Source organism: Lepidochelys olivacea (assembly GCF_965140295.1).
Source record: "Lepidochelys olivacea isolate rLepOli2 genome assembly, chromosome: 11".
Classification (NCBI taxonomy): Eukaryota; Metazoa; Chordata; order Testudines; family Cheloniidae; genus Lepidochelys; species Lepidochelys olivacea.
In genome coordinates this window covers 76,741,128-76,812,268 of record NC_140421.1, presented here as the reverse complement: position 1 = coordinate 76,812,268, position 71,141 = coordinate 76,741,128, and the positions used below count along the sequence as shown (strand labels likewise).

The window sequence follows — 71,141 nt, the reverse complement described above, 5'->3', positions numbered from 1 at the left end:
TCTCAGCCAGCCAGTAAAACAGAAGGTTTATTGGACAACAGGAACAGTCCCAAACAGAGCTTGTGGGTACAACCAGGACCCCTCAATCACGTCCTTCTGGGGGAGCAGGGAGCTTAGACCCCAGCCCTGGGGTTCCCTGTGTTCCTCCACCCAGCCCCAAACTGAAAACTAAACCCACCCAGCAGGTTCCCTGCTGCAGCCCCTGTTCACATTCCTGGGCAGAGGTGTTACCTCCCCCTCCCCCTCCTGGCTCAGGTGACAGGCTCTCAGGTCTCCCATCCCCAGGGCACATTCCCAGGTCAACACTCCCCCCTCCCTGCTGAGTCACATCGTCACATTCCCTCTCTCTCCCAAGGAGGAGGGTGGGCAAGGGGGGGTTGCTCTCATCGCGGGAGGTCCTCACAAAGAGGTGGGTCTGGATCTGAGAGCGATCCGCTCTGATGGTGACCTGGCCGTCCTGTGGGACCTCTGGTGAGACCTCTCAGCCGCCCGCCCCTCAGAGTCTCAGGGCTGGTTGGCTGAGCGGGGGCTATCGACAGCGAGGAGACTCAGGTCCTTTTGGTCTCGTTTCAAATCAGGCAAATAAGTCACAATCAATGCAACGTATGGGATTAATCTTGCTGCTTCAGGGGCGGAAGGAGGCAGGGTCTTGGGGGAAGGGGTGGAGCGGGGCGGGGTCTGGGGCCGAGTGGGGGGTTGCCCCGAGCCCGCACCCCCCTCAGGACGGCCTTAGCAGCAGTATTGGTCCCACCCCGCGGCAGGGCCGGGCTGGAACCAGGTACGGCCGGGGCAGGGCAGGGCAGGGCAGGGGGTGGGGGAAAGCTGGGCGGGCGGGAGCCGGGGAAGGTACCTCTCTCCAAGCCAGACCTCGTAACCTGAGATCCAGAGAGGCAGGGGGGGCTCAGGACACACCCCTCCCATCGGCCTTTCCCGTTGGTTGGCGTCGGTGTGGAGATGCCTCGCACGCTGGGTTTTGTGGGTCCTACCTTCAGGCACCTCCTTCTTCCTGTAAGCGGGGGAATAGTCCCGCTCTTGTGGGGAACTGTCCTGGCTTCTGCACGACCCCGGTGAAGTGGGCTAGCGAAAGGATCTGAGTCCTCGCTCCCACTCCCTTTCCCCAGAGGCCTCCCTACCCTGGAGGACTCCCCTTCCACTCTCCTGTCTGGCAGAGTCCTCGTAACCCCGACAAGGCTGGACCCAGGATTCCTGGGGGGCTCGACCCCCAACCCTGCGGTGGTCAGCTAGGACAGGGGCTCGGGTGTCCCTACTCCGGGGTACTCTCTGCGCTGGGCACTTCTCTGACCCACTGACCATTACATATAATTTAAAGCAAATGCAAGTTATTTAACCAACAATTAATTTAAAAAAGAACCCTGTTGGGGTTACGTTCCAAGCCTGGCCTGCAGAGCCCCTTGGCTGAGGCGTCTCCCTGTGCGGGGCCCGCTGCCCAGGGTCCCCCTCGCTCTCCCCAGCTGCTCACCGCACCCAGCTCCGGACTGCTCCAGCCCCAGCCCCACCACTCGGTCTCTGCACGGCTGCTGCTCTGCCCCCAGCTCCCTGGGCTGCTTCTCTGGCCCCTCTGGCTCTGGTTGCTCCCACGACAGGTCTGCTCTCTCTGGGCTGCTTTACTGGTCCCTCTGGATCGGCACAGCTCCGCTCCCCAGCTCAGCTCGGGCCCCTGCTTTCTCCTTAGCTCGGCCCCACTCTGTCTGTCTGACCCAGGCAAATCCAGCTCTCACAGAGGACGGGACCCCCCTGGCCTCCTGACTCCCTCATTAGCCTTCTCGCCCTGTCATTCAGGCTGACCTGGAGCATTGGCCTCTCCCCATTGTTCCTGGGGACTATCAGTCTCAGGGTCCTGGTTTCCCATCCACCCTTCCCCTTTTAGTACTGGGAGCGAGCCAACCAAAACACCCCCACTGACTGTTAGTAAGGGGGCAACAGTCCCCTTACATTTAGGCTGTAGCTGTGGGGGGTTGAGGATTGGCGGCATCTCAGTGTCAGATTTAGGGAGCTAAAGTGAAAGTAGCAGCCAAGCCCAGCTCAGTATTTTTGTGGAGCTAGCCCCTGGTGCTTAACCTGTTTGGAACAGCCCCCTAGGCCCCCATCTGTGTGGTCAGGTGCCCGATCCCAGACCTACATTATTTTAAACAGATGCTTTTGAAAAACGTACCAAAAGTCTAACGGGCTCTAAAAATCAGCTGAATACATTCCGGGCCTACAAGCGCTAAAATACTTTCATCAAAACAGTGTCTTGTGCTTTGAACGGCATCACGACATGGCAGGGGCTGACAGTCAGTGCTAAATGTGTGAAGACCCATTTTTCATGATTCTTGCTAAAGCCAGTCAGCAAATGTCGTCTAGGAGTAAGTGCTGTAATTATGGGGAAGAAAAATCTGCATTTTTCACACGTAACAGAATGGAATAACTGCATTCAAAAATAAAACGATGGAAAACTTGAAAGGCCACAAGCCCTCTCAGTCCTACTGCTTGTTCAGCCAATCGCTCAGACAAACAGGGGTTTGTTGACATTTGCAGGAGCTAATGTTGCCCACTTCTCGTTGACGTGTCACCTAAAAGGGAGACCAGGCATTGACAGGGCACTGTTGTAGCTGGCATCGCAGGATATTGACAGGCCAGATGTGCTGAAGAATCATACGTCCCTTCGCGTTTCAGGCACCGTTCCAGAGCTCATGTGTCCATGTTGAGGACAGATTGAGATGTCACCAGCGGAAGGTTCATTTCCTTGTCTGGTGGTTGGGATCTTGTCGTTTCCACATTGGCGTGTTGCTCTTTTCAGACTTCTGAAACCACGCGCCACACCTCATCCCGCTCAAATTTTGGAGTCCAATTTCAGACTCTTAACTCTTGGGTCAAGTCCTGTGGCTGTCTTTAGAAATCTCACATTGGTCCTTCTTCGCCTTTTGTCAGATCTGCAGTGAAAGTGTTCTTAAAACGAACACCACGTGTTGGGTCATCCTCCGAGATGGCTAGGAGATGAAATCTGTGGCAGAGTGCAGGTAAAAGAGAGCAGGAGAAGACAATTCTCCCCCAAGGAGCTGAGTCACCGATTTAATTCACACATTACTTTTTTTCAACGAGTATCATCAGCATGGAAGCATGTCCTCTGGACTGGTGGCAAAAGCATGCAGGGGCATACGAATGTTTAGCATGCCTGGTACATAACTACCATGCAATGCTGGCTACAAAAGTGCCATGCGAACGCCTCTTCTCAACGTCCGGTGGCCTTGTAGGCGCGAAACGTTGACACTGTTTTCCTTTTGGGTGCAGTTCTGAACAAAACAAAACATCTACATTTGTAAGTTGCATTTTCACGGCCAAGAGCTTGCACTGCTGCACTTTTATGAGGGGAACTGAAAAATGCTCTTTCTTTTCTTACTTTGACAGTGTAAATATTTGTAAACCATCATCCTAGAACGTGAGCCCTGTATTCTGTGTTGTCATGGACATCAGTATATTTGAAAAAAGGAGAAAAACACCCCAAAATCTTGAATACATTTCAGTTGGTATTCAATGTTTAACAGGGTGATCAATCATACCTAAAAAAATCACAATTAAAAAATTAATCATGATTAATTGCAGTTTTAATTTTTTTAATTGCGATTAATTTTTTTGAGTTAATTGCATGAGTTAATTGCGGTTCTCCCTGCCCCAGCCCAGAGCCTGCACCCCCACCCTCTTCCCACACCCCCTCTCCTGCACCCAAACTCCCTCCTACACCCCCACCCCTTCCCCCAGCCCAGAGCCTACAACCAAACTCCCTTCCACAGCCTGCAGCCCCTCCCTCCGCAGCCCCTCCCATCCCCAAACTCCCTTCCAGAGCCTGCACCCCTCCACCCATCCTGCACCCCCACCCTGTGCCCCAGCCCGGAGCCTGCACCCAGCACCCAAACTCCATCCCAGAGCCTGCATCCCAGACTCCATCCTAGAGTGGTGAATAGGACAGATTACTAACTCATCACGGTGGGTTTCAGCCCCCTAGGATCACCTGTCAGGATTTTTCCTTCCTTTAAAGACGGCAGAACCCAAACCCCATTCAGAAGATGCGGGAAATCTTACAGTAAAGTCTTCCCACATAGTCCCCTCTGTAATCCCATCTGTCAGAGCTTGCCTTAGCACACGAAAATAAGGCCACAGAGTGGTAACCACACAAACAAGACTTTATTTACGATGGGGGAAAGGACTAGGACAGGCTAGAGAAGGGGTGGAGTAACAAAACTTTAACTCTGGAAATGCTCCACTCTCACAAACAATTACACCCAGGAGGAAATGTTGATGTGCTTTCTACCTTCTCTTGCAGGGAGAGAGATGGACAGCTTCTGCTCTCTTGACATTGGACGTCAGGGACAGACTTCGATGATGGACACAGGACCGGGTGAGTAGACCTAACTAAAAACCCTCCCTATCCCTCTTTGCGTCGTCTCTGCCTGGATGTTAGACCCTATCTACGCGGATTCAATCCGTGCGTGGGAGTGTGCTTCCCAACCCAAATGAATATAGCCAATGGCAAAAGGTCACCAGATTCTTTTGCCAAGTCCAAGATGGCCACCTAATAGATAACACAAAACGTACATGCCTTTCTTCCCTTCTTTTACGAAAATTTGGCAGGGGCAAACAGCATTTTACACACCCAGAGAATGCATTTGACCAATCAGGGGACGCTGCGGGGCAGGGTGACCCATCCAGAAGGGGGTTGTGTCTCCCCTCTGAGAACTCTTCCCTCTGTCCTCTACAACTGAAGTGGACATCAGCTCTGTAGGACCACCCCGAGAGGGGATTTGACCAAATAGGGGAAGTGCCATAGTGGAGTGAGCTGCCCGCAACAGGATCCTGTGGTCCCTAAAAAGTCCTCACACCGCCCTTTACCAATTGGCGAGGGTTTCTCTCCCACCTTAGGCCATCTCAGAAGGTAAACGTGTACCAATCCAGAACAGGTTTAGCCCGAAGGCCTAGGCCACGATTTCTGCAAAAGACATCCTTGGAACGAGACGGGCTCTTCCACGCAGTGTTGTGTTGCGACTTCCAGGAGGATGCTGCCAGCCACGCAAACATGGAGCTCCAGAGATCGGCGGCTTCTGGCCTAGACCTTCGGGCACTGCCTATTCTGATCGGTACGTTACCCTTCTGGGATGGCCTATGGGGTGTGTGAAACCCTGACCGATTAGTAGAGGACAGTGGGGGGATTTCATGGAGCGGTGATGGGCCCCTCTTGCGGGCAGGTCACCCCACCACAGCACTTACCCAATTTGGTGAAATCCCCTCTCTGGCTGGTCCTAAGGGGCTGAGGCTCACCCCAACTGGGAGGAATTCTCGGAGGGGTCACGTGACCCACTTCCGGATGGGTCACTCTGCTCCAGAACTTTCCCACCATTGGTCAAATCCATTCCTGAGGCAGATGGATGGAGATAAAACACCCCCATATTGGTAGAGGAGTGGCAGGAGCTCTTAGAGAGGTCACATGCTACTCCTTGCTTCTACTCATATTTGCATCCTGATCCCGAAAGTCTTATATCATGGTGTGGGTCTTATGGTGACAGATGGGCGATGCCTTAGGAGTGAAGGGGCGAGGTCCCATGGGTGAAACTAAATAACTGTCCTTAGCCTCAGGGTGGTTTGGCCTTATGGCCAGAGCCAAAATGGCAGCCCTCCCACTCAGGGCTGTGTGGCCCAACGCCCAGAGTCCGTGCGGCCGCCCGCTCCGTCGGGGCTGTGTGGCCCAACGACCAGAGTCCGTGCGGCCGCCCGCTCCGTCGGGGCTGTGTGGCCCAACGCCCAGAGTCCGTGCGGCCGCCCGCTCCGTCGGGGCTGTGTGGCCCAACGACCAGAGTCCGTGCGGCCGCCCGCTCCGTCGGGGCTGTGTGGCCCAACGACCAGAGTCCGTGCGGCAGCCCTCTCCATCTGGGGCTGTGTGGTCCAATGGCCAGAGTCCGTGCGGCTGTCCTCTCCATCCAGGGCTGTGTGGTCCAACGGCCAGAGTCCGTGCGGTCGCCCTCTCCGACCGGGGCTGTGTGGCCCAACGGCCAGAGTCCATGCGGCCATACTCTCTGTCGGGGCTGTGTGGCCCAACAACCAGAGTCCGTGCGGCTGCCCTCTCCGTCGGGGCTGTGTGGCCCAACGACCAGTGTTCGTGCGGCCGCCCTCTCCGTCGGGGCTGTGTGGCCCAACGACCAGAGTCCGTGTGGCTGTCCTCTCCGTCGGGGCTGTGTGGCCCAACGACCAGAGTCCGTGTGGCTGTCCTCTCCGTCGGGGCTGTGTGGCCCAACGACCAGAGTCAACGGCTGTGCAGTCTAGTGGCGCAATGGGGATGTGGGCAGCCACCCGAGGATGAATGGCAGCCAGGGCAGGGGGACCCAGACTCTCCTTACTCCCCCTTGCCCTAGCCCAGGGCCTTGTCCGTGGCCAATGTGTTTGCCGTTGAGTCAGTGGGGATCCAACCAGAACATGCTGACGTCACTCAGCATGACAATGGCTCGTTCACCCAGGTTACTTCAGAGGAGAAGTCTCTCGGCCACGGGCTGGGGGTCTCTGGGCTCGGCGTGGGAAACTCCCAGACACTCCGATCTCCCTTGCACGTCTGCAGGCACCCGGGGGTGCGGCTGGGTCTCGGCGCCTCGGGGCTTCAGCTGCTTCTGGACTGGAGCCTCCAAGGTGCATCCTCCATTTTCGGCGCTCTGCCTAGCGTGAGCTGAGCTGCTCCCTTTCACACTGGTGCTCCAGTTGTAGCGTGTCCGGCAGGGCTGGGGAGGGGCTTGGCTTCCTCCGCCTAGACTGTGGGGTTACGTGGGGCTGGTACACCCCGGCACACGCTGCTCGGCCTCTTCTGTCTCCTCCTTCCCGTGCAACAGCTGCTTTGCCATCTCACAAGAGATGGGATCAGTGGTGGGCTCAGTTGGCTCCTGTTGGCCTCTAGATGTCTGGAAGAGGGAGAAAGGGCAGGAGCACAAATTAGAAAAACAAAACCTTCAAGCAGGGTGGTTTTCCACTGCACAAAACCACCCCACTTTGCTAATGTTCATTTGCAGCTTCCCGGAGAGCTGGCATTTCTTAAAGAGAGCACCCAACCCCCGGCAACCGCCACTACCCTGGGGGCTGGCAATGGTGAAAGGGAGTCTGGGAGAATTTCTCCTCTCTCCGCCTGGCACTGATGAGTGAGGGAACCACATGCGAGAAGCTGTGTGAATGTCGGGCTCTGTGTGTAAGCAGTGTCAGGATGAGCTCCACCCTGACATCTGGTGGTGAGGTGTGGCAAGTTGTGGAAAAGAACTTCAGGGGCCGATCTCATTTGCATAGGCACACCCACCACGCCTAGAATGAGACCATAGCTGCCCAAATGGTCACTTTGGCTGCTGTGGGATCCCCAGTGTCTCTGTTATTGGGGCAGGAAGAATAAATTGCTATTACCCTGATTATGGGAACTGTGCTTGGAACTGTACGTGGCCTTTTGTTATGATGGAGGGATTCACTATCAACTAAGTAGCACTCGCTAGGCAAGGGTCATGGGTTCCAAAACTGTGTGAATGGAGAGAGGCTGGGGACAAGTATTAATACTTGGTGGCATGGGCCCCTTGGTGAGGGCCTTACATGCTGATTGCACTTCCTCCTCTCTCCACTGTGGAATATCAGAGCTAATTTTGATTTCATTAGAAGTCTAGTTATAGGCTGCTGAGCTCACTTTGGGCTGACAGTGCACCAGCACTGGGGCTCCCCTATTATAAGCTGAATTCACCTAAGAGCTGAAATCACTGAGTGTTGTGTTAAGTAGTGGGGGAGCCTGAAGATATATTGTGGAGCAATTTGCGGGACGGCTGGTGAAGCAGTTCGACGCGGAGCAGTGTGTGGATGGCAGGAGCTGCTTGTGGGCCGTGGAGCTGAGTGAAGGAGTTCATGGGGTGGCTGGCGGAGCGGAGCGCAGCTGAGTGAAGGAGTTCGTGGGGCGGCTGGCGGAGCGGAGCGCAGCTGAGCGAAGGAGTTCGTGGGGCGGCTGGCGGAGCGGAGCGCCGCTATGGAGCTATGGGGCGGTCAGCTTCAGATCACGTAAGGTGCCTCTTACCCCTGTCCCATTTCCACCCAGATTGGGAGGTAAAGCTCCGCCGATAAACTTTCGAACTCTGGGGCTGCCCTGACCAGGGACAGAGACTTTTGGGGCATTGGACTTTTGGGACTTTGGGTGATTTGGGGTTGCTGGACTCAAGAACCAAAGGGAAAAGGGCATGCCCCAATTTGCCTGGGGTGGGGTTGTTCTTGCTCATGGGTTGTGTTATGAATCCTGTTGGTGGTGTTTCCCCAACATAATGCCACATTGTTTCTCTCTGTTATTAAAAGACTTTTGCTACACTCAGACTATGTGCTTGCGAGAGGGGAAGTATTGCCTCTTGGAGGCGCCCAGCGGGGGTGGTATATATTGGTCCCAGGTCACTGGGTGGGGGCTCGAGCCGGTTTGCATTGTGTTATTGGAATGGAACCCCTAGATATTGAACCCGGCCCTTGTTGCTGCCAACTCTGACGGGCAGAAGGGTTACATTTTTGGGGGCTCGTCCGGGATCGCCTGGGTCAGTACCCCTCGCAAGCACCTGTTGAGTGATCCACTACATTGGGAAACAATTTATATTTTTTTTTGTTTGTGCTTATATTTTGAGGAAATTACTGTTTGTATAATGGCTAATATGTCAGGTTTGTTGGGCCCTGGCTCAGCAGCTTCTAGCTCAGAGGCTGCAGCCTCGGCTGATGATTGGACAAAAGCTCTGGGGCAAATATTGGAAAAGGTTGTGCTTCCCCATGCTGAGTCAGACTCTTGTCGTAAGTTAAGATTATTTGCTGGGGAGGAGGAGTTTGAACCCTGGTTAGAGCATACCACTGAAATGCTGCAAGAGTGGGCCGTACCAGATGCAGAAAAGCGAAGATGCCTTATAGAGAGCCTTGGCGGCCCAGCATTAGATGTGATTCGCACCCTGAAGCTCATTGACCCTGGGGTCAGTGTGAAGGACTGCCTAGAGGCCCTTGAACACAACTTTGGGAGCGTAGAGGGCCCTGAAGACAGCTACTGTAAGTTCCTTAATTCCCGACAACAAAAGGGCGAGAAGGCTTCAGCCTACATACAGAGACTGGAGAGACTGCTTCAGAGAGCTGTCATGAGGGGAGCAGTGACTGCTGAGCAGATGGATCAGACCAGACTGGCTCAAATTGTAAGAGGAACTCAGTATCAGAACCCGATTCTACTTCATCTCCGGCTAAGAGAACGACGGGAACATCCCCCAAGTTACTCCCAGCTGATAAAAGAGGTCCGAGAGGAGGAAGAAAGGCAGGCTGCCAGTGAGTTTTGGGAAGCCCAAACATCGGAGCCAGCCAGCACAACACCACTGCAAATGGCCAGTGTACTGATGGTGAGCACCAGAGAGGAACTTGCCCAACAAATGCAGGTCCTGACGGAACGGATAGCTGAGCTGCAAAGTACCGTTGACCGAGTTAAGACTTCTAGGAATAAGAAGCCTCAAACTGTGGCGATTGAGAAGCCCGCACTTAGAGCCACCATCCCCCCCAGGCGAAGGGAGAAAGGTCAATTCTTCTGCTACCGATGTGGTCAGGATGGACACAGTGCTGCCAAGTGCCGTAATGAAGAAAACCCCTCCTTAGTGTATGGAAAGCTGAGGATCAGTTGGGAGAGATCCGGTAGCTGCCAGAGGGTCTGGGGACGGGGACCCCCCAGGTCTGCAGGATTTGAAGATTCCCCCAGAAAAGACTGTCCAGCTGGGATCCCTGCAGGACTGATAGGGCCTCGAGCAGAGGTCATGGTGAGGATCGAAGGGGTGGAGTGTAAAGCAGTGCTTGACACTGGATCTCAAGTGACTATTATATTTCAGTCATTCTACCAACAGATGCTTAGGCACCTGCCTATACAGCCACTGACTGGCCTTGGCCTATGTGGCCTCAGCATGGATGAATACCCCTATCAAGGGTATGTCATAGTGCACCTGGAATTCCCAGAGGAGGTTGCTGGGGTAAGAGAAGAGGTAGACACAGCTGCCTTAATATGCCCTGACCCTAAAGGGACTTCTGATGTGTCTGTGCTGATAGGGACCAACTCCAGTCTCTTCAAGGTACTCGCGGATTACTGCAGAAGGCGGGCTGGGGACCAGTACCTGAATACCCTGATGATCCATACGCTTTGTGCTGAAGCCTATAGGAAAATTGAGAGCGCTAAAAGGGACACATCTGAGCTACCGCTTGGGGCACTGAAGTACGCGGGCACAACCCCCTTAGTAGTGCCTGCAAGGACGGAGCAAGAAGTGCTTGTCATGAGTACCTGTCTGAAAGGCAGTAAAGGGACGTTAGCAATGATAGAGCAGCCGATGGGAGGAGAGCTCCCTGAAGGAGTGCTGGTCCCCAGTGGAGTCATAACCCTACCTGCTGAAGCCCAGGAAAGGGTGACTATATTGATTGCTAATGAAACGAGTCGTGATATTTTTGTGAAGCAAGGACAAAAGATAGCAGACCTCTTTGAGCCTGAGTCGATTGTAAAACCCCAGTATGAAACTCCAGTTTCGGCAATAGACCCAGCAAAGTTTGACTTTGGAGATTCACCAGTGTCCGAGGACTGGAAAGATCGCCTGAGGAAGAAACTTTGTGAAAGATCCAAGGTGTTCTCACTGCATGAGTGGGATGTGGGATGTGCAAAAGGAGTAGAGCACAATATCAGACTACATGACTCTCGACCTTTCAGGGAGAGATCTAGGAAGATTGCTCTCTCTGAGATGGAAGATGTGCGACATCATCTTCAGGAGCTGGCTGCGAATGGCATCATTACAGAGTCCCGCAGCCCATACGCCTCACCCATTGTGGTAGTCCGCAAAAAGAATGGGAAAATCCGGATGTGTATTGACTACCGCACCCTAAACAGCCGTACTGTGGTCGACCAGTACACTATGCCTCGAGTGCAAGACGCCTTAGACTGTTTGCTGGGAAGCCAGTGGTTCTCTGTGTTGGATCTTCGAAGTGGATACTACCAGATCCCTCTGGGAGAAGAAGATAAGGAGAAGACAGCCTTCATCTGCCCATTAGGGTTTTATGAGTTTGAACGCATGCCCCAAGGGATTTCTGGAGCACCTGCCACCTTTCAACGTCTCATGGAGAAAGTTGTGGGAGACATGAATTTACTGCAAGTGTTAGTTTATTTGGATGACCTGATTGTGTTTGGAAGAACCTTAGAGGAGCATGAAGAAAGACTTCTTAAAGTGCTTGATAGGTTGGAGGATTATGGTCTGAAGCTTTCAATTGACAAATGCCAGTTCTGCAGAACCTCAGTGAAGTATGTGGGTCACATTGTGTCCCAAGAAGGTGTGAGTACTGATCCTGATAAAATAGAAGCACTCACTACATGGCCACGTCCAAGTAACTACAGAGAACTCAAGACCTTCCTTGGATTTAGTGGCTACTACCGCAGATTTGTGAAAAACTATGCTACGATTGTAAAGCCTCTGAATGATCTTACCAGGGGACATCAGTTCAGCAAGAACAAATCTAAGTCCAAGAATAAGGGGAGGTCCCCAAAGCCTCCTGTGCAGAGACACAATGGCCCCTTTGCACCATTTGGGCCACGGTGGGATGAGAGATGTGAAAGGGCTTTTCAAGAAATCATTACTTGCCTAACTCATGCTCCAGTCCTAGTTTTTGCTGACCCAAGCAAACCATTTATCCTGCATACTGATGCCAGTTTGGAGGGTCTGGGAGCAGTCCTGTACCAGGAAGTGGAAGGCAAATGTAAACCTGTAGCCTTTGCCAGCCGAGGATTGTCTGATAGTGAAACTCGCTATCCCACCCACAAGCTGGAGTTTTTGGCCTTGAAATGGGCCATCACTGAGAAATTTCGAGACTACTTGTATGGTGCTCAGTTCCAGGTGTGGACAGACAACAATCCACTGACTTATGTGTTAACAAGTGCTAAGCTGGATGCTACAGGGCAGAGATGGGTGGCCGCCTTGGCTAGCTATGAGTTCAGCATTCAGTACCGATCAGGGAGAAGCAATGTAGATGCAGATGCATTGTCCAGGCGTCCGCAGGCTCCAGAAGTTGCTGTGATACCCACAGATGGAGTGAGAGCTATTTGCAGTGTGAGTCGCCGAGAGCCAGAGGCCCGTGAAGACTTTCAGGGATGTGTTGCAGAAGCTTTGGGCCTGCCCCCTGAATGCATGCCTTCTGCTTCGGTGAACTATATTGCATTAGACCAATCTCCTTTGCCCATGCTCAATGCGGCTGACTGGCAAGAAGCCCAGCGGCAAGATATTGACATTCGTGATACACTACTTGCCAAAAGGGAGGGGCGAAGCCCAACTGCGGTTGTCCCACCTAACCCGGAGGGTAAACTACTATTGAGAGAATGGACCAAACTAAAACTGATTCAGGGAGTGCTACACCGAATGACCACTGACCCTTTACAAAAACAACGAGCACAACTAGTACTGCCAAAAAAGTACAGAGCCCTGGCCATGAGGGCCCTGCATGATGACTTTGGGCATTTAGGGATGGAGAGGACCCTGGAACTTATTCGTAGTAGGTTCTATTGGCCCCGAATGGCTGAAGATGTTCGCAGGAAATGTGAGACTTGCGCTCGATGTGTTCAAAGGAAAACTCTGCCCACGAGGGCTGCATATCTCAAGAACATCACCAGCAACAAACCTTTGGAGTTGGTATGCATTGATTTCTTGTCTGTAGAGGTAGACAAGAGGAATGTTGGAAACATTCTAGTAGTGACTGACCATTTTACACGGTATGCACAAGCATATCCCACACGTGATCAGAGGGCCACCACCGTTGCTCGAGTATTGTGGGACAAATATTTCTCAGTCTATGGATTCCCGGCTCGGATACACTCTGATCAGGGGCGGGATTTTGAGAGTCACCTTCTGAAGGAGGTGCTGAAGATAGCAGGAATTAAAAAGTCTAGGACAACGCCTTATCACCCCCAAGGTGATCCTCAGCCAGAGAGGTTCAATCGAACCCTATTAGATATGTTGGGAACTTTGCGACCAGAGCAGAAGGCAACCTGGAGCCAGCATGTCGCATTTCTGGTGCATGCCTACAATGCCACAAAGAACGATGCTACGGGAGTCACCCCATATCTCTTGATGTTTGGGCGAGAACCAAGATTACCCATAGACTTGTGCTTTGGTGTATCAGAGGATGGAGATAGCTATGAAACTCATCAGCAATATGTATCCCGACTAAGAGAAAAGCTGCGGGATGCTTATCGCTTAGCTACCGCTGCGGCTCGGAAGAACGCAGACCGCAACAAACATCGATATGATGCTAGAGTGCGTTCGCAGGAGCTCCAGCCGGGGGACAGAGTCCTGCTGCGAAATTTGGGTATTGCTGGCAAACACAAGATAGCTGACAGATGGAAGGCAATACCTTACCTGGTGATGGAAAAGCTGGGAGATCTGCCGGTCTACAAGATCAAACCTGAAGACGGTCCAGGGCAAATAAAGACGGTGCATAGAAACCTTTTGCTCCCTGTGGGGGAATTGGTAAGCACCCCTTGTGAGATGGGCCACGGCAGGGCCGCCGGGCAGAACAGAGGTGCTAGACCAAAGCCGCCATCCAACACAGACAGTGGGCCCCCTGCAGCTAACTTACCCCTATTCTGCACATCTGAGAGTGAGTCTGAGGAGGAAGACACAACCCTGGTGTATCCTGGGATGGAGACAAGATTTCAGTCTCGATCAGCTGAACCAAACGAGAGTTCTCCCTTTTCCGCCCTAAACCCATTGGCGGAACTATTTAGGCCCCTTTCTGATACCCCGGTGCTGCTGATGAGACCCCCCTGTGATGACAAACACAGGTTATTGGACAATGGGGACAGACAGGTAGAGGATGTCCTGGGCACCTTGGACCCTCCAGCGTTAGAACTAGGAGTGCAGGGGCCTACGCCAGTAGCCGAGGGACCCTCCAGGGAAGCCTCTCCATCCGTCACTCAAGAGGATGTTCCCCTTACTTCGGCAACAGAGATTCTCAATAGACGAGACAGGGTGATAAGACCAGTGAAACGGTTAACTTATGATGCACCTGGGGTGACTAGTGAGGAGCCAATACATTTAGCACACAGGCTTGTGGAAGCTAAAGTGGGCTTCCTGAGGCCCTTTGGAGGAAACCAATGAGTTGGTATAAAGGGAGTGTGATTTGTCGGGACGACAAAGTCTCGGCTGGGGGGAGGATGTAAGCAGTGTCAGGATGAGCTCCACCCTGACATCTGGTGGTGAGGTGTGGCAAGTTGTGGAAAAGAACTTCAGGGGCCGATCTCATTTGCATAGGCACACCCACCACGCCTAGAATGAGACCATAGCTGCCCAAATGGTCACTTTGGCTGCTGTGGGATCCCCAGTGTCTCTGTTATTGGGGCAGGAAGAATAAATTGCTATTACCCTGATTATGGGAACTGTGCTTGGAACTGTACGTGGCCTTTTGTTATGATGGAGGGATTCACTATCAACTAAGTAGCACTCGCTAGGCAAGGGTCATGGGTTCCAAAACTGTGTGAATGGAGAGAGGCTGGGGACAAGTATTAATACTTGGTGGCATGGGCCCCTTGGTGAGGGCCTTACATGCTGATTGCACTTCCTCCTCTCTCCACTGTGGAATATCAGAGCTAATTTTGATTTCATTAGAAGTCTAGTTATAGGCTGCTGAGCTCACTTTGGGCTGACAGTGCACCAGCACTGGGGCTCCCCTATTATAAGCTGAATTCACCTAAGAGCTGAAATCACTGAGTGTTGTGTTAAGTAGTGGGGGAGCCTGAAGATATATTGTGGAGCAATTTGCGGGACGGCTGGTGAAGCAGTTCGACGCGGAGCAGTGTGTGGATGGCAGGAGCTGCTTGTGGGCCGTGGAGCTGAGTGAAGGAGTTCATGGGGTGGCTGGCGGAGCGGAGCGCAGCTGAGTGAAGGAGTTCGTGGGGCGGCTGGCGGAGCGGAGCGCAGCTGAGCGAAGGAGTTCGTGGGGCGGCTGGCGGAGCGGAGCGCCGCTATGGAGCTATGGGGCGGTCAGCTTCAGATCACGTAAGGTGCCTCTTACCCCTGTCCCATTTCCACCCAGATTGGGAGGTAAAGCTCCGCCGATAAACTTTCGAACTCTGGGGCTGCCCTGACCAGGGACAGAGACTTTTGGGGCATTGGACTTTTGGGACTTTGGGTGATTTGGGGTTGCTGGACTCAAGAACCAAAGGGAAAAGGGCATGCCCCAATTTGCCTGGGGTGGGGTTGTTCTTGCTCATGGGTTGTGTTATGAATCCTGTTGGTGGTGTTTCCCCAACATAATGCCACATTGTTTCTCTCTGTTATTAAAAGACTTTTGCTACACTCAGACTATGTGCTTGCGAGAGGGGAAGTATTGCCTCTTGGAGGCGCCCAGCGGGGGTGGTATATATTGGTCCCAGGTCACTGGGTGGGGGCTCGAGCCGGTTTGCATTGTGTTATTGGAATGGAACCCCTAGATATTGAACCCGGCCCTTGTTGCTGCCAACTCTGACGGGCAGAAGGGTTACATGTGCGGTGGGGTGAGATGTCCTACATGGTGCCCAAAGGTGGGGTTGTGCTGACTCTGCAGTGACTTCATTCCAGGGAGAGAGATGTCAGAGATCAGCTCCAGGGTGCTGCCCTGTAACAGAGGGTGGCAACGGGGCAGAAGTGGGGCAATGGTGCACTCAGGAAAGGAGCAGGGCTAAGGGGGGCCCGAGCTGCAGCCCCTAAAGCCCCTGTGTGCTGCGTTCCAGCCGGGCCGGCTCTGCCTGGCTGGGGTGGGGGCGAGGCGGCTCCGCACGCTGCTCTTCCTGTCCCCCCGCAGCCACACGCCGCGATGAGCACTGCACCGGGAACCTCTGTCCCGGGGGCTGCTCTTGCCTGTCGGCTCTGCCCTCCCTCCGCGCGTTCCCCCGCAGCTCCCATGGGCCGGGAATTGTTAATCCGGCCCTGGCCCTACTCCCCAGCCTGTTCCAATCCTGCTCTTGACTCCTGACTCTTGACTCCTGACTCCAGCTCCAACCCTTGGCTCCCCTCGGCTCGACCTCCAGCACTCTGAGCACGCGGCCCCAGCGCCCTTGCTCCAACCACTGGGCCCAGCCAGCCGTGCTTTGGCTTCTGAACCCAGCGACATGGAGGAGTCGTTCACCGCACTGCTTTCCATGTGTATGGCCCTGCCCTGATCAGCGCTGGTTTTCATCCGCCATGGTGCTGCCCAGTCTCATGGCTTGATTAGATCCCTTTGAACTTCTTCAAAGTCTCCTCTAGGCTGATTAATCTGCATAATCTTGTGTCATCTGCCAATATCCACCTCGTTGTTCAGCCCCAGTTCCAAACATAAGAACATGAGAAAGGCCAGACTGGGTCAGAGCAAAGGTCCATCTAGCCCAGTATCCTGTCTTCCGACAGTGGCCACTGCCAGGTGCCCCAGAGGGAGTGAACAGACAGGAATCATCCAGTGCTCTATGCCCTGTCACCCATTCCTAGCTGCTGGCAAACAGAGGCTAGGGACACCAAAAAGTTGATAAGCGCCTGGTGTACGTACCATAGCAGGACAAAGAGCTCTTCTGTGTCGGTCCCGGTTCCCTAGTCAAATGCAGAACCCGACACGAGATTTACAAGCTTCTGCAACCATTTATAATGTCTGTTGAGGATGTACCACGTGGTCCTGTCAGATTTCAAAGGCACTTCCTGAAAAGCTGAAACCAAGAGGAAACGGGTTGAAAAGCCTCTGGTGCTGATGTGCCTGGTGCCTAGGAAATCTCCACTCCCGATGGCCATCGCCCCCTGCTATTAGCTCCCCAAGAGTCTAAGGGCACAAGAACAACAACTCCGCTCCTCCCAAAATAGCCCTGCACAGAGAGGAGACCCCATTCTTGTCACTTCCCCCTCCGCTGGCCTACACCCGTACACACACCCCTACACACAGACGGTTGGGGGCACTTGTTCTTTCGATGGAACAGGAAAGTGACAGCCGCAGCGACATTAAACCATCCAACATTTAGGCCGAGATCCACAAAGGGATTTAGGCTCCTAATGTCTACTGAAATCTTTTGTGGCCCTGTGCCTTCATTCCTCAAGAGGTCACAGGGAGAAGTGTTTCCCATGTGCCCTCATGGGATTTCCTATGAGCTGATGACCAATCTCGGAGGGAATCTCCCTGGCCTGCAATCACTCCATTACAGGGAGGGCAGGTGATGAGGGTAATTGTCATCATCATCATCCTTAATAACAACGGCTCTTTTCAATACTGTCAGGCCTTCCATTACAGACTTTCAGACCTTTATGAAGACACTTTCCCCACACAGCTTTAAGGTTACGTCTATACTAGGAGCTAGAGATGGAATTCCCCTGCTCCCATACACATATTGTGGTACCTCGATGATGCTCGCATGACCATCCTTCTTCCTTAAACGCTGTCCTTAGACAGAGAGGGACCTGTGTCCACATTCAAACCTGTGTTCGGGCCCTGTCTGCACCCCTGTATTTCCCACAGAGGCACAAACACACACAGGTATTTCCTTACCTTCATACAGGCGGGAGATGCCATCTTCATTCACTGTTTCAGACAACAAATCACAGTAATGGTGGATAGTATTTCCTAGACATACAATGAATACAATGGATCTCATTACTTTTCAAATCCTTCGCTGAAAACTGCTGAAGATGCAGCCATTTCCCCAAGACAGCCCTTCGGAAAATTAAATACATTCCTTACATCTCTTCACAAAGCACATTAGATAAAGCATCAGATGCCCAGCAGGTACTGAGAAGCTGATTTCTAAAGGAGACTGAATTCACATCAAACCAGCATGATGTGAATTCAATCTCCCCTAGGTGCAGCCAAAGAGCTGCTGTGGGCAGGGGAAGTTGGTGCAGTCGATACAGCTAAGTTGCTCCCTTCATCTTGGAATACATGTTAATTCTCTCTCTCTCTCTCTCACACACACACACACACACACACCCCGTTTTAGGATTCTGTTGCTGTCGGAGGGAACAGAGCAGCCATCTAGAAAAGGGCTTTGAAGGAAACATTTAAAAAAGCTGAAGTGAATTTGCTCTGCTTACCAATGAACAAGGCTGCAGAGTGTCGTATTGTTGTCTGTGAGCTTTCCAGGTAGTCTAGGGCCTGGAACAGGAATTTGGGGATGTGGCTCTTGTTGTTCTGCATCTGGAAAGAAAGAAGGAAGAAATGCACAATATACAAATGACATGTTCTCCCCACAGCGAATAGTCCAGGAAAGCCAAAGCATATAGCCAGGCCATGGCAACCGCCAATACGAACCCATACACCAGAGCAGCACCTCTCTGAAGTCACTGTTGTGTTCTCCAGAACCTCCGCTTTCATTTGAAAAGACAAAAGTTTGGAGGTCTGACAGTTGTGGAGGAAAATGTCAACAATGGGAACGGATTGTAACTCCTGCAGAAATGAACCAGCAGAGAGCCTGGAATAGCGTCTTGCAACCCGACCGAAGCGGATGGGTCCTCAGGCTGTGGGGTTAGAAAGGTCTCTCTCAAGTCCCCATTCACCCCTCTCAAGGCACAAGGAATTCACCTACCAGGCACTTCCCGACACTCTTCAAGAGCTGTGAGGAGCCATCCCAGGCCATGCTGCGGAACAGCGTCTTCAAATGAGCCCAGCCGAGAAACACTGCGCAGCGGAAGAGCGTCAGTTTACATCGCTGCAAGAGAAGGGGAGACCAAGAGGGTTCTCACTGAGAGAGGGATAGTGTGGGGGACACTGGACCTTCTCCACCCCTTGTGCTGTGTGCTGTGAGGATGGATGAGGCACGAGGCTCCAGCAGGGAGTGAAGCCGGGAGAAGACTCTGCTTGGGCAAGGGGCTCTGGTGATGACTGGAGTGGAGGCCCCAGGGGATTCTGGCTCTTTGCTCTGAAGGAAATAATGTCTGTGGCACTTACCAGTGTCACACTCTCCTCCTGGTCTGCAAGATGCAGCAGCAGCGGGAGCAAGCAGTGGATGATTTCCTGCTGCACGAGGGCTTTGTCCGGGTCCTGCACCCTGCTCACCACGTTGCCAAGCAGTGAAATGGCAGCTGAGCGCACACTGCCCCTCTCCTGGCAATGACACACGGGGGGTGGGGACGCCCGGTTAAAGCCAGGCAGTATCAGAGCAGAACGCAACAGAGTCATAATCCGCCCGCTGCTCCGGTTCCCCCGTGTGAACTGACTTGGGTGGGGGGAGCAGGGCGGACACCAGGCCAGCGCCATAGACATCTTCTGCAGGGCCTGAGACCCTGGGCAGGACAGCGCAGCCCCAGGGTGTCCCAGAGGCAGTTTCTGTCTGGAGAGCCCAGAATCCCAGAACCTGAGAAGATTTGGGGAGAGGGAGGGAAGTCTGCTGGAGACTGGTCTGGGGAAGGGGAGAAGCCGCTGCTGGAGCCTTGCAGGGATTCGCTGCTACAAAACACAGCATTTCTTTTGCTCTTCGGTGCCCCCGAGAGCCGGGCCATTCCCGACCCACCTCTTTCCTGCTGAGAATCTCCACCTCTTTGGGGACCTGTGTTCTCCAGACAGCTGGGCATCTGCCCAGGGCCAGGCCCCCTCTCCCCCAGGCCAGGCTGCAGCAGGGGCTGAGCGGAGCATGGCGCTGAGACTGAGCTTTGGCGAGAAGAGCTCTGACAGGGAGGTGGCTAAGCAGGACATTCCCCACCCATGGCGGGGGAGCTCCTTGGAGGCTCCATGGCAGGCCTGAGGGGCGGGAGCCAAGGAGATGGGGAGAGAGAGACAAGGGCATCAGAGACAGGTGGAGGGGGGGAACGGGCTTCTCCTGGGGTTCCAAGCCTTACATCATCAATGAAGGGGCGAAGGCTGACTGCAATGTCCTGGGAGATGGAGCCAAGCCCCTCCCTCTTGAGGAGGTAGATGATGTCTTGAGCTTTGTGCATGGCCTCCTTGACACACCCTCCATCCCGGTCACAAAACCTGGCAACGGTTCCTGGCAGCTGGGCCTGTAACCATCTCACCTGCAGGAATGAAGAAGGCAACTCATTACTTTCCGGGGTGACAGCCTGGAGCACGTGCTGCACCACTCCCGCCTAGGAGAAACCACGGATGGCAGAGCCCCCCAACGGGGCAGAAAGTCGTTCTCCTGTCACTCTGTGCCAGCTGCTCACTGTAACCTTTGTCGTTGCTCACCCCACCTCCCCCATTGCATCCCATCTGCAATCAGGGCTCCGCTCATGGGAGCAGGGAGCACGTCATGCCTTGATTTGCTCAGGAAAGCACCTCCACCATTTGAGGGCTGTGTGTTAAACAACAAGGGTTATGTGGGGATCTGGCTCTCGTTTCCGAGCTATTTGAGAGACATTGGCTTCCTCGGTCCCCTGGGCAATCCACGCCTCTTACCTTTTCTGGCTGGAACACAATACTGCCAAGGCCTCGCAGACTGAGCTTACATATGACGGGATTTGTGTCCTTGGTCCATTCCATGAGCTGCGCCCGGAGCTCTGATTTTGTCAGCACTGTCTCAATGGAAGGACTCTGGAGAAACTGGAAAGAGCCAAATCAACATCAGGTTGAGGAGCAGAGGTCTTCCTGTGGGGTCTCTTCCCTGGACAGTCGTCTTTACCAAAGGGCCACTTACTCCCACCCAAAGTCTCTGGTGCATAGGGAGCCAGTTGCTGCTGTTTCAGTTGGTTCATTCCCAAAAGTTGGACTCATGCACAGCTCACAAATCAACCCGCAGGGAAAGGGGCATCTCCAGGCCTCATTGAGCGCCATACAGAGACCCCTGGGACAGAAGAAAAGCAGAACCTCAGGAAAAGGTGAGGAGAGAAGCATGGTCTTGGGGCACTGGAGGAACCTCTCCTCTTGTCCCATAATCCCATCGAGGCACATCCAGCCAGGAGCAATCTCACCCTGTCTCTCCCTCCCTCTCTTTGCCATGCCCCACAACCATCCTTGTGCAGAGAGGAGCTAGCTGGCGGTAAGGCTGCTGAGCTGCTGACAATGTGCCCCAGAGCTAACTGGCCTGAGCTGCTCTCCAGAAAGCCCCCTTGTGCCTATCAACTAATGTATCTCACCTCAATACAGAAAGCCATGGCAATTGTTCTCTGCTCCTCCTCCCTCTCACTCTGGACGATGGTGATTGCCTCTCTGAAAACTGCAGGGAGCTGAGGGTTCTCACACTCGATCATGGCTCTGGAACATGGAACAGAAAGTCCCTTGAAAATCACAGAGAGTTCCCCTGGGAGAGAGAGTTCCTCTCCAGTTGCTGGGCTGAGCTGGCAGCCTGGAACAGAGGAATATTTCACACGGCAATCCCATTCCCAAGAGAGGCCCAGCGAGGAGGAAACTTTGGGCTCCTACCTTGCAATCAGGCCAACACCCTGTGAATAGTAATATCGGGAGGCTATCGTGTCCCAACCCTGCTGAAACTGGATGATGGCAAATTCCTTCCAGTAGCCGGGCATGGAGAAAAGAGTCTTCACAGCCTCCACTGACGTGCTAAAGAGAAAAACCAGTCTCAGGCAACGAGATCAGCCCCAGGCATGGCAAATCTGCACAAGCCCTGGGACACACAGCATGGTCAGCAGTAGCTAGCCTCCCCGAGGATAGATCCAGAGTGATATCATGATGCTTCCCTGCCCAATGGGCCCTGTCTACACTGCAGTTTCATTGAGTTTCTAACCAATTAGTGACAATGTAGCTTCTTAAGATGATTGGTGTCATCACTCCCTATGGCTGAATACTTGACTCTTTACTGTGACAGGTAACAGGACTCAAGGGGGCATGTGGGGTCGGGTCCTTAGTTGGTGTAAGCGAGCAAAGCGATGTCAGTTTACACCACCTGAGGTGTCTTCCGGCGCTCTGGTTTTCCCGTGTAGATGGAAGCCCCTCACTGTGCCCACAGAGCCAGTTGAACGGGTCCCTCTTCCTCCTGCCTGCCTGTGAGGCTGAGATCCTGCAGGGCCTGGCCCCATGTGCTCCCGGTGTGGCTCTGTCTGCGTTCGGGGACGGAGGCCCCCAGATTTGCTCAGCAGACAGTGATGAAAGCACTGACCCTTTGGCGGGTGGCACAGGTGGATGAATGCACAATCATGACTGCTGCCTGAGTGTGTGGGGAAAGCAGCTGGCCTGTGGACGGCGTCAGATGAGCGAGTGTGACTCACAAGAACACACGGCTCTCAACCCTTTTCCCTCAAGAGAGACCTGCACCCAACTAAGCCTGGGCCAACGACAGCACCCGAACCACCGATGGCCATGAACGGACCCCAGGTGTTTAGCAGAACAAATCTGTTCTTCCTTTTCCTTTCAGTCATTACCTTAGGAGACTGAGGCAGCTGGATCCCTCCTCGGGGCTGGATGTCTCGCTGGCCATGTAGGTCCCTGGCAAGCACAGATCCATCACATACTGCACTTGCCTGACGCAGAGGATGAGCAGCTGGGGATACATTTCCAGGATGGCTTCTCGGTATCCCCATAGGAAAAGGACCTCGTAAATGGTCTTCATGGCCTGGAGGGGGGAAAGCATTTCACTCAACTATCCCAATCTGTCCTCTGCCCCCATTGCCATTCGCGACTGTCCTTTTGTCACGTCTCCTTTCCTCTCCAGCATGTTACAAAAGAGGATTGGCTCCTGAGAGGGGAGGAGACATTTGGAAGCTTCTGAACCTTCCCCCATTCCTGGAACAGAAGCAGGATGGAACCCTATGGAAAGATCAGAAGAGTCTGGGTGACGTTATTCCCCGTTATTTCTCTTAATGATGCAGACCCTGGGCTTTGGCTTTCCAGCCGTGACTGGATGGGCTGAAATCATCCTGAGGAGATGCGTTCTCATAGGCCCAGTGTTTCTGGCCCAGTCCAACGTACTGGACATCTCAAGATCCCATGCTGGGAAGGTTTCTAGCCACAATTTACAAAGCCAGAAACCTGGATACTTCCAAGAGACGCCCGAACTGCACCTGCTCACTAAAGGGCCATCTAAAGCAGAAGACGACTGAGCCAGGGTACCAGCAGAGAAACCACTTAAGATCTGTAACTTTTACCTGGGGGAAACTTTATTTACACCTCTTTGGTTTGATTGGAGGTGGCCAGGACACACGAAGGCCTGGTCTACACGACAGAGTTAGGTCAACACAAGGCCACTCACCCAGCATCACCCTAACTATGGAATTTCCTTCCCATTGGCAGAACTGCCCCTGGGGGCCAAGTTCATAACTCCACGTCCACAAGGGGCAGAGAGTCCAAGTCAATGAAGTTCGGTCGATGCAGTGTCAGCATGGACACCGCGTCGTTTATGTCAACTGACCCTCAGGAGCCTCCCCGCAATGCCCCACCCTGACCGAGGAATCACGACAAGCGCTTCTGGTGAGGACGTGCGCTGCTGGCACCAGGGCTGGCTCCAGCTTTTTGGCCGCCCCAAGCGGAGAAGGGAAAGAAAAGAAAAACCCGATTGAGCTGCCCCCGAAGTGGCGCTGAAGAGGAAGAGAGGAATGAAGGACCCGCTGCCGAATTACCGCCGAAGACCCGGACGTGCCGCCCCAACTTTCTATTGGCTGCCCCAGGCCCCGGCTTCCTTTGCTGGCACCCGGAGCCGGCCCTGGCTGACACAAGCAGCAAAGTGCAGCCCCACCCAAGGGATGGGCTTGCTGTGGCGGCTGTGAGCCGAGGGAGGTTAGGTCAGCTGAGCTGTGTAGTGGAGCTGTGGCCTGAAGCTCAGAAGGGGCGAAGCTCACACACACACACAAAGATGCACCATCCTCCCTGCCGTGGTGGGTTCACAAAGTGACATCTCAAATCTCACTTACAGCCAGGGACACATAGCCGCTCTTCTCCTCCCGGCGTCTCTGCTGGAGCTTGTCCAGCAGCTGCCGCAGCACCTCCCTGGTGAGCTGGGGTTCTTCACCCAAGGCCTTCCACAGCTCAAGGGCACATCTGCAGAGTCAGAAACAGAAGTCAGACCTTCCCTGCCTGGCCAACTCTCGCCCTCCCCAGGGAGAGGCTTGCAATGTAGGCAGGAAAGGCGTCTCTCAGTGGAGACACCAATCGGTGGGGGGAGGCTGAGGCTGGGCAAGTCCCTTCAGAGAACGTTGTATTTATTCCTTTCCCCTCATGGGTTATTGTTCCTGAAGCCAGCACCACTGCTTCCAAACAGTGACCATGAACTGACCACAGAGTGACCAACACACTGCAGACTGCAAAATTCGGCTCTCTTCCGCTAGGGTCAGTGCGGAGGAACTTGCCTGACCTCATTGGAGTTACTCTGTCTATTTGGGGGTGTAACTGAGACCCAGCGTTTGACCAAGTGTCTCAAAGCACCTCAATCCTACTGCAGTGTGGTGGATGGGATCAGACACTGAATCAGAACATGCCCTGATAGGAGAGGATTCAGGAGCTTGGAAGGGGAAATTGTACTGCCCAGCGTGACAGAGATGGAAGGAAACTAGTATTGAAATCCCTCTCCTCTCTTCTCTCCATTCTTGCTGATCTAAGTCCTGCTGGTGCCCGCAGGCATCTGCAGAGGAAGACTGCAGACGGATCCAAAAGACTTCCAGTCATTTGACTTCCAAGTTTGGTGAGGAAGCTCGGACATGGTGGTCAAGCCCTGGGGACACTGAGAGCTAGGTTGGACAAATCAAGAGCAAATGGCCTGGAAGCAAGGTCTTCAGGAAGCTTGACTGAAATTCTGTGCCGTGGCTGCCGAGTTTCTACAGCTTGTGAGCACAGCCCCTGGATAGCACTGTGGCTGTTCTAAGGAATTCAAACCTGAAAGGTTTACAAATCAAACACTCAAAGAAATATGAAAACCAACACTGTATTCCTCTGGTAACTGAATTGGGCAAGAAATTCAATTTCTTTCATGCTGCTCTTCAATTTGCTCTCCCATGTGACACAGATTTGTCTCTGGGCAGTGCAGAACAGCATTGCAGAAGATGCCGAGGAAAGCCGGAGTTGTGACCTCTGGCTAGGGTCCAAGTTGGGTTTCACGGCCCCTAGGGACATGGGGATTGTGTTCTCAACACCTCAGATGGATGACTCTGCAAAGTGACCAGCAATAACCAGCAGGACTCAGAGTTTACACCATATTGAGATGAAAAGAGGCACTCACCCCTCTCAGAGCTATTACTGCCGGCTGTCTGCAGACTCAGGCAGGCTGCGCTGCATTTACGCTCTGGTCATGTGTGGATGATTTTTTGTCTTTTTTGCAACAATAAGGGCTGGAAATTTCTGTCTTCAGAGATTTACCTCTGCTGCACAGCTCCAGAAGAATGAGTGTATTTTTTGACCTATTCCTCAGCCACGGAATAACTAGGGATCTGACTACAGGTAACAATCCTGCCCTGGTCTGCAGGGGATAGACAGATGGGGCTCATGGGCCTTTTCCGTCTCTGCCTTCTCTCATGCACTAAGGAGCAGCCAGACCTCATGAGCCAGGGATGTTGAGTGAGCCCCAAAGTCATTTATTGGCCCTGTACTGGATCTGAGAGGAAGTGGGTGACCCATAGAAATCAGGACAATGCTGGAATTCTCCAGAAAACTGGCACGTCTCCATCCCGGGGAGTGCAGGAGGAGGGGTTGGCTCCTCAGCGGCTGGGCCTGGCCATCTCCTCTTAGTAAGCATGGACAGCTCTCTGCACAGCAGGAAACTCCCTCCAACTGTGTGAGCCCCAGGGACCCTTCCCGGCCTGTGGCCTGTCAGTGGGAGCAGGAAGAGAAATAACAGACTGAGGTGATAACAGAGCAGCTTCCTACCTGTGCGATGACAGCGTGTGAGCCACACAGGTCAGAACCACGTCCTGGGGGTGGGAGCGAGCCAGCAAGGCCGTGGCCCTCAGCGCTGCTTTTCTGGCTCTGGGATCACAGACGTTGTCGAGCCAGATTAAGATCCCTCCCACGACGTCTCCAACCTGGAAGAACGCCAGGAAGTTGAGGGATGGATTAATCAAAGAGTGGCCTCCTCCCAGAGAACCCCTCCTGGCAGCCCTGCAAGCCGCCTCTGACCTCAGTTTCCCATCTTGGCTCCCCCCTAATCTGAAGAAAGAGGCTTTGACAAGTCCAGGAACCCCAGTCTTCCTGAGGTCTGGTTTAGCACCTTAAAGCTCAGAAACACACACAAAAGCCTTCCCCAAAACCTAACAGGGGGCACAGCCGAAACTCCCCTGATGTCCCAGGGCCTTCCCTGCCATGGCAAACTGCTCTCAGCCCTGCTCTCAAAGGCTTCCCTGCAGGAGCCTTTCCTCAGTCTCTGCAGCTTCCTGTTGCTCTTTCTAGCACAATCAGTTCCTCCAGACCAGGGGTCTCAACCTAGTTTCCATTGTGGGCCACATCCAATCCTACCTGTTTGGCCCTGAGGATGTCCCATGGGGCACAGCTCTGTGCTGATTGGGCCGCAGGCTGAGAACCACTGCTCCAGACCCCAGAGCCCATCCTAGAGATGGCAGGCCGGGCTAGTTGGATGGGGCGAGCCAGCTCCAGACCCAGCCCTAAGGAGAACCTCTGTGCTGCGGGATTGTAAAACCTGCCGTAACAAATCTTAAAGCCGGCTCTCTACCCTCGGGCTCAGGCTCTGGCACCAAGAACAGCAGTGTAGACGTGGTGACTTGGGCTGGAGCCCAGGCTCTGAAGCTCCTCTCCTCCCTGGGCTTCAGAGATCAAAGTCCAGCCCAAGCCCAGAAGAGTCTGCATTCCTCTTTTGGCCCCACAGTGCCAGCCCTGGGAGCCCAAGTCCATAGGGCCAGGAGGCTTTCAGGCTCCTGCTGCAGAGTTTGCAGCACAGGCTAGATAGACCCGAGAGGGACAAGCCCCCCCCCCCCGAGGGCTCTTCCATGAGGAATTGGTCATGGCTCTTGCCTCTCTCGAACAAGGAGCAGGAGTTACAGCCCTGGGTGGGGGATTCTGGTGACCTGTTCTGCTAGCGGGGTGGGAAACGGGATCAGAGCTTGGGAGAGACAGAGAGAGACGTGCAAAGCCAAATTCTTCCTGATACTTCAGCTGGAAAACAAGGCCCTGCAGCATGTCTGAGGAAACCATGTCTGCTCCTGGAGCCTAATGTGGAGGCTCGTCAGCAGACTAGGTGAGTGCTGCCTTGCCCGGGCTGGGGCTGTCACACACCTTCAGTGTGGCTGGGCGTCCTCAGGGAAGTGTCAGAGCTCCTTCGGGCAGAGAACACTTCAAAACCTGACGCCGCGGATCCCCGCGGCCAAGCGCTGAATGGCAAGGGGCTGAGCCAACCTTCAAAGCACCATGCCAGTGTGTCCCAGGAACGGTTTCCTAGGAGAGGCGATTCTCCCGTCCCCCTCTCTGCCCAGCATCCCCCTGCCCCACTGCGGGCGTCTCTTACTCTCTCCATCTTGTCTCCGTGGAGAGATACGATGGCCCTCAGCTCTTCCTCTGCGGCTCTAAATGTCTGCAGGGTGGGTGTTGTCAGACCCTGCACGGCTGTCATCAGCAGGGCGTGGAGCGGGTCTGAGGAAGGGTGCTCCTCGAGGGTCTGCAATGAACAGGGACAAAGCCTGTGGGGACTGAGTTTTTCCCTCGGGCAGCTGCCCTGGCACAGTCTGTCCCCGGGGGAGGCTGCCAGCGCCGAGGGAGCCTGGAGACTCCGGCTGAGCCCGTTTCTTAAAAAGCCTCCCCCGGTGCCAAGGTTTCCTCAGCCTTTTGTCCACGCTCTGTCCCCCTCTCCTGAGAAGAGACGGGAGGTTCTCGGGCAGTGCGGGGACCCCAAGGGCCACCCCATTTCCTCCCTCTCTAGCCCCTCCTCCCAGGATGCCCAGCTTTTGCTGAGAAAGCCTCAATGTCCTGCAAAGCCCATTCAAGTTGCTCCTTGAGTGTCGCCGAGAGGTCACTGGAGAACCTGCCCCATGTCCCATCCCACTTCGAGCGCTGAGGAGATTGGCTCAGCAACTCTGGCAGCCCACAGTGTCTGCGAGGAAAGGAGTGAGAATAGGGCCCAAAGGGAAACGCCCTCTTCCTTCCCCACCCCGCAGCGTGAGGCGCTGCCAGGAAACAGGCAGGAATCGCCGGCAGGAGAGAAAGTAGCTGAGACTGAAGGAGCGAGTCTGCCTGGCTGAGGAGAACCCCAAACCGTGGGCCTCCGGGGCCAGGCTCCTGTGGGTCAGAACTCACTGGGCACAATGTTACTCCTGGGGGCCCGGTTCCAGGGTCACCTTAACCCAGGGCCTGGGGTGCTGGAGGCCTTTGCCCTGGTGTCCCAGGGCAGCCCCTGGGGATTGCTGCGGCTGGCCTGCGTGGCGCTGGATTAGCACCGTCTGTCCTGGATGCCCGCAGCTGAGGACGCAGCAGAGCACACCGGAGTGGCCGACTCGCCTCCACACTCCAGCCCCCCGGCACCTCAGGAGCTCCCAGAATTGCAGACTTTTGTATGCGCTCTGGGTGCTCTGTCCCTGACAGCAAGAGTCACAAGGGCGTCGAGGTGCCTTTGTGACTCGGACGGAGCCAGATGTCGGCAGGCGGGATCGAACCTGGGATCTCAATGCAGGAGCCCCTGCCACAGGAGCTAAAACCCATGTGGCTGTTAGCTCAGGCTGGAGAGCAGACTCATCGGTTCTGTCTCGAAGTGGTCCTGGTGCCACGAGATGGGCCAGAACCCCACAGCCAGGAGATATGCGGGTCACCCCGACAAGGGCAGGGATGGGCCTGGTCTGACGTTCAGCCGTGCCTGTGAGCCATGGGAAGTGCCTCAGAATCAGGCACCTGAGCCAGGCACGTCTGCCAATCCCACGAAGCACCTCTGGGCTTCTTGAGGTGCCTAAACCCCCTTGTCAAACTGGGCCTCCTTCGACAACCCAGAGAAACTCGTAAAGACTGGCTGGAGTTGATCACACTTCAAGAGTGTTCCTTTTCAGCCCCCTGAGCAAGGGGCAGGTCGTTCTCCTGTCAGAGATCCCAGCTCCGGGAGATATGAACACACACAGCAAGGGGTGCTTTCCATGAGCACAGCCACACAGCGTCATTACCATCGTCCTAGGGGAGATGCTCGTTAATGAGGAGACGGGAGCACGCTCTTCTTCCTGCTCTTCTGGGCTCCCTTTTTCCCACTTCTCCTTCGTCTCCGACGGCTCCTTCTTCGTCCCTGCAGCAGAAAGAAACATTCTTAACATTTTGCTTTTCCATGTCTTCTCCCTGGTTTCCAGAGGGTGGAAGCTGGGCACAGAGCCCTGAAGCGAATTGCCCCGGGTCGGACTGAAGGTTGTTGGCAGAGCTGAGCAGAGAACTCCGATCTCATGCCTCTTAGCCAGGGGCTTTTACCAAAGAAGACTTCTTCTTATCTCGGCGCCGGTTTCTTTTCTTTTCTACTCTTCCTCTCCCCTTGCCCACCTTTCCCGTCAGTGACGGGCAACAGGCCTCGTTTTGCATTTAACCCCCCAAGAAGGAGTGACTCAGCTCTGGTACGGTTCCCAGCTGTGACCTGCTGAGACCTCGGGAGCATTTTCCTGATGAAAGGGACCCGATCCAGTGTTAGGATATAGATATTCAGGCCTGTCTGTAAAGGCCTAGACTCTAAGAATTTAGGTGTATTCTTATCGCTTGGCTAGTTCTAGAGGTATAAAAGAAAGAAATCACTGTCTGCCGGTGTAAGGGCCTTCTCTTACTGTGACAGTTTGTGGCCCTGTGCTTAGGTTCAGGCCTTTGGCTAAGCAGCAGAGGCAGCCATAAGCTGGGAAGCGACCGGTCACATCCTCACATTCCAACCTAGTCACATTGAAATAAGGTGCTATTGACTGTTAGGCACTATCAGGACAGGATTGTATTCCTATCACCTCCAGAGAAAGGGAAGTGCCGAGAAAATGTAAAAGGAAACTTCGTTTGATAGCATCCTGTCTGGCAAGAACTCACTTATCAATAGCTGGGATGTGAAATCCTCACTTCGGTATTGTTTTGTCATTATAGTTCCCACTTTGCTCTAATAAATTGGTTAGTCTCTAAGGTGCCACAAGTACTCCTTTTCACTTTGCTATTGTTTGTCTGTATAATCTCTCTGGTTCTGTGATTGTTCCTGTCTGCTGTATAATTAATTTTGCTGGGTGTAAACTAATTAAGGTGGTGGGATATAATTGGTTACATAATCATGTTACAATATGTTAGGATTAGTTAGTTAAATTTCAGGAAAATGATTGGTTAAGGTAAAGCTAAGCAGAACTCAAGTTTTACTATATAATCTGTAGTCAATGAGGAAGTGAGTGGGTGGGGGTAGGGGTGGGCATGTGGGTGTGTGAGATGGGAATGGGGGTAAGAAAATTGGAATCATGTTTTGCTAAAGGGGGAGATGGGAAAAGGAAATGGGGGTAAGGAAGTTGGAATCATGTTTGGCTAAGGGTAGGAATGGGAACAGGGACACAGGTGTAAGGCTCTGTGGTGTCAGAGTTGGGAAGGAGGATACTAAGGAAGGAAACTGGAATCATGCTTGCTGGAAGTTCACCCCAATAAACATCGAATTGTTTGCACCTTTGGACTTCGGGTATTGTTGCTCTCTGTTCATGTGAGAAGGACCAGGGAAGTAAGTGGGTGAAGGAATAAGCCCCCTAACATCCAGGAGAAAAGAAATGATTTCCTCCAACGTCCAGCCTCTCTGTTCCCCTTACAGCCTGGAGTAATGTTAATACTCCCCACCCCACAGGGCCAGAACCCAAGAGGGGGTGACCTGACATTGTCAGCTCTCCCCACCTCAGCGATGGACCTCTGCCACCCTCTCCAAGAGGATCCGGCACTAAATGGATTCCAGAGTCTGAGGTACCCATCACTGTCCCATGAGACGGCCCTGATGTGGAAGTGTAAGGGGACTGTTGGCCCCTTACTCAAACTCAGTGGGGTTTTTGGTTGGCTAGGTCCCAGTCCCAAAAGGAAGGGGAAGGATGGATGGGAAACCAGGACTCTGATACTGACAGTCCTCAGGGGCCATGGGGAGAGGCCAACGCTCCAGGTCAGCCTGATTGACAGGGCGGGCAGGCTAATGACGGAGTCAGGGGGTCAGAAAGGTCCCCGTCCTCCGCGTGAGCTGGAATTGCCTGGCTCAGGCAGCGTGGGGCCGAGCTAAGGAGAGAGCAGGGGCCCGAGCTGAGCTGGGGAGCAGAGGCGGGCCAGCCAGCGGGGCAGAGAGACAGCCCAGGGAGAGCAGACCCTGGGCTGGGAGCAGGGCTGCAGCCACAGAGCCAGCGGGGCCGGAGAAGCAGCCCCGGGGGCTGGAGGCAGAGCAGCAGCATCCGTGCTGAGGCAGGGTGGAGCCGGAGCTCGAACAGTGGGGCTGGGGCTGGAGCAGTCTGGGGCTGGGTGCGGAGAGCAACGGGGGCCAGCCAAGGGGGGACCCTGGCAAAGGGCCCAGCGCAGAGAGACACCCCCAGCCGAGGGTCCTTGCAGGCCAGACTGGGAGGGGGATCTGAACCCGGCGGGAAGGAGGGACCCACTCCCCAAAGCCCGGAGGGGTGTGGTCACCACCAGAGCAAGTGTCCGACCCGCTGCATCCCTGCGGCACAGCCAGGGCCGGAGAAGGGGCCTGGGACCTACAAGGAACCAACTGTGAACGGCCCTGACGTTCCAGAGACATGGTTTGTGACGTTCCCTGCCACAGAGCGGGGTGATGTGTTTTCTTTCATCTTTCCCATTTTTCCTTATTCTTTTTTAAATTAATTGCTGTTTAAATAAACTGTATTTGCTTTAAATCGTATGTAATGATCAGTGGGTCAGGGAAGCGCCCAGTGCAGAGAGAGCACCCCGGAGTCGGGACACCCTAGCCCCTGTCCTAGGTGGCCACAGCAAGGTTGGGGGTCGAGCCCCCCAGGAATCCTGGGCCCAGCCTTGTTGGGGTTACGAGGACTCTGCCAGACAGGAGAGTGGAAGGGGAGTCCTCCAGGGCAGGGAGGCCTCTGGGGAAAGGAAGTGGGAGCGAGGACTCAGATCCTTCCTCTAGCCCATTTCACTGGAGAAGTGCAGAAGCCAGGAAAGTTCCCCACAATAGCGGGACCGTTCCCCCGCTTCCATAAGGCTTGTAGACTGACTGGTGAGAGTATTCCTCACATGCTCCTTGCTAACCATGTGATTTGTATCCTCACCTGTGAGATCCAGTTCAACTTGGTCTTGCTTCTCCTGCAGCTTCTCCTCCTCTGACGCCACCTGGTTCTTGGCTGCTTTCTTCTTCTTCTTCTTCTTCTTCTTCTTCTCCTTCTTCAGGGAAAAGCACGTCCACCTTCTTGGAGAGGAAACTGTTCTCTCCTCATCGCTATCTGCCATTGAGTTGTCAGACTGGCTACAGACACAGAGTCTTTTCATGCCTGATAGGATCTTCCACGAGCATTTGCTTCTCGTGGGCTTCTCTGGCAAGGCCTGTTCTTGCTGGCTGATGGCAGAGCATGCCTCCATGGCTGCCGGTTGGACGAACACCGTGTGCACATGGCTCTCTCTGTGCTCCCGAGAGGTGAGTCTTTGAAAAAAGGAACGAAGCCTGGAATAGAAAGACGGAGGAAATGGGTTTTTCTGTCCTACTCTAAAGGAAGGGAATTAGTCTGCCCAGGATTCCCAGATCCAAGAGAGTGGTCTTTTGAAGCCATCTGCTCCTCTAATAGTCAGGACTGGTTCATACAACAAAAGAATATAAGCAACAAAAGACTGGTCACACTGGGTCAAACGAAAGGTCAATCTAGCCCTGTATCCTGTCTTCCGACAGTGGCCAGTGCCAGGTGCCCCAGAGGGAATGAACAGAGAATCATCAAGTGATCCATTCCTGTTGCTCACTCCTGGCTTCTGGCAAACAGAGGCTAGGGACACCATCCCTTCCCATCTTGGCTAACAGCGATTGATGGACCGATCCTCCATGAATTTATCTAGTTCATTTTTGAATCCTTTGTTTCTTTGAAATTTGCTGCTTATTAACAAAGGCTTCAATGGGGGCACTTCGATTTGAACCAAGGACCACTTAATGTGCAGTCAAACACTCTATCACTGAGCTCTACCCCCATGACTAGACCCAGCCCCAGTTGAAGACACTTGGGACCATGGTGAAAGAGGAATTCTTCTGGGAAAGTTCCAGGGCCCATGTTATGCAGGAGGTCAGACTAGATGATCAGGGCTGGCCTTAGAGCCGTTGAAACTGAATTTATGAACCTCAAGTTGCCTTTAACGGCTAGGATGAAAATTGCTGCTCCTGTCCAAGAGGAGATGCTTTGAGGTTTCAGCCAAGGTCAATTTCTGTTTTCTTTGCTCATTGCCGGGGCCTAGTTGCAAAAATGCTTCATTATTAACCCTACTCCTTTGTGCACAGAATGTTGGGACTCTGGGAACAGACAGGGCCAAGCCGAAAACCAAGACACCTCTGTTCCCAGAGAAGCCAGTAAAAGGAACAAAGGATTGTCATCTAGAAGGCTTGAGGGTCTGGAAGGATGGATTAGCAGCTGCAAATATGTTGACTTATTCTCAACTATTCCAAAATCTGGACTGTATTAGCAGGGGGAAAATAACCAGTAAACTTTAAGTGAAGAATTTCCCATACGATTTATAATGTCCAATCAGAACAATAGGCCACCCAAACAATGACAAAGAAATCACAGCGAGACCCATGACAAATTTAGGCTGCAGTTTATTTAAACCCCTTTTCTGGAAAGGGATTGCAGGGGGGATTTAACACGTCTGTTTTTTGTAGCCCAATGGGGGAATAGTAGAATTTGTAGAGAGTTTTGAAGTCTCTCTCCATGAGATTATTTCTGAGAGAACTACCAAGATGGCAGCCAGGGGATGGGAATGGAGCTGGGTCACTTTCAATAGCTTCAGATTGATTTCTTCTGCATATCTGAGCTCATTTCTGTGTCTTTCAATCATGTACATTCTGAGACCGATCTTGTCTCAATACACATACATTAGACAATCATGACATGAGACAGATGGTTTCTATTCACTACTTGAAGGCAAGGAGTGCATTAGGGGCAACTCCGAGGGAAATACTATTGATGGAGCTATCAGTCTAAATTCTACACCAGTTTTTTATCTTCCCTTTAGGTTATAGCCATGGAAATTCACCCATGCTAGTCTGCTGAAAGATAAAAGCATCGAAATCTGCCTCCAAAGACCGTGACAGGCTGAAGCAGACGGAGAAGGGAGAGATGCCCACATTCAAATCAAAACGGAACGCTGAGACCTGACTGTTGCAACGCTGGCCCCCACCCGTCCCTGCACCGGGGGGGGGGCCAAGCTGAGCCTGAGAAGAGGCAGAATTGACCAATGAACATTGCCAAAGAGCCCCAGTAACACGCCAGCAGCCCCCCATCCACCACCCCCTCCAGCCCCCAGCACCTCCCGCCCAGCGGCAGCCTCGCCCGTCAGCGCCTCCCGCTCCCTCCCCACTCCTCCCGCCCGCCGCAATCGGCTGTTCTGCAGTGCGCAGGAGGCTCTGGTGGGGAAGGGGCAGGAGCGAGGGCATGGCAGGCTCGGGGGAAGGGGCAGGGGCCTTGGGGGAAGGGGTGGAGAGGTGGCAGGACCTGGGGCAGAGCAGGGGGTTGAGCAGTGAGCACCCCACAGCGTATTGGAAAGTTGGCATCTGTATCTCCAGCCTCGGAGTCAGCGCTGTGCAAGGAGCCGCGTATTAACCTCTGACGAGCCGCATGCGGCCCCGGAGCCCCAGGTCGGCCACCCCTGCCCGAGGGGAAGGAGGCACCAACCTGTCATGTGCGATCGAAGGAGCAGGAAAAGAATGTGGGAATTACCTTCTGTAAAAACTCATCTTTTGTCGAAAACCTGTGGAAAAAGCTGATGCAAGAAGTTGTTGACAGAGGGATAGTCCGCGTCTCTCAGCAGCTCCTTGGGTCACCAGCCGTTGTCAACCAAGGCAGTTGGCAGACTGAAGGCAGGGCAAGAATGCTGAGGCCGAACAGTCTTTGCTGTTGGCATCCGTGACCTCACAATCAACTTAAGCATCAACACACACAGACCCCCCCACCCAGAGAGACACACGCACACACAGAAGCTGGTAACATTTACAACATGGAGAGATGCACCCAAAATCTCGAGGACTTTTGATTTGGGGGAGGGCATCATCGGCGCTGACTGCATGGGTGTCCCGGGGCTGGAGCACCCATGGGGAAAAATTAGTGGGTGCTTTGCACCCACCGGCAGCCAAGCTCTGCCATCCCCCAGAGCATCTCCCGCTGACCAACTCCTCCTCCACCTTTCCAGGGCCTTCTGCCCACCACAAAACAGCTGTTTGGCTGCATTCAGGACGCTCCCATTTGTTGGGGGAGGAGCAAAGCCATAACTCACCCAGAGATGTGATTTTATTAAATGGTTCGGAGGCTCAGAAACACGTAGAAAATGTTCCAAGGCCCTGAGCTAGTGAAAGTGCCAATCACCCAGAGAGCAGTGGGAGCGGGTCCAAGATGTAGCAAAGAGGGTTTCCTGCAGGGAGAAGGGAAGCAGGGAGATTGCAGCTCTTTGGGACAGAGACTGTCTGTTTGTTCTGTATGTATGCAGCACCTGGCACAATGGGGCCTGGTACCTGAGTAGGGCCTGGACACAGTGCTAATAAAGCAAGGGCATTTGTTGAATTACTGAAGTGCCCTGAGTCCCCTGAGTGGAAAGGTGGCAGGTGAAGTGGGGCAAACCCTAGACAGATGGGATCTGCCCAGCCTGGGGCAGCATGTGCGGGAAGGGGGAGGGGAAAGGCCATTGGGAGTGTTTCCACAGAAGGCAAGATATCAGGGCACCAGCCCTAGCATGGCTGAGTGAGGCTGTTTCCTGGGATAGATCTCCACAGACAGCATTCGTGGGCAGGCTGGGAGGGATGGCCTGGATTCACTTTGGAGTGGATCCAGTGTAAATGAGACTAGACTTCTCCCAGAAGGGCCCAGATACAACAGTGACAGACACTGTGGGTGGAGCCTGTGAATAAATAAATGAGGTGCATTATAAAACAGTAGTAAAATAATCCCCCTGCTCTGTGACCCCAAGTCTGACCTTGTACCTGTCAATGGGGCATCATCACTGAATGGGGGAGCTGTTAATGAGGCCCCACAGGGATTGGCTGTAGCCCCCTCACGTCTCAACTTTTTATTTAACGATCTGGAAGGAAGTATAAAATCACTGTGGCTAACACAGCTTGGAGGAGTGGTAAATAATGCTGATGATGGGGCCGTTGTATGGAGCAGCCTGGAGAGTTTGGTAAACTGGGATTAGTAAAACAAATGCAGCCAAAAGCAAGGCCCTATAGCTGGGAATGGAGACGGGTGGCCGCACCTAGAGCCTCGGGAACGGTAGCCTGGAAAGCAGTGACTAGGAGAAGGATTTCTGTGTCACAGAGGACAAAGAGCTGAACACCGACTCCCATTGCTAATGTGATCCTCGGACGTCGAAACAGGGGAGCAGCCTTGGCTTCTTTGTGTATGTAATTAAATCACCTCTTCATTTCTTTAAGTAGCTGGTTGCTTGTTTGGGGGCTTTTCTGGGGGCGCGGCTTCTGCATTGGTTTTGGTTTTGTTTAAATTTCCCGCCAGTGAGGGAGGTTGGCTCCTGGTTGTGCAATCGACTCAAAAAAAAGATTTCAAGGGCTGCTGGCTAGTTCCTCTGCTCAGGAAAGTGCGGGGGGGCCATGGCTGCCGGGGACCTGGCCGAGAGCTTCCAGGACAAAGTGACTTGCTCCATCTGCCTGGAGTATTTCACAGACCCAGTGACCATTGAGTGTGGGCAGAACTTCTGCCGGGCCTGCCTCAGCCAGTGCTGGGGGGAGCTGGAGCCAAAACTTCTCCTGCCCCCAGTGCAGAGAAAGCGCCCTGCAGAGAGACCTGCATCCCCACGGGCAGCTGGGGAACCTGGTGGAGCTAGTGAAATGCCTGAGGCTGCAGGCGGGGCCAGAGCCCGAGGGGCAGAGAGTGGGTGACAGGCACCAGGAGGCTCTGAAACTCTCCCGCGAGGAGGATCAGCCCCCCCCTTTGCTTGGTGTGTGACTGATCCTGGGCGCACCGCACTCGCACGGTGGTTCCCATGGAGGAGGCTGCCCAGGAGCACAGGGTAGGGAACAGTTATCTGCATGGTTGGAGTTACAGGGGCAGCTTCTCTGCAGCCACAGAGCCCTCCCGTGTGTCTGACCAGCCCTGGGTTAGAGCCAGGGAGCTGCCTAATAACGGGATTGTTGTGCAGTGGGAATTTTTCATAATAGTTTGGATGAATATTGTGTGTGCCTCAGTGTCCCCTATGTGGTGCATGTTTAACACCCACAGACCCCCGTTGTCGTCAGCTGGGATCAAAGAGGGGGACCTGTGGAGCTTAATGGACGAGCCTCTACTGCGTGAGCTAAAAGACCTGTTCTCCTCTCCAAGACTGTAGGAGGTTCACACATCTTTAGTTGGTCTAGGTGCTGCTGAAGGGGGACAGAGCGCCACACCAAGCAGGCATGGGTTACACATGGTTAAGGCTATGAGTTTTTCACAGAGGTTGCAGAAGTCACGGAATCCGTGACTTCCAGAGACCTCTGTGACTTCAGCTCGAAGCTCCAAGCGAGCCCCCACAGCTGCCCAGGCACTGTGAGCGGTGTGGGGACCCCGCAGCTGAACTCCCCGTGGACAGGTCACGGGCTTCTGTGAATTTTTCTTTATTGCCTGTGACCTGCCGTGACTTTTACTAAAAATATCCCTGACAAAATCTTAGCCTTACCCATGGTTAGGTAGGTGAGAGGAGGGCGGAAAGGTGTTACTTGTAGAGACCCAGAGATACAGGCATGAGGGACAGCTGGCTGCCTGGGGCCCCATGCCCATGGAGTGTCCCAGAAGACAATGGCCATTCCAATTGTCTGGACATTTGGCACCAAACAATAAATGACCATGGACGGCCCACCCTCCATGGGAAGCCAACCAAGTGTACCCAGCTGGAGGACAAAGGACTAGGCTGGGGTTCTAAGTGTGGGCAGCTGGAGGCAGGAGAGGAGCTTGTGGGCTCGGACGACAGAGGGGACAGAGGGCTCTGGGACTGACCCAGATGGACCTTTCCGTTCTCTGTCTTCACTAACCACTGTCTGTGTTGTGTTCCAGACATGTCAAAAAACAGGGAGAGTCAATTATTTTTTATAAAGATCCAAATTTCTTGGTCAAGGCATAGTCAAGGTCCAGACTTCAGAGAAAATAATAAAAAATAATAACAATCTTGATCATAATAAAATAATAAAAAGATTTCAGGATCTGCTGGAAAGCAGCTGGTGGTCCAGACTTGACTGCCCCTGTAATATCCCCCCCTGCTTTTACAGTGCAGGTTGAGAGTCACTCCAGGGTAAGGAAGTGGGGTACATGGCTCCCTGGGAGCCTGCAAGTCTCCCTTGGGTGTCCAACTCAGGTGGACTTGCTGACGTGAAGCAGGGGTGTTGAAGGCTCTGAGATTCAGAGTCAGGAGGCGGTGAAGCCAAGTGACTTTCCTCATTGGAAAAAGTGTGACCTTAAGGGGGTTGCCACACTAAAGAGCTCCTCCCAGGGACTGTTCAAGAGTACCAGACCTATGGCAGGGAAACAGCCTGGAGATGATGGTGCTGGGCCGGAGCGGGCCAGGCCCAGCAGCTCTGCCGGGGAGCTACCTTGGAGCTGAGGTCACTTTTTCAGAGGGTTGGAGAAGGGGGACCTGCTCCCACAGCCTCACTCTGCTCAGTGACGATGTTATCGCTGGGCCCAAACCAGTGACCCCAAACCAGCCCCCAGAGCCATTGTCTGTTTGCAGGAGCAAATCCCGACCCGCCTGCAGCATCTGTGGGAGGAGACAGAAGAGCTCCTGGGCCTGAAATCCGACTGGGACAAGGAGAGGGAGAGGCTCCTGGTAGGTGCCCTGCCCTGCCCGGCCGCTTTGCACAGGGGTGTCAGCAACAGCAGCAGGGGGTCTCTGCGCTGCTTGGGGTCTGGGTCATTCAGAAGGTTAAAGGGTTTCCAGGGTCGCTACAGGGAGACAGGTCAGGGCCATTTTAACCAGTGCAGGGCAGACTCTGCTCTCAGGTACCTGGTGTACATCAGGAGTGAGCCCACCGAAGTCAGTGGGGTCAGGTCAGACTCCTCTGGGACCCTGCTGTTAGTTCCCACTGGGGTCAATGGGTTTACACCAGGGTAGCTGGGAGCAGCCTCTGGCTCTGTCTCTCTAGCGCTGGGAGGGGGGGCAGAGGGAGAGGCCAGTAAAACACTGAACAGGCGCAGATGTGGCAGGGGTCGGGGCGGAGCAGGGGGAGACTTTTGCTGATCCCAGGGTTCGAGTGTCAGACGTCCCAGTGATGCCATTGGGCAGTTTGGGAAGCACCATTTGCCACGGCCTGGTCTGCACTTCACTCTGGTACTGGGACAGTGGTGGGGACGGGCTGGGGGCTGGTGATTTTGGGTCACATTTTTATACTAGCAAAAGCTCTCGTGTAGCCACGGTTACTCTGGCAAAGAGATTGAATGAAACGCTCTGGGGAGCCCGGACAAGGCTTTGTACCATTTCCCAAGACACCCGCTCTCCCCGGGTCCCTGCCCTGCCCCTGCGTCTCTCTGTGCACCCCAGAGGCAGACGGAAGTGGAGCGGCCGCTGGTGGTGTCCAAGTGCGAGGGGCTGCACCAGTTTCTGGCCGAACAGGAGCGCCTCCTCCTGGCCCGGCTGGGAGAGCTGGGCGAGGAGATTGGGAGGAGGAGGGAGGACAATGCCACCCACCTGGGTGAGGAGATTTCCCGGCTCAGCGCCCTGATCACGGAGCTGGAGGGGAAGCGTCAGCAGCCGGTGCTGGAATTGCTGCAGGTGAGACAGTGTCGGATGCACCCAGAGCCCAGTGCAGGGAGGGGACGGCCCCTGAGTCACTCGGGCTGACAGGGTAACTCAGTGCAGGGAGCACGGCCCGGGGCGTCTGCAGGGCCAGGGGCCCAGGGCTGCAGAGAGACAGGAGTTTGGGCTGTCGGGGAGGTGGGGGAGGCTGGTGAAAGGCTGTTCCAGCCCTGGGCTCAGCACAGAGGACCCGGCCGTCCCGTCCCTGCGGAACATCTGGTGTGAACGGGGCTCTGCTCCCTCTAGCACAGCCCTTCAGAGTCTCCACCCCACTGGGGGAGCAGCCTGTGTGGCCGGGCTGGGGGAGCAGAGTGACCCGTCTGGGGCAGGGGGCCGGCTGGGCCATGGCCACTGACTCTCTGCTCTGTCTCTCCTTCCCCTCTGGGGTGTCAGAAGTGCTGTGAGCAGATACACCCGGGCTCCGTCTGCCCCCAGGCCTCCTTGTGCTGGGAAGAGACTCAGGGTATGTCTACACTACGGAATTAGGTCGAATTTATAGAAGTCGGTGTTTTGGAAATCGGTTTTATATAGTCGAGTTTGTGCGTCCCCACAGAAAATGCTCTAAGGGCATTAAGTGCATTCACTCGGCGGAGCGCTTCTACAGGACCGAGGCAAGCATCGACTTCCGGAGCGTTGCACTGTGGGTAGCTACCCCACAGTTCCCGCAGTCTCCGCTGCCCATTGGAATTCTGGGTTGAGATCCCAATGCCTGATGGGGCTAAAACATTGTCGCGGGTGGTTCTGGGCACATATCGTCAGGCCTCCGTTCCCTCCCTCCCTCCCTCCGTGAAAGCAAGGGCAGGCAATGGTTTCACGCCTTTTTTCCTGAGTTACCTGTGCAGACGCCATACCACGGCAAGCCTGGAGCCGCTCAGCTCACCGTCACCGTATGTCTCCTGGGTGCTGGCAGACGTGGTACTGCATTGCTACACAGCAGCAGCAACCCATTGCCTTGTGGCAGCGGACGGTGCAATAGGACTGGTAGCCGTCATCGTCATGTCCGAGGTGCTCCTGGTGGCCTGTGTGAGGTCGATCAGGAGCGCCTGGGCAGACATGGGCGCAGGGACTAAATTTGGAGTGACTTGATCCGGTCATTCTCTTTAGTCCTGCAGTCAGTCCTATAGAACCATCTTATGGTGAGCAGGCAAGCGATACGGATTGCTCGCAGTCCTATTGCATCATCTTGTGCCGGGCAGGCAAGCGATGAGGATGGCTAGCAGTCCTATTGTACCATCTTCTGCCGAGCAGCCATGAGATGTGGATGGCATGCAGTCCTTCTGCACCATCTGCTGTCAGCCAAAGATGTAAAAGATAGATGGAGTGGATCAAAACAAGAAATAAACCAGATTTGTTTTGTACTCATTTGCTTCCCCCCCCTGTCTAGGGGACTCATTCCTCTAGGTTACACTGCAGTCACTCACAGAGAAGGTGCAGCGAGGTAAATCTAGCCATGTATCAATCAGAGGCCAGACTAACCTCCTTGTTCCAATAAGAACAATAACTTAGGTGCACCATTTCTTATTGGAACCCTCCGTGAAGTCCTGCCTGAAATACTCCTTCATGTAAAGCCACCCGCTTTGTTGATTTTAGCTCCCTGAAGCCAACCCTGTAAGCCGTGTCCTCAGTCGCCCCTCCCTCCGTCAGAGCAACGGCAAACAATCATGCATCTGAGTTGAGAGTGCTGTCCAGAGCAGTCACAATGGAGCACTCTGGGATAGCTCCCGGAGGCCAATACCTCGAATTGTGTCCACAGTACCCCAAATTCAACCCGGCAAGGCCGATTTAAGCGCTGATCCACTTGTCAGGGGTGGAGTAAGGAAATCGATTTTAAGAGCCCTTTAAGTCGAAATAAAGGGCTTCATCGTGTGGACAGGTGCAGGTTTACATCGATTTAAAGCTGCTAAATTCGACCTAAAGTCCTAGTATAGACCAGGGCTCAGAGCCCAGGCAGCAGACCCAGCATCCCGACCATGGGACGGTCTCACCCTCTGGATCCAGCCCCCCTCCATCCCCATAGCCCTGGGGCTGCTGCCGCTGTGTCTGTGTGACCCACCCTGGGAAGGGGAGTGCCCCACAGCTCTGGGCTGGAGAACCCTCCCTGGGACCAGGCTGGCTTGGGGGATCATTAATGGGGCTGAGAGCCTGTCACCCCGAGGGCCCAGCTAGGACCTGGCCCCAGCTCTGTCATGGCCCAAAGCCTGTCCCGTGTGAGGGGGGCCCAAGGGCCTGTGGGGAAAGAGCTGAGTGTCCCAGCCCAGGCCCTCGTGGGGCAGTGTCCCGGTCCCAGAACCCCCACCCCACGGGGAGTGACCAGGCCCCTTGGAGGCTGAGAGGAGAAGCTGAGAAGAAGCTGGGCCTGGAGAATGAGCCCCTTGCTCATCCCCGGGAGAAGCCCCTCCAGGCCCTTGTAGGGAACGTGGGGTTGGGCCAGGTGTGAGGGGAGCTGGCCCTGCCTGGGCTGGGTTTTCTCTCTGGATGGAGAGAGGCCCCCAGTCTCCAGGCTGGCCCCCCGGCAGATCGTGCAGGCAGTAAATTCCCTGGGCAGCAGAGGTCACGGCCCCGTTAGCCCTGCCTGTGGCCCAGCTCCCACCCACTCCCCATCTGGCTCTGGGGGGCAGGAACTTAGAGCAAAGGAGGGGGAGGAATAAACACGCTCATGTCTCTGCAGGGATGAGAAGGCCATGTCTCCGCATCCGGTGCCCGAGTCCCCTGAGCTGGAAAAGAGAATCCGGGATTTCCCTCGAGAGAACAATCTCCAGGAGGCTGTGACGGGATTCCTGGGTAAGGGGCGCTGCTGGGGGTTTCTCTCATTGTATTTGAGCAGGGCAGGGGGAGGGATTTGGCCCAGCAGGTTGGGTTATTATCAGTTCCTGTGTGCCCCTATTACTCGTGGATCAGAGCTTCATTCAGAGCACTGTGACTGCCCAGCCCAGAGGGGCCCAGATCCTGGGAGAGCCCTTGGGGTCCCAGCTTCCCTGGCTGCTCAGAGCAGAGCCCAAAGGGGAAGATTTCAGGAGAGCAGATAATTCATAATCATGAATCTGTGCGCCCAGTGCTGTCTCCTGCTCTCTCCCTGGCTATCTGAGCGCAGGGGCGGGTGCTCTTGGTTAACAGGAGACGTTATCACGGATTCTCAGCCTCCCTGACTGACACCAGCTGAGCCTCAGGGCCCTAGTGTTTAAGCACTTTGGGCCACACTTTCAATGGTATTTAGGTGTCTGGTGGGAACCTCCAAAGCACCTAACTCCTATGGACTTGCCTAACCTGCTTCAGCCCTTTTGAAAATCCCATTCTCCAAGCTGTTTCCCTGCCATAGGTCTGGTGCTCTTGAACAGTCCCTGGGAGGAGCTCTTTAGTGTGGCAACCCCTTAAGGTCACATCTTGATTATCATGCACATTGTCACTTTGGATGAGCTATTACCAGCAGGATAGTGAGTTTGTGTGTGTGTGGTTTTTGGGAGGGGGGTGAGGGGGTGAGAGAACCTGGATTTGTGCAGGAAATGGCCCAACTTGATTATCATGCACATTGTGTCGAGAGTTGTCACTTTGGATGGGCTATCACCAGCAGGAGAGTGAATTTGTGTGGGGGGCGTGGAGGGTGAGAAAACCTGGATTTTTGCTGGAAATGGCCCAACTTGATGATCACTTTAGATAAGCTATTACCAGCAGGACAGTGGGGTGGGAGGAGGTATTGTTTCATATTCTCTGTGTGTATATAAAGTCTGCTGCAGTTTCCACGGTATGCATCCGATGAAGTGAGCTGTAGCTCACGAAAGCTCATGCTCAAATAAATTGGTTAGTCTCTAAGGTGCCACAAGTCCTCCTTTTCTTTTTGCGAATACAGACTAACTCGGCTGTTACTCTGAAACCTGTCATTATGCAAGGCACTGCATTTAGCCGTATGGAGTGGAAATCTATCAACTGCATGAAAAAACTTGTACAGATACAGAGAGACATCATCTTCCTTCTATCTACATAGAGTGCTTCCGCCGACGTGCACGGGCTGAAATTGTGGAAAAGCAGCATCACTTGCCCCATAACCTCAGCCATGCGGAACGCAATGCCATCCACAGCCTCAGAAACAACTCTGACATCATAATCAAAAAGGCTGACAAAGGAGGTGCTGTTGTCATCATGAATAGGTCGGAATATGAACAAGAGGCTGCTCGGCAGCTCTCCAACACGAGTTTCTACAAGCCATTACCCTATGATCCCACTGAGAGTTACCAAAAGCAACTACAGCATTTGCTCAAGAAACTTCCTGAAAAAGCACAAGATCAAATCCACACAGACACACCCCTGGAACCCCGACCTGGGATATTCTATCTACTACCCAAGATCCATAAACCTGGAAATCCTGGGCGCCCCATCATCTCAGGCATTGGCACCCTGACAGCAGGATTGTCTGGCTATGTAGACTCCCTCCTCAGGCCCTACGCTACCAGCACTCCCAGCAACCTTCGAGACACCACTGACTTCCTGAGGAAACTTCAATCCATCGGTGATCTTCCTGAAAACACCGTCCTGGCCACTATGGATGTCGAAGCCCTCTACACCAACATTCCACACAAAGATGGACTACAAGCCGTCAGGAACTCTATCCCCGATAATGTCACGGCAAACCTGGTGGCTGAACTTTGTGACTTTGTCCTTAACCATAACTATTTTACATTTGGAGACAATGTATACCTTCAGATCAGCGGCACTGCTATGGGTACCCGCATGGCCCCACAGTATGCCAACATTTTTATGGCTGATTTAGAACAACGCTTCCTCAGCTCTCGTCCCCTAAAGCCCCTACTCTACTTGCGCTATATTGATGACATCTTCATCATCTGGACCCATGGAAAAGAAGCCCTTGAGGAATTCCACCATGATTTCAACAATTTCCATCCCACCATCAACCTCAGCCTGGTCCAGTCCACACAAGAGATCCACTTCCTGGACACGACAGTGCTCATAAACAATGGTCACATAAACACCACCCTATACCGGAAACCTACTGACCGCTATTCCTACCTGCATGCCTCCAGCTTTCACCCTGACCACACCAAACGATCCATCGTCTACAGCCAAGCTCTGCGATACAACCGCATTTGCTCCAACCCCTCAGACAGAGACAAACACCTACAAGATCTCTGTCAAGTTTTCTTACAACTACAATACCCACCTGCAGAAGTAAAGAAACAGATTGATAGAGCCAGAAGAGTTCCCAGAAGTTACCTACTACAGGACAGGCCTAACAAAGAAAATAACAGAACGCCACTAGCCGTCACCTTCAGCCCCCAACTAAAACCCCTCCAACGCATTATTAAGGATCTACAACCTATCCTGAAGGCTGACCCAACACTCTCACAAATCTTGGGAGACAGGCCAGTCCTTGCCTACAGACAGCCCCCCAACCTGAAGCAAATACTCACCAACAACCACATACCACACAACAGAACCACTAACCCAGGAACCTATCCTTGCAACAAAGCCCGTTGCCAACTGTGCCCACATATCTATTCAGGGGACACCATCCCAGGGCCTAATCACATCAGCCACACTATCAGAGGCTCGTTCACCTGCACATCCGCCAACGTGATATATGCCATCATGTGCCAGCAATGCCCCTCTGCCATGTACATTGGTCAAACTGGACAGTCTCTACGTAAAAGAATAAATGGACACAAATCAGATGTCAAGAATTATAACATTCATAAACCAGTCGGAGAACACTTCAATCTCTGTGGTCACGCAATCACTGACATGAAGGTCGCTATCTTAAAACAAGAAAACTTCAAATCCAGACTCCAGCGAGAAACTGCTGAATTGGAATTCATTTGCAAATTGGATACTATTAATTTAGGCTTAAATAGAGACTGGGAGTGGCTAAGTCATTATGCAAGGTAGCCTATTTCCCCTTGTTTTTTCCTACCCACCCCCCTCCAGATGTTCTGGTTTAAATTGGATTTAAACTTGGAGAGTGGTCAGTTTGGATGAGCTATTACCAGCAGGAGAGTGAGTTTGTGTGTGTATGCGGGTGGGGGGGTGAGAAAACCTGGATTTGTGCTGGAAATGGCCCACCTTGATTATCATGCACATTGTAGGGAGATTTCAGAGTAACAACCGTGTTAGTCTGTATTCACAAAAAGAAAAGGAGTACTTGTGGCACCTTAGAGACTAACCAATTTATTTGAGCACGAGCTTTCGTGAGCTACAGCTCACTTCATCAGATGCATATCGTGGAAACTGCAGCAGACTTTATATATACACAGAGAATATGAACCAATACCTCCTCCCACCCCACTGTCCTGTTGGTAATAGCTTATCTAAAGTGATCATCAGGTGAGCCATTTCCAGCACAAATCCAGGTTTTCTAACCTCCACCCCCCCACACAAATTCACTCTCCTGCTGGTGATAGCCCATCCAAAGTGACAACTCTTTACACTGTTGGGAACACTGGGGCATGGCCACTAGGTAACTCGAGGGGATGGAAGACCACAAGTGTCGATGAAGCCCCCTCGCACTAGGCCCCTGTGTCCTTGGCCCCCCCCCTTCCTGCCTGGAGGCACTCACAGCAGCTCTGTGTGCTAGGCCCAAGTGTCCTTGGCCCCCCTGCCTGGAGGCACACACAGCAGTTATGCTGAGAATCTGCAACAGTATGTTGCAGAGTCAGACTGCCTGAAACTAAGCAAGGCCAAACAGGGGAGATATGGAAGAACAATGCTGAATAAAGCAGCTTTATGTATAGTTTAACAAATGATACAGAGAATCAGGGAACTAGCTGGGAACTGGATTGGCTGGCTATATGGATACTTGGAGCAGCTTGCTATTGGATAAGTATGCTGGAAAAAAGGATGTATAAAAGCCTGTGTAACTTCCTGCTCTGTTGTACAGGATTTGAGATTCAAATCTCCCTGTACCTTTTTGAAGCTTCAAATAAACTTTTCTGCTTCTCCACCCCGTTGTGATTATTGGGTGTAGCACACCGGGTAACGAACCAACTCAAGCTGTTGTTCAGCCTCTCGGCACTGGGTGCCGGCAACAGCTTTTGGCGTCCCTGGGTGGGCCCGAGGCTGCAATTTAGCCTTGCCCGGACCCCTCCTGGAGGTCGAGGATTGCGGCGAGAACCGACGCCCAGCGCGCACCGGTGAGTTCATCGGGGGCCTCGGAGGAGACGCGATTTGATCGACCCCAGAGGGCACAACGGTGCAACGCACTCATATAGTGGAGAAGCTGTTGTGGACCACGGTGAAGAACCGGTCCCTTGGACGTGGGGGAGGAGCAGCTGCAGGGCCACGGTGAAGAACCGGTCCCTTGGATCAGGTAGGATCCTTTTAAAATCCGGATTATATGCTCTGTTGGAACCTGGGGACGCCCAGAGTTACCCTGTAGGTATGGGACAGGGACAGAGCTCAGAGGTTAGGGCACGGTGTACGCCCCTAGAGTGCATTCTAGCAAACTGGAAGGTATTTGGTGCGGATCCGATGACTAAGAGCCAATTAAAACGATTCTGTACAGCTGACTGGCCTCAATATCAACTCGAGGACCAGGAGTGGTGGCCACCAGGAGGGTCAATTAATTACAACACGATCCTTCAGTTACTCCTGTTCTGTCAGAGAACAAGGAAATGGAATGAACATATGTATGCGCATTTGTTTCTGGCTTTATGTACTCGACCAGATATTTTACAGCGCTGTAATCTGACTCCAACTGGTTTGGTAGCAGCTAATGTTAGTCCCCAGACCCCCACCCCCACTGTAATGACAGAGCCGGTGTCCCCTTCGGCCCCTACACCCACACCTTGTAAGTCCCCAATGGTTGGCCTATACCCCTTAATCACTGAAACTAAAGTCGCCCGGTCTGGATCAGACAGGCGTCCTGCCACAACTATGCAGGTTTATACTCATGTGCCCTTTAATCCTGTGGATTTGGCTGCTTTCAAAGCACAGGCAGGAGAGTTTTCCACCAACCCAAGCAGGTTTATATCAGTCTTTGAGGGGTGCCTCAGTAGTCACAAGCCGGACTGGGATGATTGTAACGTCCTCCTGCGAACCCTATTGTCTGAGGTTGAAAGACAACAGGTTGTGTCCAAGGCAAGGGAGGAGGCACAGAGACGGTACGACCGGGATCGTATTAATGTCCCTGACCCGGATGCACAAGTCCCCCGACCAGACCCCAGGTGGGATCCAAATGATCATGGGGATATGACCCGCCTTACCTCCTATAAGGAGTTGCTTTTGCATGGACTCCGTCACTCGGCTGTCCGACATAATAATTGGGCAAAGCCATATGAAGTAATGCAGGATTTAAAAGAAAGCCCAGGGGCCTTTCTACAGCGTATTCGGGACACCATTCGACAGAACACTAATGCAGACCCCGATGATCAGGCAACTGAGACAATTATTAAGGGAATTTTTACGAGCAGAGCAGCCCCTGATATTAAGAGAAAGTTACAGAAAAAGGAGGATTTAATGGGTATGACCATGGCACAAATTTTAGAGACTGCAAACCGAGCTTATAGTCTGAGAGAGACAGAGAAGGAGAGAAAGCAAGTGAGATTGATGGTAACAGCGGTACAGGCCGGCACTAAGAGAAGTGGCCGGGGAGGAAGGGGCCGTGGACGCGACCGTCCGGGCCTGCAGGAGAGACGACTGGGTCGCAACCAGTGTGCCCTGTGTCGACAGGAGGGACACTGGAAAAATGAGTGCCCAAAGAGGAAAGAAAAGGGGGGTGCCCCTATGATGGCGATGGTGCAGCAGGAATAGGGGTGTCAGGGGAGACGGACCACCCTACCCCCGGAACCCCGAGTAAAGATGCGGGTGGGAAGCTCAGAAATAGATTTTTTAGTGGACTCTGGAGCGGCCCGAACTGCCGTAAATCAGCCTCTTCAGTTGCCAGTAGCAGATTCCCTTACTGTGGTGGGAGCCACAGGCAGGGACACCAAGTGCCCAGTGTATGCCCCAGCGGAATGTGCTTTGGGAGACAGGACTATATCCCACAAGCTGGTATACCTCCCTGAGTGTCCAACCCCTCTGCTGGGACGGGATCTACTTTGTCGCCTCGGTGCCACCCTGCATTTTACTGAGGACGAAATAACCCTTACCTTACCCCCTGAGAATGCCTGGATCATGACCCTTGCAGTTGAGCCCTCAGCCATGCAAGCCCCAGAATGGAGCCCGTGGGAAGACCAGGTGTACCCCCTCGTGTGGGCATCAGGGATTCCAGGAAAGGCCACCCACCAGACCCCTATTACTATTCAGCTCATACCAGGGAAAGGCCCAGTGCAAGTAAAACAGTATCCAATCAAGAGGGAAGCCAGAGAAGGTTTACAGGAAACTATAGATCGATTCCTAATGTATGGTATTCTCCGGGAATGTCAGTCAGCCTGGAACACTCCCATTCTACCCGTACAGAAGCCTGATGGCACGTATCGGCTGGTACAGGACCTAAGGGCAGTCAATGAACGGGTTAAGACTCTGCACCCTCTTGTCCCTAACCCGTACACCTTATTGGCTTCTATAGGGGGACAGTATACCCATTTTTCAGTCCTTGATCTGAAAGATGCTTTCTTTACCATCCCAGTTGCCACCCCATCACAGGAGATCTTCTCCTTCGAGTGGGAGGACCGAAAAAGGGTTAAAAAGCAACTTTGCTGGACAGTGTTGGCCCAGGGATTTAAAAACTCTCCCACCCTTTTTGGCCAGGCTCTGGCCAGGGACCTACAGGAGTGGGATAATGAGGAGGCTCTCCTTCTGCAGTATGTAGATGATTTGTTAATTGCCACTGTGGGCCAAAAACCCTGTCTTAAAGCCACCGTGAGCCTCCTGAATTTTATTGGACTTCGGGGATATCGTGTAGCACGGAGTAAGGCTCAAATTGCCCTCCCAGAGGTACGGTACCTCGGGTTTCACATACGGCAAGGGGAGCGTCAGCTTTCAAGCGAAAGAAAGGAAGCTATCTGTCAAGTTCCTACCCCAAGTAACCGTAAGCGGCTCAGGGCATTTCTGGGTATGGCAGGCTTTTGCAGGATATGGATCCCAGAGTTCGGACTGTGGGCTAAACCCCTGTACGACTGTGTAAAAGGAGCAGATCATGACCCCTTCTATTGGACCCCAGAGGCTGACAGGGCATTTAAAATCCTGAAAAGAAAATTGATGGAAGCCCCAGCTCTGGGCCTGCCAGATCTCTCTAAGCCGTTTCAGTTGTATGTACATGAACGAAGGGGGGTGGCGCTAGGAGTGCTTACACAGCTGTTAGGAGCATGGAAGCGTCCTGTGGCTTATTTTTCTAAGCAATTGGATCAGGTTGCAAAGGGTTGGCCGGCATGTTTACGGGCGGTCCAGCTACTGCCCTAGTGCTTGAGGAAGCCGAGAAGCTAACATTGGGAGGGGTTATGCAAATCTATACTCCCCATATGGTCCGAGCCTTATTGGATGCAAAGGGAGGGCTTTGGCTCACCCAGGCTCGGATTGCTCGGTACCAGGCTAAGCTGTTAGAGAACTCTGAAGTCACCCTACAGCCTTGCCCCTCCCTTAACCCAGCCACTCTCTTGCCAGAAACAGAGGAACAGAAACATGACTGTTTAGAGATCATAGATGCCCAGTACTCCAGCCGTCCGGATTTAAAGGATGTACCCCTCCCAAATGCAGATTATGAGTGGTACACGGATGGTAGCAGTACTGTAATAGATGGGCAAAGGAGGGCGGGTTATGCTGTTGTGACCCTCCATGACACTGTGGAAGCTGAAGGTTTGCCTGCTGGGACCTCTGCCCAGCTTGCCGAACTAATAGCCCTGACCCGTGCACTTGAACTGTCAAAAGGAAAGCGGGTCAACATTTTTACTGATTCAAAGTATGCTTTTGGTGTGCTGCATGCTCATGCTGGCCTATGGAAGCAAAGGGGAATGCTGACAGCCCAAGGCTCCCCAGTCAAGTACGGGCCCCAAATCCTCCAGCTCCTAGAAGCTGTACAACTCCCCTCGGAAGTGGTGGTGGTACACTGTAAAGCCCATCAAAGGGAGGATCAAGATGTGGCCAGAGGTAACGCCCGGGCAGATAGAGAGGCTAAGCATGCTGGCACCCTGCCATCCCCTCAGGCTGAGAACGCCCATATGCATGCCCTTATCCCATCAGTAGGGGAGCTTCCAACCCCTCAGTACTCTGGGGAGGAGAGACAGCTAACTGACAAACTCAGTCTCCGGGAAAAGGAGGGATGGCTCCATTCCCCAGAAGGGAAGGTCCTCTTACCAAAGGGCCTAATCCGGCCAGTGCTGCAGAAACTACATCAAACCACTCATGCTGGCAGGGAAGCACTTATCCAGCTACTGGGAAAATACTTTATCACTTCCGGACTCCGACCCCTGGCTGCCCAGGTACAAGCGGACTGTTTAGTCTGCCAAAAGAATAACCCCCGACCGGGACATCCTGTGCCACCAGCTGCCCTAGAACCCACTCCGGGCCCCGGACAAGTGTGGCAAATAGACTTTACTGAGTTTCCCCGGACTCAAGGGTTCAAATATCTCCTTGTTATAGTGGATCGGTTCAGCGGATGGCCAGAAGCCTTCCCATGCCGTAACTGCACTGCCAGGACAGTGGCTCTCAAGTTTGTTAAGAAGATCGTTCCTCGCTTTGTACTCCCCCTGTGGATGGAATCTGACAACGGGACACACTTCACGTCAAAAATCATTCAAAGCATCTCACATGCCTTACGGATCCCCTGGAACTCCATACGCCCTGGAGACCGCAAGCCAGTGGGGTAGTGGAGCGTACCAATCAGACCCTTAAACGGCATCTCTCAAAAGTGTGCCAAGAAGCCTCACTGCGATGGCCTGATGCTTTGCCCCTCGTCCTACTCCGTACCCGCGTTCTCCCAAAGGGTAGATTAGGGCTCAGTCCCTTTGAAATTATGTTTGGAAGGGCATGGCCCATGAATGGCACCCCGGTTCTGTCAGGGGAATGGGAGTTGGGTAATGTTTTTTTGTCACAGTATATGTGTTCCCTGTCTGCTGTTCTCTTGTCTCTTCACAGGTATACCAAGGATTCCCAGCCTCTCCCCTTGGACTCTCCTGTTCACTCCTTACAGCCCGGTGACTCTGTGCTTGTTCGCACCTGGAAAGACGAGCCTCTCCAGGAAAAGTGGAAAGGACCCTATACCGTCCTGCTGATCTCCCATACAGCGGCAAAGATCGAGGGATACAAGATACATCACTCTCGTCTGAAGGCAGTAACCGCCCCCTCGTCAGCAGAACAGTGGACCGTCCAACCTGCTGACTCCTCATCTAGTGACGATCTCGGGCTAAAGCTACTGTTTAAAAGACACAAATAGCGGGCACCTTAATGCTAAAATGGGCCCACCCAGGTACTGGAGACCCTGGGTTGGGAAGACTCTGGTAATAATTAATTGGGTAACATTGTTATTCTTTGTATTGGTATTTCCAAATTGTGCATATCGGGAGCATAACTCCTTTGTTTTGCTTGCGCACCATGTTGCTACTTTAACAAACCAGACTGATTGCTGGGTATGTGCTCCAACTCCACTGTCCCCAAAACGGGAATGCCCCTTGACATGCTGCCCTTGACCCTAGCAGAATTAGCCGCCACCAAAGAGCTGGAAAGAACGGACTCACCGTTCTGGAATAAGACCTCTTTACAGCAAGCCACCTATCAGGACCAGGAGTATTCAGTTGCAGTACTCACTGAGGGAGTGTTATGTTTTACCCGAAACCAATCTGATCCCTATGGGCGTCCTGTGGGAAAGAGCTCCTGTGTTATTACACAGTGGGCTGATGGGTATTGGATAAAGACCAACAGGGGAGGCCAACGGTGTGGGTGTAATGGTTCCTCCCCTTTTAGGGAAACACTTACAAATAATCTTACCACAAAAAAGGGGTTTGGAAATTTAACTTGCCATCCAGTTAATATCTCCAATGTAGCAAGCCAATGGTGGGTTTGTAGTGGTCCCTATGGCGAGTGTAATTTGAACGGCACAATTAGAAATGCCCACACTTGTACCCAATCAGGAGGATGGGATGCCCCCCTAAGGGCATATGAACTGTTTGGAAAAGCAGCCTTAAATATCCCAGGAATCCCCTTAAGAAACAGTCCTTATTGGGCCCTACAGGGTCACTATTTTGTATGTGGCCGAAAGGCTTACAAGGTGTTGCCAGCCAACTGGACAGGTAGCTGTTATATAGCTCATGGAGTTCCTCATCTTTCCATAACTGCCACACTGCCCAAAGGAAAGATTAGAAATGCCCGAGACACCTCTGTTGAGTCACGAGAAAAGACCCTGCGGCGACTGACTAAGGCATTGGCGGACAATATGAAGAATCCCTTCACAACCGAGAAGCTGGTAGGGTGCTCTGTACTGGGAATAGCACCACTGTTTACCGGGCCAGCCCTGGCATGCATAGGCCGCTATACTGTAAGGCTGCCGATGGTACTTGAGAAAGTGGCCTTAGAGTTAGAGGACTCGGTTAGTGATTTAGGGTCAGCAGTAAAAACATTAAATAAAGAGGTACAGCAGCTCAGGACGTTTTCCCTCCAAAACAGGCTGGCTTTGGACTATCTCTTGGCATCCCAAGGAGGGGTTTGTGCCCTTATCGGGCCCCGATGTTGTGTATATGTAAATGATAGCAGTTATGAGATCTATGAAAAGGTGGTACAGGCTGAAGCCCATGCCCGAGCCGGAGCACAGGTTGCCTATACTGCCCCAGAGAACGATTGGTTGCAAACCTTGTTTTCAGGCTGGGGTTTGTCGTCTTGGCGGTTTATTTAGCCTGCTATTGAAATTTCTCTTTCCTGTATTGCTTGTATTACTGGTATTATGCTGTGCGGTATCATGTGTCAGGGCCCTTTTGCAAAAGTTAATAAGTCATTCTCTTCAGGGCTATCACAAAGTGCTTATGCAAAGTCATATTGTAAAGAAATAAGTAGCCCAAGTGAGAAAACTCAGAGCCAAGGCTGTTGAGTGTTCTCAAAGGGGGGAGTTGTTGGGAACACTGGGGCATGGCCACTAGGTAACTCGAGGGGATGGAAGACCACGAGTGTTGATGAAGCCCCCTCGCACTAGGCCCCTGTGTCCTTGGCCTCCCCCCCTCCTGCCTGGAGGCACTCACAGCAGCTCTGTGTGCTAGGCCCAAGTGTCCTTGGCCCCCCTGCCTGGAGGCACACACAGCAGTTATGCTGAGAATCTGCAACAGTATGTTGCAGAGTCAGACTGCCTGAAACTAAGCAAGGCCAAACAGGGGAGATATGGAAGAACAATGCTGAATAAAGCAGCTTTATGTATAGTTTAACAAATGATACAGAGAATCAGGGAACTAGCTGGGAACTGGATTGGCTGGCTGTATGGATACTTGGAGCAGCTTGCTATTGGATAAGTATGCTGGAAAAAAGGATGTATAAAAGCCTGTGTAACTTCCTGCTCTGTTGTACAGGATTTGAGATTCAAATCTCCCTGTACCTTTTTGAAGCTTCAAATAAACTTTTCTGCTTCTCCACCCCGTTGTGATTATTGGGTGTAGCACACTGGGTAACGAACCAACTCAAGCTGTTGTTCAGCCTCTCGGCACTGGGTGCCGGCAACAACACAATGTGCATGACAATCAAGTTGGGCTATTTCCTGCACAAATCCAGGTTTTCTCACATCCCGCCACCCCCATACACACACAAACTCACTCTCCTGCTGGTAAGAGCTCATCCAAACTGACCACTCTTCAAGTTTAAATCCAAGTTAAACCAGAACATCTGGGGGGGGGGGGGGGGGGAGGAAAAAACAAGAGGAAACAGGCCCGTTGCCAATTGTGCCCACATATCTATTCAGGGGACACCATCACAGGGCCTAATCACATCAGCCACACTATCAGAGGCTCGTTCACCTGCACATCCACCAATGTGATATATGCCATCATGTGCCAGCAATGCCCCTCTGCCATGTACATTGGTCAAACTGGACAGTCTCTACGTAAAAGAATAAATGGACACAAATCAGATGTCAAGAATTATAACATTCATAAACCAGTCGGAGAACACTTCAATCTCTCTGGTCACGCAATCACAGACATGAAGGTCGCTATCTTAAAACAAAAAAACTTCAAATCCAGACTCCAGTGATAAACTGCTGAATTGGAATTCATTTGCAAATTGGATACTATTAATTTAGGCTTAAATAGAGACTTGGAGTGGCTAAGTCATTATGCAAGGTAGCCTATTTCCTCTTGTTTTTTCCTACCCCGCCCCCCCCCCGCAGATATTCTGGTTTAACTTGGATTTAAACTTGGAGAGTGGTCAGTTTGGATGAGCTATTACCAGCAGGAGAGTGAGTTTGTGTGTGTATGCGGGTGGGGGGGGGGGTGAGAGAACCTGGATTTGTGCTGGAAATGGCCCAACTTGATGATCATTTTAGATAAGCTATTACCAGCAGGACAGTGGGGTGGGAGGAGGTATTGGTTCATATTCTCTGTGTGTATATAAAGTCTGCTGCAGTTCCCACGGTATGCATCCGATGAAGTGAGCTGTAGCTCACGAAAGCTCGTGCTCAAATAAATGGGTGAGTCTCTAAGGTGCCACAAGTCCTCCTGTTCTTTTTCCAGGGAGGAAAGTCACCTGGCGTCACCGCCTCCTGACTCGGAGTCTCAGAGCCTTCAGCACCCCTGCTTCACGTCAGCAAGTCCCCCTGAGCTGGACACCCAAGGGCGACTTGTCGGCCCCCAGGGAGCCATGTCCCCCCCCCTTCCCCCGAGTGGCTCCCCCCCAGCACTGTGGAAGCCGGGGGGTTGTTACAGGGCAGCCAACAGGCAGGCGCAGGCCAAAGCGGGGCCCCCCGCTGCTTTCCAGCAGACCCTGAAATCTTTGGATTGTTTCATGACGAGCAGGATCGTTCCTGGTTTTTATTGTTTTCTCCGGAGTCTGGACCTTGACGGTGCCTCGGCCGAGGCGTCGGGGCCGGAGAGGAAGGAACGGGCTCCCCGCCCCCCAGCGGCCGCCCCGGGAGCCCAGCCCGGGGTCGCGCGGTGGCTGACGGGAGTAGTCCCCAGACAGCGAGTTCCCGCGGGGGCCGATGGGAAATCGGCCGCGAGACGCGGGCGCGCACGGCGCAGGCGCGCTACGGCTCGGTCCCGACAGCGCCGGCGGCCCGTGAGGCCCGGATCCGGGGGGTTCAGCCGGCGTGCGCGGGAGCGGGGGGAGGAGCCCGGCCGGGCCTGGCAGCGCCGCCCCTCCGCCACGTAGCCGTGCGCCGGCCGCGAGAGGGGGCCGGGGTCGAGGCCGCCCTGATCCGGCGGCGGGAGCGGGGCCAGCCACGGGGGGGGCCGCAGCATAAAACCAGCGGCTTTGAATTCCCGACCCCCCCCCACACCCAGAGACCCACAGAGAGACCCCCCCACACCCCCGACACACAGAGACCGAGACCCCCCCACACAGAGACCCTGAGACAGAGACCCCCCCACACCCCCGACACACAGAGACCGAGACCCCCCCACACACAGAGACCCTGAGACAGAGACCCCCCCACACACAGACCCAGAGACCCCCCCCACACAGACCCAGAGACCCCCCCACACACAGAGACCCAGAGACAGACCCCCCCCCACACACCCCACACAGACCCAGAGACAGAGACACCCCCACACACAGAGACCCTGAGACAGAGACCCCCCCCCACACACACCCCACACAGACCCAGAGACACCCCCACACACAGAGACCCTGAGACAGAGACCCCCCACACACATCCCCCCACACAGACCCAGAGACCCCCCACACACACCCCCACACAGACCCAGAGACACCCCCCCCACACACAGAGCCCCAGAGACCCCCCACACACAGAGACCCAGAGACAGAGACCCCCCCACACACACCCCCCACAGAGACCCAGAGACCCCCACACACACACCCCCACACAGACCCAGAGACACCCCCCCACACACACAGACCCAGAGACAGAGACACCCCCCCACACACACAGACCCAGAGACCCCCCACACACAGAGACCCAGAGACAGAGACCCCCCCCACACACACAGAGACCCAGAGACCCCCACACACACACCCCCACACAGACCCAGAGACACCCCCCCACACACACAGACCCAGAGACAGAGACACCCCCCCACACACACAGAGACCCAGAGACCCCACACACACAGAGACCCAGAGACAGAGACCCCCACACACACACACCCCACACAGAGACAGAGACCCCACACACACACCCCCCACACAGACCCAGAGACAGAGACACCCCCACACACACCCCCACACAGACCCAGAGACACCCCCCCACACACACAGACCCAGAGACAGAGACACCCCCCCACACACACAGAGACACAGAGACCCCCCAGAGACAGAGACCCCCACACACACAGAGACAGAGACACCCCCACACCCCCCACACACAGAGACCCGCCCACACCCCCCACACCCAGAGACCCAGAGAGAGAGATCCCCCCACACACACAGAGACACAGACCCAGAGACCCCCCCCACACACAGACCCAGAGACAGAGACACCCCCCTACACACACAGAGACCTACACACACAGAGACCCCCCACACACACAGAGACCCGCACACATGTCCTGTGAACCGGGAGTTCTCGGCTATTTCTTAAACCACGGGCAATTAGCAGCAAGATTTGAGGAGTCCTTGAACTAGTTAATATCCAAGAATAACAATTACTGCAACCCAATCAAGTAATTTTCATAGTGTGTGTACATATAGACACACACACACACATATATTGGGGCTGTCAAGCGATTAAAAAAAATCACGATTAACTGTGCGGTTGTACAACAATAGAATACCATTTACTTTAAATATTTGGCATGCTTACATTTTCAAATATATTCATTTTAATTACAACACAATACGAAGTGTACAGTCCTCAATTTATATTTATTTTTGATTACAAATATTTGCTCTGTAAAAAACAAAAAAATTGTAAAGATTCTTAAACCTTGGGCCCAGCGCTTTGCTGTTTTTAGAAATCTCACATTGGTACCTTCTTTGCGTTTTGTCAAATCTGCTGTGAAAGTGTTCTTAAAAGGAATATGTGCTGGGTCATCTTCCAAGACTGCAGTAACATGAAACATATGCAGAATGCAGGTAAAATAGAGCAGGAGACCTACAATTCTCCCCCCAAGGAGTACAGTCACAAATTTAATTGATGTCTTATTTTTTTAACGAGCATCATCAGCATGGAAATATGTCCTCTGGAATGGTGGCCGAAGCATGAAGGGGCATACGAATGTTTAGCATATCTGGCATATCTTGCAACGCCGGCTACAAAAGTGCCATGGGAACGCCTGTTCTCACTTTCAGGTGACATTGTAAATAAGAAGCAGGCAACAGTATCTCCTGTCAGTTGTAAACAAACTTTTGTCTTAGCGATTGGCAGAATAAGAAGTAGGACTGAGTGGACTTGTAGGCGCTAAAGTTTTAAACTGTTTTGTTTTTGAGTGCAGTGATGCAATCAGAAAAAACCCAACTGCATTTGTTACACTTTCACAAGAAAGAGTTTGCACTTCAGTACTTGTATGAGGTGAATTGAAAAATACTATTTTTTTTGTTTTATCATTTTTACAGAGCATATATTTGTAATAAAAAAATAATAATATAAAGTGAGCACTCTGCACTTTGTGTTCTGTGTTGTAATTGAAATCAGTATTGAAAATGGATCAAAAAATATATAATAAATTGCAACTGGTATTCTATTGTTATAAGCGTGATTAATCGCGATTGATTTTTTTGAGTTAATCGTGTGAGAGAACTGTGATTGACAGCCTTAACGTACATATATAAAATAATACCAAATCCTCAGAACACCAATATAATGGGGAAACTAATTCTTACCTTAAAATGACAAGTGATTTTATGTACTCATGTGGCACTTGTTGGCATTGCCCTAGCAACAAAGCTATTGAAACAGAAAAGCAGGCAGGGTGCGGCAGTGAGGCTGATGCCTAGCAGGGCTACCGGGGGGAAAAAAAATCTTTTCATTTTGCCTGTGCTCCTAAGAGGTTGAAAGTTACCTAAACCCCAAAGCATAAAAGTGGGAGTGGGGGCAGGTGCTTTGAAACTTCCATTCCCAGGATCGCCATGGCACATGGGTCATGAGAGACAGAGTCTACAGGCGCCAGGGCAGGGCTTGCAACTAAACTCCCATGTTTCCCTCAGGATTTTCAAACTACACTGGACCCTCACTAGAATGTGGGATTTGGGATCCATGCCAAATCCCGCATTCTAGCGGGTACTGCGTTACAGTGGGGACCGCGTTACAATGAAAGTTAATGACGGTTACTAAATTTGGGATCCGCAACCACGTTCTATCAGAATTTGTGTTCTATAGACGCGTGTTCTAGCGAGGGTCCGGTGTATAACTTTCAGGTTCTCGTCTCTGTCAACTCAGGCTATGTCTACCCTATAGCACTTACAGCGGCACAGCTGCAGTGGGCTAGCCCCTTGTTCTGTGTTTGGGAGTGGCGGGGATTCCTTCATGGTCTTTTTCCTCTTTCAGGTGCTTTCAAGGGTCATCATGGTGCACCTTGGTAAGTGCAGACAGGGCTTGTTAAGGGTTGCGTGCACACCATGTTGTACTGACAGACCCCAGTTTCTGCATCCCTCTAAATCAATCGCAGTTAGTGGAGAATGTGCAGCCTTCACCGCTGAACTCTCTTAAGGGTTGGTAGAGCAAATCTGTCATCTTTATTGTAAATAAATTGCTGTAAGACCTCAATGTCCTGGCAAGGTACAGACTTCGATTCCATCATAAAGAATAATCTATTGTTGCTGCGTAAGGGCAGGTTACAGCAGTTTTCTTGATTTTTAAATGAAACCAAGCTTTTGTCTAAGGCCTTTGGAATTTTTTGGCTCGACGTCTATACGCATCTGTTTATAATCAAATCTATTGTGACACCTGTTGATCTTCCCTTCAGCTCATCTCCTTATGAAGAATTATCATGGAGGACACGTAGCTATCCGATTGGCTCTTGGTGGTTGTGCCAACAGACCCTTCTTCCGTATAGTGGCCGCATATAACAAGCGAGCACGGGACAGCAAGTATTTGGAGCAAGTGGGCTGCTATGACCCACTCCCAAATAGCCACAATGAAAAGCTTGTTGGCTTGAACATCGAGAGAATCAAACACTGGATTGGTTGCGGAGCACATGTCACAAAACCGGTTGAAAAACTTCTAGGTAACTCAGTGTGTTTTCCAATCTGAACTATTTGCTTATTTCTCTTAAAAGACAATAGGTTTTCCTTGGTGATCCTCCGCATACTTGGAGTGCCAAAGACTCTTTCTTCATTTCTTTGCATGAATCCTTGAGAATATGTATATATGCAGTCACCCTTCTTTTGGCCACAGGAAATGGGATGTTTCAGAGTCGCAGCCTTGTTAGTCTGTATCCGGAAAAAGAACGGGAGGACTTGCGGCACCTTAGAGACTAACAAATTCATTTGAGCATAAGCTTTCGTGGGCTACAGCTCACTTCATCAGATGAATAGAATGGAAAATATAGTAAGAAGATCTATCTACACATACAGAGAATCATGAAAAGGTGGGAGTTGCCATACAAACTGTAAAAGGCTAATTAAGATGAGCTATAATTTGTTAGTCTCTAAGGTGTCACAAGTACTCCTGTTCTTTTTGAGGAAATGGGAACGGGTCTCATTTATGGAGAGGCTGAGCTGGCCGAGACAGCAGTAAAAGGCACTTCAAGCCACTAGAGGGTTAGTGAGACAGACAATTACTCTCACTTCCTAAAAGTCTCATTAACTATTGGAACAGTTGACCGAGCGTTGTCGTGAATTCTCCATCACTGACAATTTAACTTGAGATGGCATGTTTTTCTGAAATATATATGCTAAGAATTATTTTGGGGAAGTTCTATAACATGTGTTATATAGGATGTCAGACGAGATCATCACAGCGCTCCCTTTTAGCCTTTGAATCTGTGCGTCTAGAACAGTCATATTGCAACTCCAGCTATAAATATCAATAATCTTTCTTTCAGGTCTTTCTGGATTTTTCCCATTGCATCCTATGACAATCACAAATGCAGAAAGATTAACGAAGCGAAGAGCCTTGAAAGCCATAACAGCTTCTGAGGAAGAAACTCCAGCTGAAACTCCAGCTAAAACAATAATTTAAAAAACCAGGAATTACTACATGATGTTCATAGATGATCAGCCACCCATAGCAGCCATTCATATTCCAGCGTGTTAAGCACAATAAGAATTGAGCTATGTTCAGAGGCAGACGGCTATCCCTGTTACTTGGAGGAACTCGCACATCATTCATTCTAGAGTCTTCCATCCACATTCTGACTCGCTTAAATGTCTTAGGTAAGGCTTGTACCATCCCCGAAGATCACCAACCTCAGACTCTGGTAGACCAAACAAAGCCACTGAGTTTGAGTCATAGAACCATCACCCCAAAAGCCTTAATGCCAATCAGTGCAAATCTCAGAATTGATGATGGGGAGCACATGAGATCTTTCTCAGCCCACACAGTGCAGCGCATCACCCCTTGTAAAGCACTCGACGTAACAAAGCTGAGACACGCTCACTGGACGATCACAGTATCCTGCTTATTTAAGAAGAGCACAATACAATAGACCACTCTAGTGCTGACAGAAAAGACGCCTTCCTCAGCTGTTGCTCCAAGATGGCAATCTGCTGCTGTTCCTGCATGTGAGGAAGTTGGTGGGGCTCAAAAGGAGGGCAGCTCACAGCAAGAGAAATGGCTGAGAAGAGCTAGGCAAGTTAGAGGCACTTGAGATTCATTGCAGGCCTGTGTGTTGCTCCCTTGGCAGCACACCCATAAGGGTGCAGGGAGAACCATGGAAACTCAGCCAGCTCTCACTTGCCAGGCAGCTGGGAATTGGTTACATTTTTAATGGAGAAGTAAAATCTGAGCAAATGTATACATGGAACCAAAGAAAAATAAGATCTTTTGGGTGATACCTGAAGTCCTGCCTGAAAAGGTCCAGGCAGACATGGCTGGTTTGGATTTTGCCTATTAGTACATTTAAACCAGGGGTTCTCCGAACACATTTTTCGGTGGCCTCGGATTGTGACCCACCAATTCTTCCTGGTGGCCACACTGACACTTTTCCCTAAAATACGTAACTGTAGGAAAAACAAATAAATATGCACAGACACGTGTCCAAATCCTTGTAATTTATTTATGTAGGTTTTTTTCAGACTCACAAATAATATGAAAAATTATATTTGTATGTTGAATATTGCTTTTCGCAGCACACTCAGTATCTAGCTGGGAGTTTGTGAAAAGTGATATTAACAAACATACAAGTATCACTTTTCACAGCCTCCCAGGTAGCTAGTCAGTGTGCTGTGAAAAGTGATACTTGCATGTTTCTTTGTTTCGCTTTTCTCAGCAAGCCCCAGGTTTGGAGAGGGAGGCAGCAGGGGTCTGGGGCAATGGGGGGGATAGAGGTGGAACCAGGGAAGGCAGTGGGGGCTGGGGGCGATAAATGGGGGTTCGGGGAGGCGGGGAGAATGGTGAGCCCTGCTGCCATATGGCTGGACAAAATCATGTTGTTGGTGTAATGCAGGAGGTCAGATTAAAAAACTCACATTAGTCCTGTCCATGGAATCACAGCACTGGAAGGCCCGTCCTAGTCCCGTCCCCTGCACTCAAGGCAGGATTAAGTACAGTAGAACCTCAAAAATACGAACACCAGAGTTACAGACGGACCCGTCAGCCAGACACCACGTGGCCCCAGAAGTACGCAGTCAGGAAGCAGCGGAGACGAAAAACAAAAAACCCAACAAATACTGAGCTGTGCCGGCATGGCATCGTCCAGTTCGGCACATCGGGGCTGCCTTTCCCCACCCCCACCCACTACTTGCCACGCGGAAGGCCAGCCACGTACAGGTGAAGACGCTGAGGTTCACAGGCACAGCTCTGAGCTCCCGAGAAGGAGTGCTGGGGTCTGCACTAGCCACAGGGGCTGTTTCCCGCCTCTGGCTGGGAGGGGGACAAGCCTGCAACCTTAGTCTCAGTCCAGGAAAGAAGCTCCCTGAGCTGCTGCTGGAACCTGGCCGCGAGCGTCAGCTGCTGGAGCCCGAACACCTGCCCGCCTGCCGCGCTCTGGAGGAGCGGCTGCGTTTGAAAGGGCCCCGGCCTGCACTGCGCACCCACTGGTGCCAAAGCGCCCCCGGGTGCCTCACGCATCACCCTTGCAGTCAGGGGGCGAGAATCAGAAACTTGCCGGGCAGCCGCTGCAGAGTGTGAGCCCCCGTTCCGAGCACTCCGCCCTGAGGAGCAGCCCATAACGGCTTGGGCAAAGTTACCAACAACCTCCATTCCCGAGGTCTCCGTAATTCTCCTGTATTATCTAGACCAGGGGCTGTCAACAGGCGAACCACGGGCCAAATCCGGGTTGCCAGACGCTTTTGAACGGACCCCACAAACTTGTTATTTACATATTATCGTTATTATTATTTTTTAAATGATTTTCTCTGCAGTCTGGCCCCTGACTGTACATTGATGAAGAATTTGGACCTTGACAAAAAATAATTGACTACCCCTCATCTAGACCATCCCTGAGCGGTGACTGTCGATCCTGCTAAGAACCTACAATGACAGAGATTCCACAACCTCCCTAGGTAATTTGTTCCAGTGCTTAACTATGCTGGCAGGAAGTTTTTCCTAACGTCCAACCTAAACCTCCCTCGCTGCAATTTCAGCCCATTGCTTCTTGTCCTGTCCTCAGAGATTCACAAGAACAATTTTTCTCCCTCCTCCTTCTAACAACCTTTTATGTACTTGAAAACTGTTCTCCTGTCCCCTCTCAGTCTTCTCTTCTCCAGATTAAACAAACCCAGTTCTTTCAACCTTTTCTCGTCGATCATGTTTTCTAGACCAGCGGTTCTCAACAGGGGGTTCGTGGCCCACTGGGGGTCCATGAACCCGTGGCTAAAATCCAAAGCCCGAACCCCAGCACCTCCCGCAGGGCTGAAGCCGGGAGCAGCAGGGCTGAATTCTGGAGCCCCGAGCCCTGGTGCTCCCCAAGGGACAGAAGCCCTGAGCCCATGGGCAGAATTGGGGGAACACAGGGGTGTTACACCCCTCCCAAACTACAGTGCAAGAGCAGGGCAGTCCTGGGGTAGCTCCACACCCCCCCTCCACCACCTCCTCTCTCCACCCCCTGGCTAGGTCGGAGGTGGGAAGCCAGAGTCTGGCTGCGTGGGACAGCTGCTGCCTGGGCGGGGTGACACGGCTGCTTTCTGGCTGGCAGAGCCCTCAGGGTACAGGGAGCCCAGGGGAGCCCTGAGAGCACACATCCCCTCGCTACCTCCTCCCTGCACCCTGAGCTACCCCCCTGCACACAGCCCCTAGCTATCCCTTTCCCTTCACCTCAAACTTTTTGAGCTGAGCCCCCCCACCTTTGAGTTATAATTTTTGATTGTAGCCTCCCCCAAGTCCAGACAGGCGGGTGGCCTGCTGAGGTGAGTCAGGGGGTGGATGTAGCATACCCTCCCCAGACCCCGACGTCGGAGCTGGCTTGAGCCTCACTGGGCCCTGTCCACCCAAAACAGAAGTCAAACTCTACCTATGCAAGCTTGTTTTCCCCCCTTTCCCCGGCCCAGAGCCTCCCCCTCCCACACTGGGCCCTGGAGATTTTAATGGCATGTTGTGGGTGGCCTCAGAAAGAAAAAGGTTGAGAACCCCTGTTCTAGACCTTTAACCATTTTTGTTACTCTCCTCTGGACCTTCTCCAATTCGTCCACGTCCTTCCCGAAATATGGCGCCCCGACTTAGACACAATACTTTAGCTGAGGCCACATCAGCATGGAGTAGAGCAGAAGAATTACGTCTCGTATCTTGCTTACAACACTCCTGCTAATCCTGCCCAGGATGAGGTTTGCTTTTTTTGCAGGTGTTACACTGTTGACTCATATTTAGCTTGTGGTCCACTCTGACCCCCAGATCCCCTTCCGCAGTACTCCTTCCTAGGCTGTCACGTCCTGCTCTGTATGTGTGCAGCTGACTGTTCTGTCCTAAGGGGAGTACTTTGCATTTGTCCGTATTGAATTTCAGCCTGTGAACTTCAGACCATTTCTCCAGTTTGTGCAGATCATTTTGAATTTTAATCCTATCCTCCAGAGCACTTGCAACCCCTCCCATCTTGGTATCATCCGCAAACTTTATCAGTAAAAAGAAAAGGAGGACTTGTGGCACCTTAGAGACTAACCAATTTATTTCAGCATAAGCTTTCGTGAGCTACAGCTCATTTCATCGGATGCATACTGTAGAAAGTACACAAGATCTTTTTATACACACAAAGCATGAAAAAATGGGTGTTTTCCACTACAAAAGGTTTTCTCTCCCCCCACCCCACTCTCCTGCAGGTAATAGCTTATCTAAAGTGATCACTCTCCTTACAATGTGTATGATAATCAAGGTGGGCCATTTCCAGCACAAATCCAGGGTTTAACAAGAAAGTCTGAGGCGGGGGTGGTGGGGGGGTAGGAAAAAACAAGGGGAAATAGGTTACCTTGCAGAATGACTTAGCCACTCCCAGTCTCTATTCAAGCCTAAGTTAATTGTATCCAATTTGCAAATGAATTCCAGTTCAACAGTCTCTCGCTGGAGTCTGGATTTGAAGTATTTTTGTTGAAATATCACAACTTTCATGTCTGTAATCGTGTGACCAGAGAGATTGAAGTGTTCTCCGACTGGTTTATGAATGTTATAATTCTTGACATCTGATTTGGGTTCATATATTCTTTTACGTAGAGGCTGTCCAGTTTGGCCAATGTACATGGCAGAGGGGCATTGCTGGCACATGATGGCATATATCACATTGGCGGATGTGCAGGTGAACGAGCCTCTGATAGTGTGGCTGATGTGATTAGGCCCTGTGATGGTGTCCCCTGAATAGATATGTGGGCACAGTTGGCAACGGGCTTTGTTGCAAGGATAGGTTCCTGGGTTAGTGGTTCTGTTGTGTGGTGTGTGGTTGTTGGTGAGTATTTGCTTCAGGTTGGGGGGCTGTCTGTAGGCAAGGACTGGCCTGTCTCCCAAGATTTGTGAGAGTGTTGGGTCATCCTTCAGGATAGGTTGTAGATCCTGAATAATGCATTGGAGGGGTTTTAGTTGGGGGCTGAGGATGACGGCTAGTGGCGTTCTGTTATTTTCTTTGTTAGGCCTGTCCTGTAGTAGGTGACTTTTGGGTGCTCTTCTGGCTCTGTCAATCTGTTTCTTCACTTCCGCAGGTGGGTATTGTAGTTGTAAGAAGGCTTGATAGAGATCTTATAGGTGTTTGTCTCTGTCAGAGGGGTTGGAGCAAATGCGGTTGTATCGCAGAGCTTGGCTGTGGACGATGGATCGTGTGGTGTGGTCAGGGTGAAAGCTGGAGGCATGGAGGTAGGAACAGCAGTCAGTAGGTTTCCGGTATAGGGTGGTGTTTATGTGACCATCGTTTATTAGCACAGTAGTGTCCAGGAAGTGGATCTTAATCGCGTCTCTGCTAAGGCTGCGACTACACTCCCCCTTGTGTCGGTAGAACGTATGTGGCTCAGGGGTGTGAATAAGCCACCCCCCGAGTGACACAAGTTACACAGACCTAAGCGCCGGTGTGGACAGTGCTATGGTGCTGGGAGAGCTTCTCCTGCCAACATGGCTACGGCTGCTCGTTGAGGGTGGAGAGCTCCCTCCCGTCAGCTTCCAGCCGCTCCAGTAGAGACTGCCACTGGGGGCCACGTCACTCACAGCTGTGAGGGCCGAGCGGTTAAGGCGTTGGACTCGAAATCCATTCGGGTTTCCCTGCGCAGGTTCAAATCCTGCTCACAGCGAGGCCTGTGTTTTAGCCACACTTGCTCACCAGGGCAATACATCTCCACCGGCCCCGGGACGCTCTCCATACACTCCCCACCCCAGGTAAACCCTGTTCTGCTCCTTTCATGGGGATGCCTGGGATGGTGCCTCACGCTGTGTCTCTGCGGTCTCAGGCCTCTGCCCCTCACCCAGCACCCCTCCGGCTCAGCCCCACCCCTGGGTGCTGCTCCTCTCCAGAGCGTGGAAGGAGCTGAGCACGGGCAGCCCGTATCAGAGGCCAGGGGAGCCTGAGCCTCCCCCAAAAGGCCATCCATGTGGGGCGGAAACGCTGGGGATGTGGGGCGGGTCTCCCATCCGGAGGCCCGTGGGCCCATGGTCATCTTTCGAGCGCTGTAAGCGAAGCTCCAGAGGAGTGGGGGCCCCACCTGAACCCCGCTCCCCTCTGCCTCTTAGCCCGATGCCCTGCTCTTGCTCTGCCTCTTCCCATCCCCCCTCCGCCTCCTCCCCCAAAACCTGCACCCCAACCCCCCTCAGCCTTTTCCCCCGCGGCCCCGTCTTCTCGTGCCTCTTCCTGTCCTGTTTCACCTCCTTCCCCAAGGACCGCCCTGCCCCCCGCTCACTGAAGACAGAGAAAAGGGACGGGTACCTGGCCCCATGGCCCCCGGTAGCCCCCCTACGGGGAAAGGGGTGGAGAGGAGCAAGCAGGGGGTGAGTGGAGTCCTGGGGGAAGAGGCGGAGAGGAGCGAGGGGCAGGTAGGGGGACCTCGGGGGCCAGAGGAGTGAACAGTGGGGGGGCGGGGCCTCGGGGGAAGAGGATGACCGGGGGCGGGGCCTCTGTGGCAGGGCCATGCTCTAGGCCCCGGTGGCCCCCCAACTTCTCGGGGTCATCTGAAACCCAGGATGAAGGTGACACAGGGCCTGGTTCCTGATTGGGCTAAGATTCCATAACAGCTCTCCCTTCCTGGCAGTGTGAAGGGGCTGGACAGGGGCATAAAGCCCTCCAGACACGGCCGGAGACAGGGAAAGGGCCGTCAATGCGGAAGAGAATCAGGCCCAGAGTTAGACAAGGGGTGCAGAGAATATTCTGGATTCTGGTCATTGCACTTCGCCCTTGCTCGAAATGCTTCCTGTATTTTCTCCATTTCACTCCCTGACTCTCGATCTCTGCCCCTTTCCCCGTTTCGTCCTCAGAATTAGCACATTCAGCCAGTTAATCGCAGCAATCCCACCATAACACAGCAGCCTGAAATCTCAGCTCTCTCCCGCCCCTCGCACGAGACCTGCTGCCAGCTGAACCGGAGAAAGAATGGGGAACGTCTCTGGCAGAGGGTGTGAAACAGACACCCAGAAAAGGTGAGCTTTCACAGGGACTGCTGGGCACGCATGGACTGTGGCTGGGGAGGGGGCTGCCAGACCTCCCTCGGGTGACCAGACAGCAAGTGTGAAAGATCGGGATCGGGGTGGGAGGTAATCGGAGCCTATATAAGAAAAAGACCCAAAAATCGGGACTGTCCCTCTAAAATCAGGACACCTGGCCACCCTAGACCTCCCCCACAGACTGCCACTGAGTGAGTGGGGGGCAGTTGCACAGACCTGCAGGGACCACACAGATTGTGAGGTTTGCTCCCCTCCTGTCTCCAGTGGAGTTGAGGTTTCTCCCTGAGCCTGCTGAGCCCTGTGGCCCTTCCCAGCCACGCCCGTGGGAGCAGAGAACACCGAAAGACCAGGCCGGGGAGGTCATATGGTTTATTGGACCCGGTTCTGTTGGGGAGAGTGTAGCCAGACAGACAGCCCCCCCCTGCTCAGACCAGCATTGCTGGAAACACAGGAGGAAGCCGGAACAGGGCACTTAACATATATTCCAGCACAGCCTTTGAAGCTATGAAAGCACAGGTGTGCTGCTACAATGTGCCTCTGGGAACAGATACGACGATTAAGCTCACAGCAGGCAGAGGCCCTGTGACAGACATGGCTCTTCGCCCCTACTAAATAGCGTGATGCACTCACACCAACATCCTAGGTGGGAAAATATTTACCCTGATAAAAGAAATGTCCAGTAGTCGACACTTATTGTTTCTCTCCCTTGCAAGTGTAAACTACTCTTGCGAAAGCTGGCGTCACCCCGACAGACCAGCCTCAATTTGGCATAAGAAAGGAGAAAGAGAACAAAGGAGTACAGAGGTATAAGTAGGGGACCTACAGCACCCTGATTTTTGAGTGCTTTTCACGATCTATCTGCTGGTCAGATAAGTGACAGCCTCCCAAGGCTTCTGCAGCTGAGAGGGTCCCTACGCCTTGTCCCTTATTCGTCTTTCCGCGGAATTGAGTGACCGATCCTGGCTTGGCACCGCTGGAATCGAGAGACGCAAGGAGGGTAAGAAGCACCCACACCTGATCTCCTATCTTTAGTGTACACATATTTTGAAATAGAGCTCTATACTTTGTTTTCTTTCTTTGGGATTGTGGCTTCAGTTTTGTAACTTGTTTGTGTGTGTAACATCTCTACATTTAAATAAGTAGGCACTAGCAATTTTGTAACCACATGATTAGAATCTAGCTTAATAAATTTTGGTAACCATTTATGCATAAGCCTGACTTGTTTTCTCTGGTTTACTGTAAAGCAGCCAACACAATTAAAGAACCTCAGCCGTTTTGGCTCTAAAGCCTGGCCATTAGGTGAGAGTACTAAGAGCCTAGCGTTGAGTTGTGCCGCCTCCACGGGGCAAACTCTTGGGGCACCTGTCAGTCAATCCTGGCTGCCCGCTGCGAAGGAGCTCTGAGCTCTAGCAGTTAAAGTCACGGGTGTGGAGAGGCTCTTAGTGCTGCCATTGGGGCAGCTGTCAGTCAGTATTGACTGCTCGCTGCGAAGGAGCTCTGAGCTCTAGCAGTTAAAGTCACGGGTGGTTAGGACCTTGGGGCATCCGTCAGCCTAGCCCGGGCTGCCCGCCGCGAAGGGACAGTGCGTCCTAGCGGTTAAAGTCACGGATGGTATAAACGGGCATAGCTGGCACCTCACCAAACATCCTTGGCCGTCGGCTAACAGAGAGAGACCAGGGCCTGAGGACGAGATCTGCGGAGCTCGAAGGCTTGTCTCTCCCCAGCAGAAGTTGGAGAATGAAAGAGATCCCCTCCCTGCCTTGTCTCTCTAATCTCCTGGGACCGGGGACCGACCTTGCAAACAGAGAACTCTGAGGCAGTTCAGTGCTTCCCACCGAGCCCCAGGAGCCCGTATGTAACACGGACGTTGCACTCATTCAAACAGTGCCTAGCGCAGGTGGGGGACGGGCTTCAAGCTGCTGCCAGCCACAGCCCCTTCTGTGCCCCAAACCGGGGGCGACTGCGCCTACCGGCCAGACCCCTCTGTTCCAGAACGGAGGTGCCCTTTGGTCTCTCAGCCCGGCGCTCTCACACAACCACAGCAGCTCCAGTCACCAGGTCCCCTCTTGGCGCAGTGGGAGGGGGCAGCAGGAGAGAGCAGGCAGGCCTCCGAGGGGGAACTGTACTCCGGGAAGCCGTGACTCTGTCAAGGATTTAGGTGCCATACCGGGCAAGCCACTCAACATCCGCTCCTGGTGCGATACTGTGGGGAACAGGGCCAAAGCCATCGGTGATGACGGGGGGATTTTCTTGGTTTTTCAATGGTTTGCATGCCTCAGTTTCCCTGGGTGCTGTTTGTTTAACGAGGTGGGAGAGGTAGTTTGCTGTTACAGAGGACCAGCGGTGATCTCTCCTGTCAGTTGGGCCCTCAGGCAAAGGCCTGGAGAACAGATACCCCAGCGACTGGTGAGCGGGAGGCCCAGCTTGGAAGTCACAGCCAGGTCGGGCCAGTGGAAGGACAATGGGCTGAGGAGAGAAGACCCGGTGACTGCTTCCAGCCAGGGGGAAAGAAAAGAGGGAGGAGAGGAGAGGCTGAGATAGAGGAGATCCAGGCAGCCTGTTCACCTGGGACAGAAGACAAAGGACACAGGCTTGTGGGAAGGTGATATCGGACGCTTAGCTGGAAGGAGGGGGCTTCTGGACTGGGGAGAGAAAACAGCCAGAGCCCACACGGGTGCAGGAGAGACCTAGATGGACTGTGCAGAGGGAGATTAGGCCTGAGGCCCTGAGAGTTTCCTGTGCTGTGTTCAGATGCTCAGTAAACCACTCTCTTTTACGCTGGCTGAGAGTCACGGCAGTCTCGAGTTCGGGGTTGCTTTCTTCCCTCTGGGAGTAGAGGCCCTAGGGGTCCAGAGTGAGGGGACTCCCTGAGGGGGCCCATGGCAGACAGGCATGCTCAAGGCTCAGAGAAGAGGGGTTCCAGGAGGCGGAAGGGCCTACGGCTTAACCCTCGAGAGAGTGGATCTCCAAGAAGGGCTGTCACACTGAAGGGGGTTCCTCCCAAGGACTGTACGAGGCTGAGAGAGAGCACAAGTCCTGTGAGTCCGTGACGCCATCCATGGATAGATAAAGAGAGGATGGAAAGGGAGGTGATTCAGCAGTGGGGAGACTGACACTGGAATACTGCATCCCGTTCTGGTGTCCACATTTCAAAAATAACGTGAAAAAAACTGGAGAGGGTGCAGAAAAGAGCCATATTTGAGGGATGGAGAAGACTTAT

The 71,141-nt window shown here is 52.9% G+C and overlaps 1 long non-coding RNA gene across 2 annotated transcripts; it reads left to right on the top strand.

Annotated features, from left to right (window-relative positions):
* The first annotated feature begins 14,733 nt into the window (after nt 1-14,733).
* On the top strand, nt 14,734-54,230 carry LOC311528400. 2 transcript variants are annotated; one of them, XR_014713596.1, is made up of 3 exons: nt 14,734-15,065; nt 42,410-42,522; nt 51,757-54,230. It is a non-coding gene; the product is annotated as an uncharacterized lncRNA (long non-coding RNA). The 2 variants fall into 2 exon arrangements; XR_014713597.1 differs by lacking the exons at nt 14,734-15,065; nt 42,410-42,522 and adding an exon at nt 45,920-47,053.
* The last annotated feature ends 16,911 nt before the right edge of the window (nt 54,231-71,141 follow it).